Raw genomic sequence first — 72,089 nt, 5'->3', positions numbered from 1 at the left:
TTACGGTCAGTTGGTTTTCTGAATAAGTTGTTTTCCAAAGAATTGCCTGATCTGGTGATCTGAACATCCAGAAAGGTAATAGAGTGTGCATCAAATTCATAAGTGAATTGAATCCTCTCATTTATGTTGTTCAATTAATTCAATGCTTCTTCAAGGTCTCGTAAGGGTCCGTTCCAGATGACAAAAATGCTGTCTATGTATCTAAGAAAGGTGGTGGCATGTCTCATCCAAAGTGTCTTATTTAAAATGTTGTTCTCTTCAAAATACTTCATAAAGATATTCGCATACGAAGGGGCGGCACAATTGGCCATCGATGTTCCGGACATTTGGAGATAGTATTGGTCTTCCCATTTGAAATAACTCATACAGAGTGAAGTGTATCAACTCCATGAGGAAAGTTTGAAAATCCCGATCAATCTCGGACTGTAATAGTGCATTTTCCATGGCCTCCATCCTGAGGTCATGCAGGGTCGACGTGTACAAAGATTTTAAGTCTATTGTGCATAGACAGATCTCATCATTAGTGGAAAACTTCAATTTGTTGACTTTGGACAGAAAGTCAGTGGTATCCTTTACATAAGTACGCATTTGGGTCACCAAAGGTTGAAGGTATTTGTCAATCAGTTTGCCAACAGGTTCATGTATGCTACCTCTAGTTGACACTATGGGTCTGAAAGGAGGATGTAGAGCATCCTTATGTATTTTTGGTAGCATGTATAAGCTGGGTGTTTTCGGATGAGTCTGTATGAGGAATTTTGTAGTTTTTTCATTGATGGTGCCTATATCAACCATATTCTTGACCAATTTCTGTAAAATCTCTGCGTTTAGACATGATGCAACGTGCGGTTTCATTGCACTGCCTTCAAAGTTGCTAATGCGTGAGTCAGCGCGAATGTTCCCAAAACATTGTTTTTGTTTTGTTTAAACAGAGATCTCTGTGAGCAAAAACAATATTGGCATAACTCTTGAAGTGAAACATACATTTAGCAGAGCACAAGTAGTATTGCCGTAACTTCTGAAGTGAAATATAACATCAGCATGAAAAAGCATTGATAAAGCATTCAAACATATCAGGCTTGATACATTTACATTGGCACACTGTAAAACATGCATAGTTATAACTATGCCACAAGCATATAACACTCTTGGGGTGCTGGATGCACGGGACAGGGGAGGGTTTCAATTGGGTAATTTAATGCTCTGTACAGAGCAGGAAATTGTGTACGGCGCAGACACTATGTCTGTTCCGATAGGGTTTAAACATGAGTTGGTATGGGTCGTTATGGGATCATGACACTAATGTGCAATTGTACATATATAGTTCCCAGCACCATATTGTGTCCTGCTTCTTGGCGCTACTAATGTTATTCAGATAGGAGGGAGTAGAAAACTGATTAGCCCAAGATTACACATTGCGTGGATGCGTGCTACCAATATTACTGAGATAAGCAAACTTGCAATTTAATCACTGGATTAAAAATACACTGGACGTGCTAGCCCCTATAAAACTCAGGGACATTAAAAAGGGTCCCAAAAAAGTTGCATGGTATACCACGGAGCTCAGAGAGCAAAAACGGAACTGTAAGCAACTTGAGAGACAGTGGAGGAAAGATTTTTCACATGAGAAAAAGAAAGTCTATCACGATGCGCTAAAACTGTATAAAGTAGAGATTATCAAAACACAATCCAAGTACTATGAAGCAAAAATTTTATCAGCACCTAATATCCCACGAGAAATTTTTAAATTCTTGATTACCCCTCCATGCACCACAGCGAGTCCCACTGACTTACAAGGACGCTGTAATAATATAGCAGAGTTCTTCCAGGATAAAGTACAGGCGATTTACTCAGCCTTTCCAGCAGTGGATAATTCCACCTATGATCCTCAGATGGAAGAAAAAAGAGACCTTCTAGATCAGAGTTTGGAATCTTTTCCGCCCCTGGACTCAGACAAAGTGGTCTCTTTACTCAACAAACTCAAATCGGGCTCCCCTAAAGATCAGGCACCCCCCACGGTGTTGTGTAGGTTTGCCCTAGAAGTAGCCCCCGTCATCGCAACACTTATTAATTCCTCACTGGCAGCAGGTAGGGTTCCTTCACTATGGAAGGAAGCGATAGTGAAGGCCCTGCTGAAAAAGCCAGGATCAGACCCGGAAGTAATGGCCAACTACCGACCAATCTCCCTGCTCCCGGGAATAGCCAAAATAGCGGAAAAATATGTCAACACTATTCTCTCCTCCTATCTGGAGGAGCATGACTGCTTGCACCTGACACAGACCGGCTTTAGATCTCTTCAGGGCACTGAAAAGGCCCTGATCGCGGTAGTGGAGGAGGAAAGAAAAATCATGGACTCAGGAGGATCAGCTGCAATAATCCTCCTTGATCTTAGTGCGGCTTTCGATACCGTCAACCATCGAATCCTTATCTCCAGATGTCATGAGATGAGGGTGACCGGAACCGCACTGAGATGGATAGTCTCCTTTTTGGAAGGCCGCACATTCCAGGTTTTTGAGGATAACGTGACTTCCAAGAATGTGCCTTTGAAGAGTGGAGTGCCTCAGGGCTCTTCATTAAGCCCCACTCTTTTTAATATTTATATGAGTCCATTAGCTAAAATAGTGGAGGTGTTTGGCATACAAATTGTCACGTATGCCGACGACACCCAGTTGATAGTCTCCCTCAAAGACCCAGGACAGCCGGGAAGTAATCTCTCCAGATGTCTTGAGGAAATATCAGTCTGGATGAAACAGTCCTGCCTTCAGTTAAATGGAGCAAAAGCAGATCTTATGCTGTTGGGTAGGCCTTTGCCTCCAAGCCTGCTTCTGGCATGGCCTAGCTGTATGGGAAACCAGCCTACTCCTAAAAATCATATTAAGAGCCTAGGAGTTTGGCTGGATGCCAAACTAGACATGAAGATACAGGCTAAAAAGGTAGCTGGGTGCTGTTTCGGGATACTGAAAACAGCGCGAAAGATCCTGCCTCTTCTCCCGTTTCATGCGAAAAAACTGCTTTTCCAAGCATTAATTCTGTCACGTCTGGATTATGCTAATGCCCTCTATTTGGGAGTCCCTCAATCCACAATAAGCATACTTCAGAAGGTCCAGAACTGTGCGACAAGAATTCTCTTGCAAATTCCGTGGAGAGAATCAGCGAGAGGGGCAATTAGACAGCTGCATTGGCTTCCTATTGCAGAAAGGATCAAATTCAAGGCCCTCTGTGTTATGCACAAGATTATGGCCGCTAAGGGTCCACTAATCCTTCGAAGGATAGTTTCCCCATACTGTCCCAGAAGGTTCCTTCGCTCTGGAAATAAACGCCTGGCCATGGTTCCTAGAATTTTCAGGTCCAGAAGTGGAGGCCGCTGTTTCTCCTATGTTGCCTCCAAGGCGTGGAACACCCTCCCAGACTCTATCCGTCTGGAGGAGGGATATCTTCCCTTTCGGAGACTTTTGAAGATGCATCTCTTCCCAACTGTCTAATCAGTTTGCTCTTCTGTTTGATTGGTTCTTAGCGCTGGGAGGCCTTAGGGTAGCCATGCGCTTTATAAATGCTTCTTTCATTTCATTTCATTTCATAGGAGGGAGTTGACAAACTGATTAGCCCAAGATTACACATTGTGTGGATGCAGATACGTTGAAAATTCAATTCAGCTCATCGCTTTCCACCACCGTCTTCACACACATCACCACAACATAATATCAGATGCTAATATCAACTGGACAGCACTTCTCCTATCGATATTGTGAGGATGAAGGTGAAGTCACCGCAAGAATGAAGGTGGCGTACAGAGCAGTGTCAGGCTTTGAAGACCGGGTGCGGATTTTCCTAGCAAGCTTTTCAACCTTCTACACTATATGAACACCTCTATTTTGCGAGAGGCGCCCCACAGATATAACGTATTTTAATGATTTACATTGTTCATTAATTTCTTTTTTAATGATTTACATTTCAAAAGAATCAGATTAAATGTGAGAATACTGATGCCAGGGAGGGAGGAGATAGCGAACTGAATGCTGGGAAAATGGCATAATTTGGACAGAAGAGAGAGAGCCAGGTAGAGACGGCTTGAATGTTAGGGAGGGGCACACAAATGTAAGAAAGTGCTGGAGGTGAAAAATATGTTAGATGAAGGCGACATGGGGTGGGAGGGCTTCCGAGCCTTTCGGCATTTCTTGTCACAGACAGAGCATGGACTGCCGTGGGGGTCCCATCAGGATTCCGTCTGTCCGGATTGCCAACAGTTCTTTCTAAACGCTGCAGGGCGACCAGGAAGCATCTGGCGCTTTTTTTTTTTTACCCTTTTCACCTTTTTTGAAATGCAGAATAAAAATAGTTGATGCTTCTGGCGCCCGATACACTATAAGAAAATACAAGCATTTGCAATGAAGCTATCTGACCATTCTTAGACTGTCACCTCGATTAAAAGCACCCCAGATTGAGCCGTGTCGGCACAGTGGGGGGTTTGCCAGATGACTTCCTGCATTCGCTCACACCGCCTGGACCAGCTGAGCTTGGCGCTTGTTTATTTAATGCTCGTTACTGAAGGAAAGCTTCCGGGCGCACGATTACCTCGGGGCAATACAAGCCGGGGGACTTTCTGCTATATTATTGGCAACCGGACTACATACAAACGTTTAATATTTGCCAACGCACTTACGTCTGCATATAGATAATATTTGCCTAAATGCATATAAGTCTGCATATAGATAACACTGAAGCTGTCTGCCCATTCTTAGACTGCCACTTCCATTGGCAAAGAAAGTCCCTGAAGCAAGCCGCTGACGTCATTGCGCAACCACCTTGTCTCCTTTTCCAACGCCCAGCCGGACTGGATCCTTTGATCCACGGCTTGTTTACATAACACGCCTATTTAAGATAAGAAATTGCTTAACGACAGCCTTGAAGCAAACGATCCAGTCCGGATGGGCCGTCCCAAAAGGTGACAGGGAGGTAACAAAGAAGCCTCTTTTTGAATGGGAGGCCACCGTTTACCATAGACGATGACGCCTTCCAATGAAAATGAGGGGCGGGGCTTCAAGCCCCCTTTTAAAATGTACTCTCTCACTATAAGTCTCGTCAAGCGTGCAGCGCATGTGCTGCAACGCTAGGCTAGACCTATAAATGCACAGTCACACCAAAGAACCTTTATTCCCCTTGTGGGTTCTAGAAGGCAGGTTTATAAAGAGGAATACTGCCGGTCGACCCCAGCAGAGCCACTGTCTTCCAAGTAAGAAAGTACTAGGGGTGTCTAATGCTGAAAAAATGCTTACCTGTAAGAAATGTGTGTTCTTTTCAATCTCCAACCCTTGTGAACTTTACTTAGTTTACTAACAGAGGCATATCTATCGATCCTGCAGCAGGTACAGTGGTTTTGGGGGAGGAGACTTCTGGTCCCACTGCACTCTGAGTATGACTGTTTATGCTACTGAACTTGTGTATAGGGGCCATTTTCCTTGCTTGTACGAGGGGCCATGACAAGCCACTGTTTGCACACCTACATGAAGTAAAGAGGAAGAAAAAATCTAACAAAGAAACGTTGTGAGATAAACAGTATAAACTAATCATGTCGTGCATGATATTTGTCCATCAACACACTTGTAACAAGAAATATTAGCTGCAGGAGTTGCAGACTTCGTTGAATAGGAAATATGTCGACAATGGCGGGCAAATGGCTGAGAATCCTGACTGTGTCCCAGTTGCCGGCAAAACAAAGATTTTGTACTACTTAACTTAGAGAAAGCCAAAGAGCAAAGAAGATTGACTGTTTACCCGGCCACTGGTTTTGTTGCGAGGTTTTCTTTTATTTGGTCAGTGACTGGGCAAATATCAGAGAAATGTCACTATTGACCTAGTGACCAGCTAACAGTACAGAATTTCAACCAAATCTGATTAGCCTGATAAAATAATATGTCTATGTTATTTGGCTCACCACCCAAACATTACATAATCTTGGATATTTAACAGCTGTAGGTGAAAAGGTGATGTTCCCAGATAAACAGCACAGCTCTGATTTAGAGTTGCTGGGACGGGTCACTCCATCACAAACGTGACGTATATCTTGTCTGCCATAGGACATAATGCACTTGTAATACAGCAGACAGGATATCCATCACATTTGTGATGGAGTAACCCTTGTGCCAAACTCCAAATCAGGCCCTTAATCTGCTATTTACATAGCCACCACTGTGAAGAAACTGTGGCAAACGCACCCTACCACTGGTAACTGAAACTGAAAGGTTGGTGGGGCCACACATGCTCTCAGGTGCAAGGGCAATAGGAAACAAGCATTGGCATAGCCAATAGGCCTCGCCTTTGGGACCTTATAAGTGTTTAGCCAGGCAACAGTTGCATAACTAAACACTTATAAGGTCCCAAAAGCGAGACCTATTGGCTATGCCAATGCTTGTGTTGTTAACTGCTGCAATCTATTGAAGCCTCACGGAGATCGCGATCAAACATCAAAGCGGCCGCGCGGCCGCGAAAGTGAAAGTAATTGCGGTAAAGCGCGACATGCACTGTAGCTCTAGGCTGGCCTGGTAGCACTTTTTGGAGCCCTAACAAAATGTCTCACCAGACCAGCGCATGCGCTGGGTCAGGCGAGACCTAAAAAACATGAGGCACAGACATCCCACAAACTCAAGGGAAGGAACTAGTCGGATCCATGCCCACTTTTTATCACAATGTGCAGACCCTAAGTTGCAGTAGTTTACATGATTCAACCATGGAACATCTTGTTACACTTGCCTATGACTGATAGAGATGCTGCCCTGTTATGTGAGTGACCTCAGGAAGACAAAGCAAAACCTTTTCCCCCTGCACTTCTCTCATTATTACCAGACACCAACAGCTTTCTGAAAGAATATGCCAAAAGCTGAACAGGAGGATGATTAGCATATCTAAAAGCAGCAAGAAACACCTTTCTATGGCTGCATTTGAAAGCCCGCTTCAACAATTCTCAAAATGCTCAAAAATCTTGTTTTACGTATTTCTTATTGTTTTTTAACGAAGTTTTATATAGCGCAAACTTGACCCGGTATCGGTATCGGAGCGCTTTACATGAGCACTATTTGCATTACATGAGGACATATTCATTTTTGTTAGGCACGGGGAGTTTAAGTGATTTGCCCAGAATCACAGGATGTTCAGCGTCATTGCCGAGACTCGAACCCGGTTCCCCAGATTCGAGGTCGACCGCCCTAGCAGTTGGGCCAACTCCTCTCTTTCTTATACTTCTTCTTTCTTTGTATATGGCCAAATTACTCAGATGGCTGCTTCAGGGCATTAATAAAAAGAACTGTCGGAACTCTGGGAATGTATTGTGATCTCCTTTACACTCTTAACCCAGACATTAGGAACCTTCACCTTCTGCACCACATTCTAACTGTGATGAATACTGCCATTTTTTCCCCCTAAAGCAGCCATAGCCAATGCCACACACTTCTCAAGGAAGAGTAAGAGAAAGTACCATCAAGAAACTACTAACTGAACTTCTGATTCAATGGGTTGTCGATAGCCAGAATGCCGCAAAGACTAGAAGCTAACACCAAGGAAGTGAAAGAGGTTATTTAATTAGCAGTCAGCATATAACACCAGAACTGGTCAAGTGAGCAAGTGAGTTGTGCCTTCTCACTAAAGCACTGAGACACCTTACTAAAGATAAAGTTGGAGATTATTTAACACGTACATTAAAAAAAGAATTGCACGATTATGCAGTTTTACATAATACAACTGTATTCCAAATGTGATATATAATCAATATAAACCTTTAAAAGTCTACAAGAACATAGGGGTGGATGTAGAAAACTATGGGCCTAATTTATTTATGTGGTATTGTTATACTGAAGACGGACCTTCAGTGTGTAGATGGCGGAGACCACTCCATCTCTGAAACCAACACGCACCTCTGATGGCTTGACCATTGTAGAGCAAAAAGAGGAAGTTGAGAGACATACCTAAAGTAGAGAAAGAGAGGTGAAGTTTATACAGTTGTAGAATGTTGTGAGAGGAAGAGATGGTAAGGTAGAAAGATCTATAATCTAAGACATTTAGCGTGCTAGTTGATGTGGAGGAGAGTAGAAAAGGAGAAGGTACAGAGACCTACATGTTTTTGCATGTGTGTGTGAGAGAGAAGAGTTGATGATAGAGAAAAGAGGTAGCATAGTGGTAACAGAGTGATCCAGAAAGGTGGCAAATATTAAGAGAGGTGAACGAAAGGGAACAGAGGTAGAACGAGTGAAAGGGGATGTGGAGAGGTGAGGTAATGAACTAATGGTGAGGCACATTGAGAGGTTAGGTAGTGAGAGAGCAGTGGGTAAAGAGTGATGCGGTAACGAGGGAAATGTCAGGTAGACCAAGAAACTCAAAAGAGAGGTGAGGGGGAGGTGAGGTAGAGAAAAGGCTGAGATAGAGATAGAAAGATAAGGTAGAAGCGATAAGGGTGAGGAAAAGATAGAAATGAGGTTGTGTGAGTAAGGTAGATAGATGAGATACAGGAATGTCAGATGGGAAAAGAGCAATGAGATACAGAAAGAGTGCTGAAGTAGAGAGAAGGTATCAGGAGTGATATATATATAGATATGGGTAGAGAGAGTGATATAGAAAGGGAGGAGAGAGAGGAAGAGAAAGATGAAGTTGAATGAGGTACACTGGGTATATTGAGAAAGACGTGAGGTAGACAAAAGTGAGAGCTGAGATAGAGAGAAATGATGAAGGTACCTAGAGAAGTAGATGTAGAGAGAGAGAGGTTAAAAGAGAGGGATTTGGTAGTAGAGGTGAGGTGAAGTAAGGAGAGAAATTACACAGAAAAATAATTTTCATTGTAATTGCCATCAACTGCTTGAAAGTGTGAGAGTTAAGGCTGGACAGGCCAAGCCAGGCAGGCACACTTTGGGGCAGATTTTGTAATTTTTTGAAGCACAACTCAGCCCTGAAGCCAAACTTGCTGTGCTGAGTTTCGCAAGTGAGAGAAAGGAGCACAGAACCATTTTATTAAAAAATGTCCTGCTTCTCCTCATTATCCTTAGGATAGCTGTCTAGCGCCACACACAATCTTTGCACCAAGGTGCAGAGGTTTGCACAGGCTGATTAGCATTAGTAGTGGAAAAATATAATTCCAGTAGAAAATATTAGGCCTCGAAAAATTATTTACAATTCCATACATTGTATGAGTGCTGTGTAGTGCAGAGAAATTGGCACCTTTAACAGCAAAAGTTGTGCGCTGCTTCTGCTTTGCACTACTTTGTGTGACTTAGCCCAGCACACAGTCTTAGTATATAGTCCCAATATTCTTTCTAGCATGGTCTGCTGTCAAATTAGAAAAATAAGCTGGTTTTATTAGCAACAGTATTAGAGCAGTGGCCGCTCCTCTGCTAAGGCGGAGGAGCGCCGGCCCACTGCTTTTCACAGTGGGAAAAAAAAGGAAAAATAAAATGACAATAACTCTAAGTTATTATCATTTTATTTTTTCTGCTGCGGCATCTTGGCCAGCAGGGTGGGGCTCATCTGCTCTGCTTTCAGAGGAGGGGGAGGAGTGGTGGGCACTTTGTAAGAGCGCGTGAATGTTTGACCGGTCCTCTGGGGCCGGCCAAACATTCATGCGCACTTTGCATGTTCTTTATGCAGGCTGCATTACAGCCTGCATGGAGAACATGGCCAGCCTCCCATTCCCTGGCTGAGCGCCGAACCACGGCACTCAGACCAACCACAACGCTGCATTGCTGGGTTGTGATTGGCTATCGGGAGGCTGGGAGCCAGGTGCTTCCTGCATTCAGCTTCGTTTGCAGAGAAGAAACCAGGAAGAGGATGCAGGAGAGGCGGCAGTGGCCTGCCAGGAGGACAGCTGGCAGGTCGTTTTTTAGGCCTCGCCTACGCAGAACGCAAGCGCTGCATAGGAGGGGACCTTTTGGAATCGCTCAGGACTTTGCTTGAAACTTGTGCATGTTTTGCATTGGTTTCTACTGGTACTCATGCACGTTTGGTGTTTCCCTTGCGGGAGCGAGCAGCAACACCATCTGTTTATAATTATCTTGCTCGCGCTTTTGAAACAGATGGCGCCACTGCTCGCTCCCGCAAGGGAAACGCTGTGCATGTCTTGTCCTTTCCTGTTCTTTGATGATGCTGCTCTCTCTCCTCACCCTGCTCTCGCCGGCTCCCTTCGTACTGCCCATTACTCACTTTCCTCGGGCTGCAGCCGCCTCCTCCTGCTTGTAGGGCTCTTTTCTCCCTTGCAGCCCCCGCAGCACCGATGATTCACCATCCCCACCCCTTGTTTTGATTTCCTGTTAGTGGCACTCTTGATACAGAAATATTTTAACACCTGCTCTGTGTGGACAACAACTCTGTTTGGGTTCTAGTCACTGCTGGCCTTGAACGGACACGTTGCGCCACATGTTCTTTTTAGATCGAGCTTTCCATTGAGTCCGTAGATACTTAGAATATATATCGGGTCCAAGTCACACAAAAGTTATTGTGGTTAATTCGCACCTATTATAAATCGCACATTCTTCCAGTCGGAAGGTCTTGCGACAAGAACATCTCTTTCGCATTGCTAAGCTCATAGCTGCACGGCAAAGTCCTTATTGCTTCACGGCAGGTATGTGTTGTATTTTTTTGTATTTATAGTTTTATATAGCGCAAACTCAACCCGAAGGTATCAAACCACTTTACATGAGCACCAGTTACATTATAGACGGACACATTCATTTTTAGGCATGGGGAGAATAAGTGATTTACCCAGAATCACAGGATGCTTGAGCCACCGGCAAGATTCGAACCTGATTCACCAGCTTCAAATTTGGCCGCTCCGACCGTTGAGCCACTTATTTATTTAGAAGTTGTTTGTTAATACAACAACACAAATCTCCCTCTGGTTTAGTTGAAACACAGAAAAGGTACAGCAAGCCCACTCAATGAAAGGAGGCATCCTTCGCCGATAGCATTTAAATCCTTGCCTCCGGAAAATCTCCCCGTTTCTGCCGTCCTTTGAGAGGGGAGGAAGGAGGAGGGCGGTGGGATAAATCTCACAGACACACCACTATAGTTTGGGTTGTGTTTCAATGCACATTGTTTTTTTTAAAGAAATAATGTTTGCATATGTCCCCTATCCTCAATTATCTGTTTCTGTTCCTTTATTCATTGTTCCAGGTTTATTGTGTGGGCTTGTGGATGGGGACTACCGTTCTTTAGCACTTTTCGGGTTCACGGGATCCCTGTTTAACTGTGGGAGCCCCTCTGTAAATAGCTGATGCCATCCTTGTCTCAGATCTCCCAAACACTCTTTGCCCCAATGCCCCAATGCCCCCCTCCCCCTAACCCAACCATGGCACTGACTGGACGTCTGTGACCTTTATGGGTGCCACCTTCGGTCTCAGTTTTTTATTTTATTTTATTACTTTCAAACAAAAAATCAGCATTTTAAAAAAGTATGCAGAGGAAAATAAGCTCAGGTATGTATGTACGTGATGGAAAAGACGTGAATACTCCCCTTTAAACAAAGTATGTTTTTATTTCCTAGGGGTTTATGAACTTGCTCATGTGATCCGTTGGCTAAACTGCCGACTTTGGTGCTGGAAACCAGAGTTCGAGCCTCGAGGTCACGTCCACATCCTGTGATTCTGGGCAAATCACTTAATCTCCCCGAGCCCGAATGTGTAATGTAAATACGTTGCTCATGTAAAGCGCTCCAATACCTTTGGGTCGAGTTTGCACTATATAAATATGCAACAACAACAAAAATAGGTCTTGCCTTTGGGACCTTATAAGTGTTTAGCCATGCAAAAGTTGATGTTGTTGCACCAAGGATATTGGACTGGATAACTAAACTCTTATAAGGTCCCAAAGGCGAGACCTATTGGCTATGCCAATGCTTGTTTAATTTGTTTTTTAACTCCCCCTCTTCCCCCCTCCCTGCCCCACTGCTGCTTTCTGGGAGCAGCTGCTCCTGTATCAGAGCAGGAATTTCGGCTGTCCCATTCACTTTACCTGGCGCCCCTTCGAAGGTGGGGGTTCTGGGCAATTTCCCTCGTTGCCCATGCTAAATGTGAGTGCAAGAGCAGAGGAGTGTTATGTAGCAAAAACTCTGCAGGCATGAGAATTTATAGAACACTCTCACTGCTGATTGTGCATAAAACGTCAGAGTCTCCATGCACTAAGGAAAAGAAAACAAGTCTGTCATTCACTTATAGTTTTATGAGACGGAAGGAAGCCTCCGATTCTAACACTAAATCCATAAACCAGAAGAGCAAATTCAAGCAGGTTTCAAGGAAAGATGAATCATTTCAAAATGTCACGTGAACCACCCTGTAAAAGTGAAAGTGAAAGGACACAGAAAAATTCTGCAGTTCATGAAACACAACAATCTATTTTGAAAGAGCAGCAAGGAAGACGGAAAACTCGACGATAATCTGAAAAGATGGGGGAAGTTTATTATCAAGTCGTCCTTCTGGGGCTGGCTGGCCAACACTATGCCATTGATGTGGACACCAGTCTAGAAAATTTCAAAAAAACAACCATCAAAAAATTCAAAGAGCTCGTGACTAACAAAATACAGAAGGAAGCAACAGCGAAACACATAGGTATGTAGATTTGCACTTGCAGCCACGCAGTGACGTAACGGGGAACGTGTTTTTAGGCTGCCTGGGTTTATTAGGCATGGTTTTATTGTTAATTTATTTATGCAGCGCTTACTACCCCTGACGAAGCGTCGAAGCGCTGTTCGGCGAGTAGCACTTTTATCAAATAATATGTTCGTGGCGGAAGTTTCCCATAGATACACCGAAAAAGAGTTTTATCAGTTTAGTTATCACCTGTGTTCCCCCACTGCATAAATCTCAGATGCCATGATCATATAATTTACCATAACATCAGTCTCCTTTTCTACATTGCACTTCATTTAGCCTGTGTTGTTTGTTGGCTGCCGAGGGCTGGACGCCCAGATCATATTCTACCCTGTGTGGAAAGTATCCATATTTTTGGGTCTGACCCTGAGACTCGGAAATGTTAGGAAAACCTTAGACTCTCAAGCCTGTACATGCCAAATAACCAGCGTCGAAGGGGCAGAAAGAAGAAAAGAATAGGAACTGTGAGCCCGAGTGCAGAGAGGGCGGGGTCAGTGAGTGTGGGGGGCGGAGTCAGATACGTGTCTAAAAAATAAACCAATATATTAACTATTTTAAAGGCCTTTCACCAATAGGTAACTGCATATCAAATACAATTCACAAACCTTAAAGGAATAATAAACGCGACTTTAATTTATCTGTTGGGAATTGTATTTTTCGGGTAGGAAAGCTTGGTTGGTTAATGCAATGACTTCAGGTGCTTCCGGAGGTCACTAATTTGAATCCTGGTCGGTGGACTGGGGGAATCGTGAGATGTAATTATAGTACTAAGAGGTCTAAGGCAGTAACAGAAAGAAATGTAAACATGTGTCATTAGTCTAAACAATATAGTACACACAGTATAACTAGGTTGTCGCAAAAAGGCACAAAAAGATTGTTTAAATATTTACAGCGCTTCTAAAAGTTGTGTTACAGTAAGATTCTAAATGTACCTATTGTAACCTTTGTTATCGGTTTCAATTAAAAGGACCGTTGGGCCATAAACGCCTCGAGCCTGTAGACAGTGCAGCATGAAATGTCCCCCGCTCTGTGTAATACCATGCTCTCTCCCCTACCCTCTTGATCGGTTTTTGACCTTAGGATGGAAATCAGCACTGAGTCCCTTTTTATGTTAACGTGCCCTAACTGCAGGCCTCCCAGCCAATCTGTCTTATTCTTTGCGACTAGCTCACCTGCTCTAAATACGCCGTAAAATGCAAGGCAGAATGCCGCTTGGAACAGGACCGCTTCGCCTGGAGAAGTGCAAACCTGTGGCAGTGCCCCTACTAGTTTTCCTAGTGTTTCTAAACCTATGGGTCTCCTGACATCCGGCTGCCCTCCCTGCAGGTGTTGCCATCCTTTCAGTGCCTGGCGTACCACAAAGCTCCTTATGGGATCCCCCTCTCTGATCATCTTTGCAAGAAATGATATGGCTGAGATAAGTCTTCTAGCCCCTGATACCGTGCGCCCTTGTTCCCTCATGAAAGCAAGATATTCAACCACTGACTCTTGATTATGCCATTTGTGCTCCCACTGTTTCCCCAAGAACAAATAAAAAGACCCAAACGCCCCTTCGTAGGCACTCTTGGTTCTGGGCGCTAGGCTCGCTGCCACGAGGTTCGATACTCGGGGGCACCAAGCTGCCACAGTTGTTCTGGGAAAGGTGTTGGGTGCACTGCTGCCTCTGGGACGTGTGACCTGAATGCCTGCATTTTGAAACGAGACAATGCATCAGCAGCGTGGTTCAGAATACCTGGCATGTGTTTAGCTTTAAAAAGGACATTCAATTTCATGCATTGTAACACAGTCTCCTTCAACAAGCGCAGCATCATGCCGCATTTAGCCGTTTGGCTATTTATGCATTCCACTACTGCCATGTTGTCGGACCAGAATATTACAGACTGGTTTTTAGGTCTCGCTGAGACAGCGCAAGCTGTCTCTTTGAGACATTTTGAAAGTGGGTTTTCAAAAGTGCTACCCACATGGTTTTGCTGGCCTAGAGCTTGCGTGCACGATGGTGTGCACGTGCACAGCTTCTCCTCTGCTCCTTGCATTCCCCCCTCCCTTCTCACCCAGGCCTTTGATGCTCTGCTCGCATCTCCCTTCTCCTCCTCTTTTTTCGTCACTTGTATTCAGGCTCCTCGCATTCCCCCCTCCCTTCTCGGCCAGCCCTTCTTGTTTGAGTCCTTTGATTGCATCTGTTTGTCGTCTTTCAGTTCCTCAGCTGTGGTTTGTTGCTTGGACTGTTTGTTCTCAGCGCCTAGAAGGCTCTGTCAGTGACTGGCCTCCCACCGGGGCAGTTCCGGGGCAGTTCTTTCTGTCAGGGTTATCCCATGCACTGCACCACCACACGCGTTTACAGGTCCGAGAGTAACTTCATTATGTTTATTTACTCAGTGCACGGCCCTTTAGTTTCACTCCATGCTAAAGTGTATTGAATGATCATGAGTGACTAGTGCAGACCCGGGGCATATCGGAGGCTGACATTTTTTTCAGTGCACACCCTGCCACGTGAGGATTTTGGTGTTGACCCGTTGCTACCTTGCACCGTTTAAATTATATGCAAGCGTGTAGAGCAGGCCCCTGTGGTTCAGGGGACCTGTCACATTTCAGAGAACCCCAGTTAGCCCATGGGCCATGAATATTTGTGAGCTACAAGTTTTAAGGTGAACTGGGACCTCTTTTGGCTGACGATAGGATCACTGGTTTGTGGGAAGGTTAGTTTAGGCACTGGAGTCAGAGTTCACACTAGTTGTTGTATGGTGGCGTGATTTACTGTCCTTGTTACCCTGTCGCGTTTCTTTACCAAACCGCCCACCCACCCCCTGGTTTACTCAGCTGTTCTGGAGGGGTGGGGGCTTGAGAAGGCATAATGAGGTCTCGTCCTGTCTGCCCGGCCTAAGCACTGTGGGATAGTGATGCATTTGCATTTCTCGCTTCCTGAAACATGATTTTTCTAGAGTGGTTGGTGCTCCTTTTCGTCAAGGCTGCTAAACGAGATGTGGTAGGGAGTATTTGCAAGGATCGCCCGTGTGCACTTAATGGATTTGCGTGGTGTGCTTCGTTAACCTGATTTTCACAATTGCACTCCCTAACTAGTGATAGTGAAGGACGCCACTTTTTTTGGCAGTATTTACTCTTGTGGATAAGGCAGTAGGGTTTAGCAGGGAGGAAAGGATCGTCACGTTTCTAATGATTCACTGTAACCTCTGTTATATTTTACTTTTCGTACTCCACAAACTGGCAGTAATGTCGTCTGACTGTTCACTTTTTTACAGCAGCGCACAATGTGGCCGAGAAACGATCAGGGTAGCTGTAGTAATGTCGTGGCAAACTACTCAGTGTTTAGGTCTCGCTGAGAGAGCGCAAGCTGTCTCTTTGTTAGGTCTCGCTGAGACAGCGCAAGCTGTCTCTTTTTAGGTCTCGCTGAGACAGCGCAAGCTGTCTCTTTGAGACATTTTGTAAGTGGGTTTTCAAAAGTGCTACCCACATGGTTTTGCTGGCCTAGAGCTTGCATGCACGATGGCGTGCACGTGCACAGCTGCTCCTCTGCTCCTTGCATTCACCCTCCCTTCTCACCCAACCCTTTGATGCTCTGCTCGCATCTCCCTTCTCCTCCTCTTTTTTCGTCACTTGTATTCAGGCTCCTCGCATTCCCCCCTCCCTTCTCGCCCAGCCCTTCTTGTTTTTACTGCACTTCGACCTCTGGGTAAACATCACAAATCATTTAACGCGGTGTGTGAAGCGGTGTGTGAGGCCGCAGGAGTGGCTCGCTGCACCGATGCGAAACACAGCTCTTCCCCTACTCTAAACCTTTCTTGTTCCTGTATATTTTATTTTGAAAACCGCCTCTATTATTTACATTATTTTCGAAGGCTGCTGCCATGGAGGCGCCGAGGAGGTTGCCGTTTTACTGGCTGATTACTGTAATAGTGGATGGGATTCATGTTTAGCATTTATCCTGCACATGTCCAAAGCCCGCGTTTGGAAAGTGAACTCGGATAAGCAGAAGCATGCCGATGCTTTCCTGTCGCTGCCCTCTTTTTTGAACTTAGAGGAACACCATATTGATTTTCAAAAACATGGAACTATTTTGATTAATAGCAAAACACTTGTGTTATTTATCAGGCTACACTGTCAGGCTGCTGACAAATAGTGGAGATCCCTTCACTAATTTATCACGCTGCTAGGACAATAAAACATATATTTTTTGTTTTATCTGATGGAGAAAAGGTAGCCTGGTGGGAAATAATGATTTTTCCAACTGAAAACAAGCAGTGGAAAAGCCAGTAGCTCTTTCCTATGTGATATCGGTGAGCTTTGCCAATGTCTTTTCAGCCATGCTGTAGAGGCAAACAGTTATAACAGGAAAAACAAGTTATGAACATTTTTTTGCTGCCCGCATCATAGCAGTGTTTTTTTAAAATAACTTTTATAGCATTTAAAACAAGCATTGGCATAGCCAATAGGTCTCGCCTTTGGGACCTTATAAGTGTTTAGCCATGCAACAGTTGATGTTGTTGCACCAAGGATATTGTGCTGCATAACTAAACACTTATATGGTCCCAAAGGCGAGACCTATTGGCTATGCCAATGCTTGTTTTGTTCTTCCGCCCATACATTCAGTGCTACTAGAATTGGAAACAGCTCTAAGAAGCTTATGTTCGTGGTGAGCCCAGATGTTTTCCACCAATCTGGCCATCGCTGAGCTACCCACTCGCATCCCAAAATGGCCCCGAATCCTTCGCTACCTGCGGCGTCAGTCATCAGGCCGAAATCTGGGTTGGACCTAGGTGGGCTAGGCCACACCACTCTCCCATTGAAGTCTCGCAAGAATGCTTTCCAAATCAACATGTCCTGCCTTACTTCACCGGACAGCCTGGTGTGATGATGCTTCTCCCTGAGACCTGACATGGCATGCGCGATGGTGCGGGAAAATGGGCACGCCATTGGGATTATGCGTAGTGCGCAGTTCAACTGGCCTACCACCTGCTGTAACTGGTGCAGTGTAACCTTATCCTTGTTGAGGCAGTGTTGCAATGCCACCCCAAAATCTTTGACTTAGTCAGCTGGTAATCTCGAGACCCCCTGGACCGAATCTAGTTCAATCCCCAGGAATTCAATTGCTGTGCTTGGTCCCACTGTTTTACCGAGTGCCAGGGGCACACCGAACTCCTGCATCAAGGTGTAAAACTTTGACAATGCTGCCCTGCGTTCCCCAGATTGTGGCGCCCCCAGAAAAAGAAAATCATCCAGATAATGTAGCACCCATTGATGCCCCGACTCCCTCCTGAATGCCCATTCCAAAAATGAGCTAAACTTCTCAAAGTAGGCGCAGGACACTGAGCAACCCATTGGCATACATTTGTCGACGTAATACTTCCCCTGAAACTGGAAACCTAGTAAGTGAAAATCTGCAGGGTGGACCGGTAGCAATCTAAATGCGGACTCAATGTCGGCCTTCGCCAGCAAAGCTCCCTGACCTAGTGACCTAAGCATGTCAACCGCTTGGTCAAAAGATGCATATTTCACACTACAAAGTGTGTCAGAGATGGCATCATTCACTGAACTGCCCCTTGGTGCAGAAAGATTGTGTATCAGTCTGAATTCGTCTGGCGCTTTCTTAGGTACTACCCCTAGAGGGGAACACACAAAATCCTTCATAGGGACATAATCAAATGGCCCCGCCACCCTACCCAGGCTCACTTCCTTAAGGATTTTTGCTGTTGCTATGTCTACATTGGACCTAACTGACAGCTGGTTCTGGCAGTGCGCCACCCCGTTGTAGACCTGGGCTGGTATCCTGAAACCTTCAGCAAACCCCTCCCTGATCGTCCTGGCTGCTTCGGGGCAATTGTATGACTCTAACCAAGGTATCATAGCGCTAACGTTAACTGGGGATCTAGCCTTTCCTAGCAGTACATTGCTATTCTTGCTTCTTGCCCCCTTTGACCCTGGACTTTTTGTGACACCTGGACTCGGGATGTGATGCATTCCCACAGTAACCACAGGAATGCTTGAACCTACATGTGCCTGGCGCTCTACTGCAAGTCCTTTTGTTAAAGTCAAAACAGACGTCTTTTATACCAGTGTTCCCTGCCTTCCCCGTGACCCCCCGTGTTACCGGTGGGGCCTGTTATAAAGGGCTGGGACCGAACGGTGTCAGTTACCTGCCCCCGCCCTCTATCAACTGCTCCCTGTTCCAAATGTCTCAGATGAATAAACATGTCTGTCTGGCTCCATCTTAGAGTTGGATCCTGTGCTTTAGCCCTCCTAAACTCCTTGTCATATTCCTTCCACCCATCGCCTCCCTGTGTAGCGTGGGCGACGGTGATCCTATTCTGATAACATGCCATCTCAGATCCCACCTCTGGGAAGAGCTCTAACGTGACGGCCATGAATATAGTGAAGCCCTGTATCCAATTGGCTAAATTCTCCTCTACTCTATATTTCAGGAATATGTTGGACCATTCTTTGTAGTGTGTCCATTCCTTGTTCTTCTTAGCCTCTTCTCTTTCTGCCTCATCAATCAAGAGGGAAAACATGCTAACATATTCCCCCTTCCAGATCCTTTCCTTAGTCTCTTTCGACAAATGCCGCCCCAACGGTTCCCTCCCGGAGCGCATCTCTCCCAAGCCTAGTGGAGGCACTGTTGCCCTCGTACCTGCTGGTGCTGCTGCATCAGCCGTCTTGCCCGCGTCTGTGTTCTTCACGTCGCTGGTTATTTCCTGGACACCTTCGCCACCGGGGACCGGTGCTGTGGCAACAGATGTTGCACCCCCTGCCGGTATTGCCGGCACCTCGCTTGGCCTCCCCTTTCCTAGCTCAGCCATCAATTTCTTTGCCGTTTCAATGGCATCCCCCCCCCCGGATGTCGCCCCTGCGATGTGAGACCAGTTCCCTACCATCTCCAGCCAAGGTAGAACTACCGCCAGGTTGGCGGCTATGTCAGGCTGAGCCGGCGTGGTTCCCCCAGTCCCGTCCCCCAGGGGGAGGGCGGGGACAGCAATGGGTCCCACAGGCAGTGCACCACTTGGGCCTCCTTCGCCCGAGGGGCCCGGCGTGTCTGCCGGTGGGACTGCGTCACCTACGCCCCCCTCACCCTGAGGGCTTGGCGTAGGTGCAGGCTCACTTCTTGGTGTCACCCCTGCCCCTCCCCCACATGGCCTGCGCCTGTTCCTCTTTGGCGGTGGCGGGGAGTAGTTTTTTGGTGGGACAATAGGCCGCCTACCCCTCCCTTCTGGCACCTCAGGACCCTCCACCTTATCTTGTAACCTGTTGAGGGTCTGCCCCATGTCATGGACTTGCTGCATTAAAGCCTCCAGCAAGACGTCCGTGCGCGATCGCTTCTCGTTCCGCCGAACCGGAAGGGCCATGGCGAAAGATGTAAAATTATATGGGACCTGCCTGCACATGTAACCGCAGTCCCAGATAGGTGACTGTGTCACCCCTTACCTTCAAGAAGCAGCAGCCCCCAGCCAACCCTTGCACCCATGCAACCAGAGCCACGACCTACTGGCTAACCCAGTAGGCTCAGGTAAGCCGCCCGCTCAAACCCTCTGTGGTTCCCAGAAGCGATGAGATGCTGGCTAGCCGGTGCTGCCCAAGCAAGTTCCTCCAATGACCACCAGTCATTTTAAACAGGTGTATTATGGAGATGGCTCTAGGGTGACGCCTACATTAAATTTGGAAAATTATACTTTGTCTTTTAAAGAATTAGAGGTCACACATGCCATTATGCAAATGACAAGTAATAAGGCCCCGGGACCTGATGGAGTCCCGGCAGACCTTTTTAAATCAGATATAAAAACATGGTCTAAAATTTTATTCAACGTCTTCGTTAATGCATGTCAACTGGGTCTGCCTCCGACTTGGGCGAAATCTGTCATCATACCTATATATAAAAAAGGCGATAGAGGTGATCCGAGTTGTTACTGCCCAATATCCCTAATAGATTCTTCGGTGAAAGTACTGGGGAGGGTGGTCCTTGACCAACTGACTGGTTGGTTAGAGGAAACAGGAACACTCTCTAAGGTCCTGTACGGATTCAGAAAAGGGATGGGCACCATTGATCAATGTCTAAACTTACAACTATTAATAGGCAAATACACGGTGGCCAAGAAGGGAACCTTATTGGTAGCCTTTATGGACCTGTCATCGGCCTTTGACCGTGTAAATAGGTCAAAATTGTGGTCTTTGCTCTTATCCCATGGGGTAGACAAAAACATCGTCTACTTTTTAGCTGATCTACATAGGGATTTATCGGCTACAGTACGGTATGATCAACAGGGCAATTGTACAAAAGACATACCTATATCAAATGGAGTTAGACAGGGGTGCATTTTGGCACCTCTGCTTTTTACTCTTTACATAAATGAATTAGATAATGCCTTAATCACCTCATGTAATGATATCCCTCGTGCAGGGAAATGTTTAATCCCTGCACTCTTATACGCCGATGATGCCGCCTTACTCGCAAGAACGGGAGTGGGCCTTCAGTTACTGCTAGATTCATTTGCGGGTTTTATGATGGCGTTGGATTTAACTGTCAATTTTGCAAAATCACATGTTATGGTTATTGGTCCGAAATCTGCAAAGACTAAAACTTTTAAATGTGGGGGTCACCAATTATCCAGGGTATCTTCATTCCCCTACTTGGGCGTTCTTTTCGATGATCAAGGTTCTTGGGTAACCCAAATAACAGCAAAACAGATTGTATTATCTAGAGCGACTGTGGCTGTCCTAGGTTTTGCCAGAAAGCTAGGTGCCAGACCAATGAAGGCCCTTATTCAAGTTTATAGAGCCAAGTGTTTCTCTTTGGCGATGTATGGAGCCGAGGTATGGGGCATTAAAAATGTTAAAAGTATTCAGACTGTTGAGGATAGGTTTCTAAAAAACCTCCTTTCAGTCCCGATCTCAACTGCTAATTATAATGTCCATCAGGAGCTTGGAATCGGTTTTGTAGAAGATAGCATTGCCCTGGCCCCATTATTGAAATGGATTAGCATTTGGCTAAATCGGACCTACAGATGAATCGCACAATTATGAAACATTGTATATTGCTAGACTATGGGTCACGTATACCTTGGCTGAAATATATTCAGAACCTGGCCATAAAGCTGGGTAGACCTGAATTATATCAGTCTCCAGAAGCCCTAGTAAAAGGTGACATAAAATGGTGCAAAGAAACATTTATGCACATATCTACCATGGATAGGGAAGGGAATGAGTTGGTAAAGGGCACCGTTAGGGCTCATCAGCTCTGTAAAACAACACCATCCCTGGAACCATACCTAGGAAATGTCACAAATGCAAACCACCGTTTCCTATTGACTAGGTTCAGACTAAATCAATTACACCTACTGTTTGGAGAAAGGAAAGGTTGGAAAAGGGTTGAGGATCTTGGCCCTTGCTCTTGTGACAATTTTTCTTTACAGGATATGACACATTTTTTCTTCTTCTTTGAGCACTTTATTGACATTAGGAAACGCTTTTTACTCCCTATATTAAGAAACAAAGGCTTTGTGCAGGTGAGACCTGCTCTTCTTTACCTTCAGATGTTAAATGATGTTTGGGAAACTTTTAACATTGCAAATTTTTTATCTGTTGTAATTCATTCTCTGAGGAAATGAACTGCATCTTTTTTATCTTGTGTCAATGTGTTTTTAGCTATAGTGATTATTTAAATGAAATTTGTATTTTTAAGTATTTTTATTGTAGTATGCTTTTATGGTTTGCACTTAAACCGAATAAAGACTTTTGACTGACTGACCACCAGTGATTTCTTTATCCTGGCACCGTCTTGTCCTCCCCATAATGTGTGCTGGGGCTGTGGAAACACAAATAAAGCCGGTTTCACTGCGCGAAGCCCTACCCGTTCGTTACCCAACCACTTCTAATCACACTTCACGTAACGCGCTCCTATTTACTGCGCTGCAGACACCCAGCAACACTCACTTTGAGCACAGCACTCTTAATTATCTCCCCACCGTATTGGCGTAGATACCATTGTCCTACACTTTAGACTGAGCAAACATTAATATTGAAAGACCAAGGATTGACTACCTAATCTTCACAGTAAATGTCAAATGGCAACAGAAAAATTAATTCCCCACTTTACTGAAGACAATACAACTGCCCACACTTTATACTGAGTAACAGTGCATTGAAAAACTATGGGATTATACACTTCAGAGTGAGAGCCTCAAGCCACTAACTGCCACACTTATTTCCCAACCTTACTGAAGGAATTACCACTGCCCCCCACTTTAGCCTGAGAGATAGGTGACTGAAACAACAGTGCCTCTGAATAATCGTGTGCAAAATCAATACAGTTAAAAAAACTTCACGAAAAAGTACAGAGAGCCAAGGAAATATGCATGCATGGAGCTTTATATAGCGCGCGCTCGACCCGAAGGTTCACTCGCCTTAGGAGCGCTTCAGTTAAAACGAAAGCATACCTTTACCTTCAGGTCTAAAGCAGTACAATAGACGATTACAGAACGACGGCAGTTAATATCTATGCAAGCGTTTCTGCCTTGCACTTTGTACGAGTTACAATCACAAGCGTTCAAAGTCAGGGCCACTCACCGCTCCCTCGCTGCACCACGCAGACTCACCGCATTAGCACATCGCCCGCCAAGATTCACCGGCCAGATCTGCCGTGCCGCGCCCGCCATAACTTTATTCCTTCACCGCTTACCGCACTCCAAGGGGGGGGCAGCCAGCAATCCCGGGCGATCTTAAAGCTCCGCCTGCGGCACGCCTAACACGCCGATACCCGTCGCCGCGTCCCTCACGATTCTCTGCGGCAGTGGTGGCTTGGCAAACGGTCGACTCGAACCGGCAGTGCTCCTCCAATGATTCCGCTGGACCTGTAAAAAACACGAGAGAGACGCTGGACCTTTCTCCTCCACTTTCCTCAACGCAACCTGTAAGAAAAAAGAAAAGAAAAGAGATTACGGGCCCGCCGCCGGCCCGGTGGATGTTCCTGTGGGGAGCAAGAACAAGAGACTGTTCTGCTCCCCACAGCCCCCTTTTAAGGAGGGCTCCCCCAGGCCGACCGGATCAGACCGGTCAACCTGTGCGTAGGCTGAGCGTTTTCGAGCCGGAAGCACCAAGTGCTTCTGGCTCAAAAAGAGGCCGCCTCATCCATTTTACAATGCGAGGGGAGGGAGCGCCGCGTCATTTGCTGACGCGGCCTCCCCCCCCCCCACGCCTTGCCGGGGACAGTGTGACCGCCATAATGGCGGCACGGTCCATTCTGTCCCTCGCTTTCTCCATTAGATGTGCTGATTAACCAATTGAACACATTTACATTTCTTTCAGGGAGCAAGCATCCTGGAGAGAGGGCTTATTTTTATTTAAGCTGCCTGTCCCTTTACGCACTTTATAGTAGAGTAGACGACTCTTCACACCTTACGACCCAATCGCCCTCAGCCGCTGTTTTGATCAAATTAATAAAGCTTGGGAACGTCGTCCAGCATTCCCCAGCCCACTTAGTTCGACCTCTGCAACTGACCCGATTGGGTGAGAGGGCACATCACAGACCACGGACAACCAGTACACTGTGAAAAAGATCGCTTTGATGAAGTAGGTGAAAATTACATTAGATAAATAACTCTAAGCAACCTTGCCATACAAAACTGTAACACCTCACTAAACATCTTTATTCCTCTACTTCACCCCAAAGTACCACCAATAACTCCCCAACACAGTTGGCCGTCAATGTAACCATTCTTCAAATCCAAAACCTCAAGTATTTCATAACCTACTACCGACAACTTCCTGTCTTTCACAAATGTCAGCTTACACTCGCTGCCAGCCTTCCAACTGCTTTGTCTACCCCAACTCTCGATCAAATCGTATTTAACCATGAAAACTTCCAGGAAATCTGCCCGCCCTGCACCTGGCCCATCAGCATCAACCTTACAAACGTATTGCCCCCTTGTGCACCTGTTCCATATAGCTACCTCACACCAATGCACCGCTATGCCTTATTTTAGGGAATAGAGAGCTACAGGGTTTTCTATTATGCCCTGCCTATACACCCAACAAAATGGTGGCTGGGGACCCCACACTGGCTACCAAAAGGTCCCCTTAACACCACCCCTGCACGCCCGTGTCCAATCCCTGCTTCTCAGCTCCCTGGGATGTACCACCCGGACAACCTGCCCTGGGGCACACCTCCCAAGGTCATCTGCCTCACAAGCCCCTAAAGGGCGAGATTGCACAATACAGACCACTGTCAACCAGTATAGTATGAAAAAAGCCACTTTAATGAAGCAGGTCCACATTATATTATATTCATATCCCTAGGCAACTTTGCCATACAAAACTATAATGCCTCACTAATTCTTCTACTTCACCGCATCCCTCCACCCATAAAGTACCACCAATACCTCTCCAACTCAGGTGGCCATCACTGTACCATTTCATTAAGTCCCTGAATTGGCTGTGCTTGTGAATGGAGAGTCAGTGAAACTTCTTGAGGTGCGGTGTGATATAGTTGAGGTGTGGAAAGTCGAGTACGAGTCTTGCAGCGATGTTCTGGATGATCTGGAGTCTGTTTTGGAGTTGTTTGGAGATTTCAGCTTAGAATGTTGCCATAGTCGAGCCTGCTGGTGATGTGTGCTTACTTGACTTTCCTCCTGGAGTTCTTAGGCTACCATTTGAAGATCTTTCGTAGCATGCATAGGATGTGGAAACAGGAGGTGCACACTGTGTTGACTTGAGCTTGTCATCTAGGATGATCCCTAGATTTCCTGCGTGGTCTGTGGGTGTTCTCCTAGCTCCTACGGCCACCAGCTGGAGTCCCATGGTAAGGTCTTGTTGCCAAAGACCAGTACATCTGTCTTGTCGGACAGAAGTCTATCACCCACTTGAAGCCCTGGCCCCCACGATCTGCGCGGGTAAAATCTATTGCAAATAGTGCAGTCAGCAAGTGCATTTTAGGAGCTTACAAGCATTGGATAGGGGTACGATAAGCTCTATTCGTATTTTATAATTTTGATGTGCCTAAACTAAAGTAGGGCGCAAAGTGTGCACCTTGATTTCCTGAAACATTCCCAAAATATACTTGAGTGGAACACGTGCAGTCATTTCTTTTATAGTGCCTCTGTACAGCAGGGGGCTTCATGGTGCTGTCTGACACCACAATCTAACAAAAACAGCTAGCTGAGTCTTATCCTTCAATCAGCAAGATGTTAACCTGCTTGTGAAATGTTAAATGGTCTCAATGCTCAATAAGCTGTTCGGCCAACAAATTCCAAAACAGTGGGCTTTATTTGAGCTAGGCAGATGAGATACTCTGTAAAAACTTGGTGTATGTCCTGTCTGCCATATTATAAACACTGAATTAGGCCTAAAGTCACCTGCCCGCCGAGTCTAGATTTCATAAAGGTCAAAACTTAGCAAGAAATGCTAAATAGGGTAGCATTTCCTTATTGTGCCTATATGTGAAATTACAATGCTTTTTATGTGACATTATCAGTGAAACGTTATAATAAGCTTAGCCAAATGGTTTTATCCAAGTATGACTGCTCATTTTAATCTCATCTCTAACCTGGTGTTCACAGTAATGGGCTCAAACAATTGTTGTAGCAATAATAAAACCTTTAACATTTTGCTTAACACGCAAAATCCAAGGACCGGTGTAACAAATACAATCTGACCACCATTCTATGGAAAATTTTGGCTTTGGACAGTTTAGGTTTAAAAGTTTTTGTTGAGTTTTGAATTCATTTTAACTGAATATACATACACACATAATTATGACCTGTTGTAAAGATTTAATAACTTTTGTTAAAATGAGATTCCAGACTCAGTAATAACATACATATGCATAACAGGAATGTTAAAAAAAGACTCGACTAGCAATTTAAAAATAAAATCTGACACCATACATGTAGCAGAAAGAGTTACACTTGATATAACTGGTTGAACTGCTCCCATAATTTTTCATACGCAGGTATCTGTTTGGTTGCAAAGAGCATTATATTTTTGTTAGGTTGCAAAGAGCATTATAATTGTGTTATCAATATCATATCTGAAATCAATATTTCAATTTTTATAGGTGATTACGGTTTTCATTTTTTCAGAATGACTTTATGACCCGTAAGGAAAGGTCTTGAAGGCCATTTTTTTAAACTGGCAAATAGTATTTACGTTCGAAAGCTTGTAATGCCGCCAGTAGTTGAGATTGTACCAAACTTATCACAACTAATTCAACACTAGTCCCTCTGTCTAAAGTATAATCCCAATAAGGTTTTAGTTTTGAACATTTACAATTGAGGATCTTATTGCTTTGGATCTAAGGCTTCCTGCATCTTGCCTGGTTTGTGCCATGCAACGCTTTGCTAATATCTGAAATGGGAAGCAACCTTTACAATGCGGTCGTTAACACGAATCCATTACCATGCATTTGCCTTTACAACGCCATTCTTTACTGTGCATAGGCATGTGCCTTAACCACATATGCCAACACAACAAAATAGAATATATATATATATATATATATATATTCACTGAAAAACCAACGGATACACAAACGTTATTGTTAGACTCAGACCTCACTCATGCAAAACCATAAAAATTCAGCAATTATAGTTATGTGAACTAACTATAACTCATGTCCCCATGATGCACTGCTTATGACCTCACATATTATATCACTCATGACATGGTCAGTGACATCACTGCTGATATCTCAAATGATATCACTCTTGACATCATCTCATGAGTGTAAGTGTTTCATAAATGTTTCTGAGATTTTAAAAAAATATACTAAGCTAAAGCAAGTTAAATTACTATTCTTTCTGTACTAGTAATTAGTCATACTATTTCTAACATATCTCATCTGGGTGGCTGTGTGACTGTCTGTATCAGTATGTGAGTAGGTTTGAGTGGCAGTATGGGTGTGTGAGTGGGTGTATGGATGTGCTAGTGGGTATGTGAGTAGCTGTATGAGTGAGAGTGACTGGGTGTGTGAGTGGCTGTATGGGTGAGTTAGGGGTTGTGTGAGTAGCTGCATAGGTGTGCGAGTGGCTGTAGGGGTGACTGGGGTCCTCTATGGGTGAGAGGGTGGGTGTGTGAGTGGCTGTGTGGGTGAGTGAGTAACTGTTTGAATGTGTGTATATGTTAGTTAGTAGGGGCAAAAGTAAATGCCCTTTCAAGACTTTGAAAAGCTTTGTGTCACTTTGAGTGGATTTGCCGCAAGGCAAAGACCTCATAAGTCTGCCCCCAGGTGTGTTAAGTCTTTCCATTTCCATACTACTTTATAACATTTAATCCCCATTTTTAGCTCTAGATTTCCTGTGGCTTTCAGCAATATGCAACTACACTTTGGGCACCTCAAAGCTTTATTTTTTGCTGGACAGGTCTCAAAGTCTAGCGTATAGTACTTTGCACTACTTTGTGTTGTGCTTCAGGGGGTAGTCCCTTGGATGGAACATGGCATTTGCCATGCTGCGATCCTTATCTTTAAACAATAAAACGGGGCTTTGTGTAAAAAAGTACACCTCAGTTAGTCAGAAAAATGTTTTCTATGGTCCAAACCTTTTCAACTTTGCTTTCAAAGCTTAGTACTTTGTGCTTGAAGTCTATCCTTCTTGGGCAGACACTTTCCTAAACATCAAACTCACCTTTGCACTGTGATGTGAAGGTGCATGTGTGTGTGACAGTGCTAGGCACCCTAATAATGAACTAGCACTTGGGAAGAGAACAGTCGCAATGGAGTAATACAAAACACAAAACTCAGAGATATTCCTTAACTCTGAACTGTGTGGAAATATGGATTTTTCTGATCAGTTATGTCCCCTATCTTGGACCCCAACGGTTTCATGTATGAATCACAAGTACATGTATGTTCCCTCCAGTTCCAGTTATAAAGACGCAAACACATGTGCGTCCACCGTCAACATGTCCTCTGTCAGATCCGCCATGAATAGGCCGGATATTCCATTCCTAAGTATGAAAGGCCACCGGCTTTATATGGTTCACTTATGCCATTTTACAGTCCAGGCAAGTAGGCCCTGATTCTGTCATCAAACTCTTCTTGCCTTCTGCCTCTGAAAGCTCCAGTCTGAGCCTGCATCTGCGACCATGAACTTTGTCTCATTCTCTGCGCGGCTCACGAAGCCTGACATCAGCCTGCTGTCTGCCAAAAACTGTATTTCACCTTCGAAGTTATCTGCTCCGTTCCCTGCCCGATGCATTCCTGTCTAGCAGTTTAAGTAAACATTCTTCCAGCTACCGAGCAAAGGCTCGGCTTCTCTGTCTTTACGCAAGTAATTCATAGCCCTATTACTATGGAAGATTTCCGCCCTCGCATCTAGTGTAGACACTTAGACGCTTGTACACGCACTAACAGTCAGTATAGTCAGTATAGAATAAGATTTTACTCGAAGAGACCTCTCTTTTGGATAACTTAGTTCTTTAAACATAGGATGGTAGATATGATTTGGGATTAGGTTGACTTGACCCTCCAGACTTCTGTCGCCACCTGTAGAGCTAAATGTCAAGTCCCCTTCACCCCCTAGTTGCACGTCAATTACACGTCATGCTGCTGCGCGCGCATTTCTGCCAAGTATTTCTGCTGACATTGCGAAATTCTTTCATGTAACCACCCTCTTATGACATCACATCTGATGACGTTCTTTCATCACTCCCAGTTACGCCTATTTTTGCTACGCACGAATATATTATCACCACTATCAATTGTTACGCCTCTTGTATTTGCTTCACTGTAATGCCTATTGTATAAAAGTAATTGATTGTCAATAACGTATGTACTTCACTTCCTGAACCTTCGTGGTGATGGAACCTGGAGCAACCGATTATAATCGACCATTGGAATAAAGCCCATTCCGAACCTCTAATACCACGGATTCTGCCTCTTATTTACTGAGCTATTTTATTATGTTTCTGTATCAAATTAAGTCCCGGTAATTAAATTATTTACCACATGAATGGCGCCCGAACAGGGACACTTTCTCATCTCACGCGCCGGCGGTGCGTTGCAGGCCCGGTCTCCTGCCACAGCTGGACGGACAATAACGCGTACCAGCAGGATTTCCTGTATCTCCCTCCGGTCAAGCGGGGGCGACTGAGGCTGCGATCAACACCCAGACGAGGCGGTGAGAAGTGCGAAGTATCCCGACCAGAGCCTAGCTGAGAGAGCAAGATCCGAGGTATACAGAGGCCCACCAGTTTCCGAAGTCCCAAGTCGAGTCCAGTGTCCGAAGTGTTCGAGTCGAGTCCAGTCCGGTTCAAGTTCAGTTCAGTTTCCGAGGCCTTCCGTTTCCGAGCTACCCGGTGAGTACCATTACTGGGGAGGCGTTCTGACGTGCACATAGGTTGTGCCGGTCAAGACGGGTTTGGGTACACAAATCCGGTCTGCACTGTTTCAGCAGTGTATCTGTACTGTTTAGCAGTATATCTAGTATATCAAGTATATAAATTCAGAATAATCCAGTTAAAGTCGAGTATTATGTTTAGTGATTAAGTTTTCCTTAGATCGTCATTATCATCGTTGCTCAGTTAAATGTTAAATGTTAAATGTTTTAATAACGTTCTGCATATTGTGGTGTGAATGACTGTTCATTATTGTGTTTAATGTATTAAGTTTGTTCAAAATCAAGTATCAGATCAGTTTTCAATATGCCGCTCTTTTCGAAATTAAGACAGATCACAACAAGAAAAGGGGTACTCGAAGAAGCCGTTCCTATTCCTCCTAGGGACACTCCAGGGTACTTCATGTATCATAAACATGGCTTAGACGCTATATTATTTCTTGATTTATGGGTAGACTACACCAAGGAATTACCAGAAAGTCAGAGGTGGCCCGCAGCGGGGACCTGGGATGCAGAGTGCATCATGAAAGTAGAAGAAGAGTTATGGAAAAGGAAAGTCAGACAGTCACAGAAGGACGCCATTGAGTTATGGCGTAAAGAATCTCATAGACGTACAGAAAAAGCACTCCGACAGGAAGAGAGAAATAGAGAGAATTCAAATAAAATCCGAGAGAATATATTGATTGAAGAAGGTACACGAGTGAAATCAGAACAAGTAGACAGACAAAGAAATGCCCTTATGAATGGTATGTATCCCCTTCTGGCCGAAGGATTACCTAAGGCTACTCCAAAAATACCAAAAGACTTGCCAACCCCATTATTTCCAATAAAGGTACATCCTAAGGGGCATCCTAGAACCGCAGAAGATGTTTTTCTTTCCTCATATTTAGATGACGCAGCTCCCGAGTATGCTAAACCCGCCCCACATAGACCGCCTGCCAGGGAGGTTCAACGCCAAGATCCAGTACCCGTATCCCTACAGCAACAAGTTCTGACACAAGTTCCGGCAAGCACATCTGTTTCTGCATCTGTTCCTACAGCTACTTCTATAGCTGTATCCACACCTATAGTTGCTGTATCACGTTCAACGAATCCTTTCACACCCGATACCCCAGACGGGGCTACCGGAGGTGCTACCAATATCTTTTCTACGCCACCTAGAATAAATAAACTTACTTTTCAAGAGTCAGCACATTCACGTACCCCCAAACTCATAAATGCCCGTACGCTTAAGGAACTTCTTGTAGATTGTAGATATGACCCTGTGCCCGGCAAAGAGGACGAAATGATCATGGCATCATTACGTATCAGACGAGCCGCGGTGTATTTAGGGAAGTTACCAGGAATGACTGCGCATCTAGATAATATATACCATTTTGTCCAAACAGGGCGAGATTCTGAATGTATTAACAGAGCTATGGAATACCAGAAAGTGGAGATACAGGGGGAACTGTTACGTTTCCTTATAAATTGTGTGATCCGAAATCAAGACCGACCGGGGGTAGACCCGGAAGCAATGCAAATTCTTACCAGATGGAGCCAGAATATATCAGAAGGGAGACATGATAAGCAAAATTGTATAATAGCCATGTGCCGAAAGATCCGTAAAGAAATAGAACGCCTACACGAAGAAAGATTAGCGGTAGACCAGTTCGAACAAAGCGAGGAAGAAGGATTAGGACTGCCCATAGGACAGTCAGACACCATAGCCTATGTAGGTAGAGGAAGATCTTGTAATAGTACTAGATGTCTTATTGACCCGATACGTCCGATATGTCCAGATAATAACAGGAATTTCCAAACACCAATAATAAATATAAGGTCTAACGAGCATTCATTCCAAGCAGCTGACAAATTACTCCGAGAACGAAGGGGTTATCATTTTCTCGATTCTATGGATGAACAAGAATTAGCCAGGTCAGCTGTCCATTGGGTTGACAGTCCCGGGAAGTATAGTGATGATACAGTAGCACGCACATTTTTGAATCTCACCCCAGATGAACAGCGTTTAGCTGGGATTTATATGATTCAACAACTCCTTATACTATATCAGAGTCAGCATTCGGATCCTGGTCCCTTACCTGACATATTGACTGAATTACTCATGAATAGATGGAGAGGTTCAGGTACTAAATTAATTAAAGAAATACTAGAATTAAGAAAGCAGTACATTCTTTTTGTATGCTCAGAACATGTCTCATTGCCCATCAAGGAAAGAACCACGTATTACATGGACAGACAGAATCCCTTACGAGAAGGGCACCCAATAAAAGGCGAGGACAATGAGTTTAAACGCGTATTTGTATATACGCCCATATCAAAAATAGAATTATTGGAAATGAAGAAAGTGGTACCCAGTCATGACAAAGACCCAGCGGGTTTCCACCGAGAAATTAAAGACATGTTACTCATGGGAGAGTATACCTATCCCGACATTATGACAATATTAAAGGTATTAATGCCCGCTGGCATTTATGAAAAACTCAGGGAAAAAGAGTGGGAGGTAGGCGACCAAAAGATAGAATGGTCAGCATTAGAAGCAGAAGAAAAGGCCCGAACTGCAGGAGCAGGACTTGGGGATAAAACTAAAGCACTACCAGGTTTACTAGTACAGGTACTGCCACGTTTATTGACTACGAAAAAGGAAGATTGGGGTACAATTTCAGCCTGTAAACAGAAGCAAGATGAAGACACTAGTGATTTCTATGCCCGATTTGAAAAATGTTTTGGTATAAATAGTGGCATAAAAGCAAGTAGTGAATCATACCCACATCTGTTTGTGACAAAATTAGTAGAAAATGCCTTGCCTCAAGTAAAGAACAGAGTATTAAAATTTGAGAGTACCTGGCAAGGTAACACTCCATCACAAATGTTACAAATGTTACAGTACCATCACAATAGAATTAGAGAGGAACAAGAACATGAACAAAGACGCATGAAAGACACGAAAATGAAAATGCTAGTCTCCCAGACAGTTCCAGCTGAAGGACATAAAAAGGGTACGACACATTCCGGTGATTCAACAGGACCTATAAAAGGGATATGCAACTATTGTAAAAAGCCAGGTCATTACGTACACGATTGTCCAGTTTTGAAACATAATATCGCCATAGGTAATACAAAAGAAAGACCACGGCCACCTAGACAGGATCAGAATGAACAAGGAGCCCCACAGCATGCGCAGTCCATGCCAGCTCCACCACAGTCTATACAGTTTGTGCCTGCTGCACCAGCGCTGCCTGTTGCTGCCACACAAACGACGACAAGACAACTGTACCAGACCGCACAGTATGACTATCCTGATTATCAACGATACGCATGAACAAGCCTAGAGAGGGAAGTTGACTTACCCCTTATCGAGATCCCTGTAGATCAAGAAGGACCTTATGTACATAGTGAATTATTAGGCCAAGACAGAAAATTTTTACTCGATACAGGGGCAAGTGGAACAACTATAAAACGTAGTGAAGTTCCAGGGGCACCCCTCTCAGGCTCACAGAATATTTCCCTTGGTTTTTCAGGAAAACCTATTGTTAATGAAGTGTCACAACCTCTTCCACTTACGATAGGACCTTTGACCCGAACTACAGATTTATTGCTTACTAAATCATGTCCAGAAAACCTGTTAGGAATAAAAACACTGAAAGCTCTAGGAGCTATAATATGTTGTTCTCCGGAAGGAGTAAGATTGTTTTTACGTGATTTTAAAGGTCATTATGTGTCTAGAGACATGGATCCCCGATTGCAGACTTTACCTACACATCTATGGGCACAAGGCCCTACTGATGTTGGTTGCATGAATATTACACCATATCGAGTCACACTAAAGGCAGGAGTGGTACTACCACGAATGCGACAATACAAGTTACCACCAGATGCTGTAGTGGCTTTACTGCAAATCATTGACGAACTCATTGCCCAAGGAGTGGTTGTGGAAACAGACTCCAATGTATGTAATTCACCGATAATTCCGATTCTCAAACGAACAGATCCGAAGGCCCCGCCAGTATATCGATTGGTTATTGATCTGCGCGAATTAAACAAGTGCATTGTGCCACAATTCCCTGTGGTCCCCGATATCTCATCATTACTGACAGCTATTGATTCCGAAGCAACATTCTTTACTGTAATTGATCTCAAGAATGCTTTTTTCAGCGTCCCAATAGATCCGGAAAGCCAATATTTGTTCGGATTTAGTTTAAATGGACGTAGCTTTAAATTCTCCCGCGCACCTCAAGGATTTACAGAAAGCCCCAGCATCTATAGCCAAGCACTAAAACGAGAACTCGACAGTATCCGCATGCCAGTTAACACTGCTCTGCTTCAATATGTCGATGATCTGCTGATCACCGCTAGAAGCGAACCCGAATGTGAGAAAGCATCACTGACGGTTTTACAATTTCTAGCCGAAAAGGGGCACAAGGTGTCCCCTTCTAAGCTGCAATTCTGTGTCCAGCGAGTTGTTTATCTTGGACACTCGCTGTCCAAGGAGGGAAGGCAGCTTACACCCGACCGCATTCAGTTAATAGCTAACATGCCAATACCCAAGACACAAAAGGAGGTGCGGGCTTTCATAGGCCTCACTTCATATTGTAGACAGTGGATCCCTCAGTATGCATTTCTAGCAAAACCACTCATTCAGTTGACAACACAGGAGGCAGCCACATCGACTGTTCTCCCTTGGACTCAGGAACATACACAAGCTTTTGAAAGCTTAAAGACAGCCTTATGTCAAGCACCGGTTTTAGCAACACCATGTTACAGTAAACAGTTTACACTCTTTGTTACAGAACGCGAAGGTACTGCCTTGTCAGTACTCACACAGGAACAAGCAGGAGCACACAAACCATGTGCTTATTTTTCTAGTACATTAGATCCCGTAGCTCAGGCTTTGCCTGCGTGTCTGAAATCAGTGGCAGCGACAGCTTTAGCAATCAGACAAAGCGATGCCATAGTGTTAGGACATCCATTGACAGTTCAAGTACCACATGCAGTAGAGGTTCTTGTGAATAGAACGCAAACACAACACTTGACTATAGCGCGACTTACAGGGTACGAGTTAACCTTGTTTCAGCCACATATAGAAATAAGACGCTGTAACACATTGAATCCTGCCACACTTTTACCTGTAATAGGAACAGACCCACTAGCCCATGACTGTATTGAAGTTACTACAATCACAACGAAACCCAGACAAGACTTAACCGATGTCCCGTTGTCAGACCCAGACCTGACGTTGTATGTAGATGGTTCATGTATGAGAACAAGTACAGGGGAATTAGTGGCCGCTTACGCAGTCACAACAGATACTGAAATCATTGAAACAAATTGCATAAATACCTTGTCAGCTCAAGCCGCAGAGCTCATCGCTCTGACACAAGCCTGTATTCAAGCCACAAATAAAAAAGTCAACATATACACTGATTCACGTTATGCATTCGGAGTCGTACATGACTTCGGCGTGCTGTGGCGAGAGAGAGGTTATTTAACTTCTCACGGTACCCACATTCAGCACGGACCCCTCATTCATGCCTTATTAGAGGCAATACATCTACCCACTGCAATATCAATTATGAAATGTAAAGCTCATACGAAAGTTACTGATATCATTTCTCAAGGTAATGATCTAGCCGACAGAACAGCTAAACAGACTGCTCAAACTCAAACATCCGACATGACAAAGACAATAGTCCCGACGCCAACACATTGTATGACGGTTAAAGATCCTACTCTTGACGTAATTGACATACAGACACATGCTACACCAGACGAAATAAAGAAATGGACTGAATTAGGAGGGATCCAAACCGATCAAGGATGGATGATGAAGGAAAAGTCTGTGTGGTTCCTTCCTGATTCAATGGTCCAAGTTATAATTAACACTGTACATAGTCCAGCACATCTAGGAGAAAAAGCTATGCTAGATAGCATTCAACACATTTGGTTCAATAAACATTTACGAGCAGCAGCCAAACAAAAAGTTCGTACCTGTATGATCTGTTGCCAGTTCAACCCAGGAAAAAGCGTTCCCGTAGAACAGGGTGGATTTCAGCCTCCTGATCACCCTTTTGAAGTCCTCCAGATGGATTATATCCAGATGGAACGATGTAGAGGATTCAAATATGTTCTCGTAGTTGTGTGTGCTCTTTCCCGTTGGACGGAGGCATACCCGGTTTCAGATTACACTGCCCCGACTACTGCCAAACAGTTGGTTCGGGAATTCTTCCCACGATACGGTTTACCACGTGTTGTTCACTCAGATAATGGCCAGCCGTTCTCATCCGAATTAATGAAACACGTTTCACTTTTGTTAGGCTATCAGTGGAAATTCCACTGTGTCCGACACCCCGAAGCAGCAGGTCTCGTAGAAAGACATAATCAGACTCTGAAAATAAGATTGTCCAAAATATGCAGAGAGAAAGGTGTCGACTGGGTAGTAGCATTACCAGTTGCACTCTTTTACACAAGAATGGTAGCACACTCTCGAACAGGGCTATCGCCGTATGAAGTGATCTTCGGCAGACCACCAAATATGTGGGGGACGCCTATACCACGCAAAATAACGGATATTGACTGTAACATGCTGACAGATTACTTGGCTTCCTTGATGTCTGCACTACAATCTTGTCGTTCACAGGTAGCTGCAGCTTTTCCTGACAACACTGAGGTGAAACCCCATGACGTAGTTCCGGGAGACTTGGTCCTCGTGAGGAACTTTGATCGAAAGACTCAGCTGGAACCTAGGTGGAAGTTGCCTCAGCTGGTGTTGCTCACCACAAGGACAGCCGTGAAGATCGAGGGCAGAAAAGGCTGGATTCATTCAAGTCATATCAAGAAATTTCATGGACTACCAGCAGATGTGAATACCACACCTCGTGTGTCTTCACCCATTGACTCAAAACTTCCTCTTGTTGAAAGGAGTAATTCCGAACATTATAAACTGAAACTCAGGTCCAATCAGTCGAGCAATTTGATTGTTTAAGTCCTCTCCAAGGTGAAGCGGTTGAATTGTCTCTGACATGTATCCCTTGGACCTGAATAGAGAAAACACCCGAAAAATGTTGAAACGACAGGCGTACTGTAAATCACTGCGTAGTCATTGCATAGTGACATTAATAATTTTGTTTTTCTTAAGTCTTTTAATAATTACTGCAAGTATATTGTTGCACATATATTATCCTATTTCTAGACATGTTTACAATGTTACTGCTGAACATTCTTTTAGTGAATTACCTCCGCTTGAGTTGTCTTATAGATTTGCGCTGCGCAATAACACGTTTATCAGTATGTTACATCATTCCCATCAGGTTAGCAATGCTACAAATTGTTGGATATGTGGCCGACTCCCTCCCTATCAGAATTATAAAGGAATTCTACCTCTCTTTCCATACCCGTTCACACACAACGGCTCCTGTGGAGCATGGTTTAGTTTAATTAATTCTCTAGATTCGAATTCTGCAGTTTATCAAGATAACTGGGTATGGGGAAATTTGAACTTAGTTTTGCTTAAAGTCTGCCACCCTAACAAGGAGGGACTTCCCCAGAGAACAGGAACTGATCTAGAAAATGAAGTGTATGGATTAGGTAATTTTACGCTTAATCTTATGATCCTAAATGTCGAATCAGAAGCTACTCCAATTTTGCTCGCTATGTCAATATTTCCAGTAAAGGGTGAACTATGTGTAAGAAAAAATGGTTCCATACATATGGGCCATAGTAGATGCACCACTGTAGTAGAATTTAGTGATCAAGGCAAGTCTACATTTAGAGCTTCTCGCCATTCCTATTTCATATGTGGTCAGACGGCATATGTACGTTTGCCTCTAGATTGGGATGGTACTTGCTATATTGGATTCCTTTTGCCACCTGTTTTTCTAGCTCCTCCTGATTATCACAGAAATACTCATTTAGTATATAATAGAGTAAGGAGAGATCTCCCAATAGTCGATTACACTGAAACAGCATGGGAAAAATACACAGATTTCAATAAAGGTCTCTTTCCCAATATAGGTACCGTTACTAATAGTAAGCTGATACGTAGATTAACTAGAACCCTTGAAGCAGTAGTGAACGAAACTATTTCCGCCTTAGGCAATTTAACAGAAGAGCAGTCTGCTATGCGGATTGTTGTGCTTCAAAATCGTCTTGTCCTTGACGTCATCCTGGCCGATAGGGGCGGAGCTTGTAGGGTCATCGGATCAAGCTGTTGCATTTTCATACCAGAAAATTCGCCATCTGTATATAAAGCCATAACTCGCCTTCATAAGATTGTAAGCCAGATACACCAGAATCCAGGCACCTGGACTTGGTCCGGTTGGTTTTGGAGTGTATTATCTACCTTTGGATGGAAGGTCCTATCTTTCCTAGGTATTGGCCTTCTCATACTATTCAGTTGCTGTCTATGTCTACAATGTGGACCAGCGATCTGTGGTCTGTGTGCCACATCGTGTATTCCACCGCCAGGATTTCATCCATCACGGAAGAAGAAAGGAGAACAAATGATGCTATATGAACAGATCAATGGATTGATGAAGATTGATATCTCTTAACGGGCAAGTAGGGGACAAGGAGGGAATGTGGAAATATGGATTTTTCTGATCAGTTATGTCCCCTATCTTGGACCCCAACGGTTTCATGTATGAATCACAAGTACATGTATGTTCCCTCCAGTTCCAGTTATAAAGACGCAAACACATGTGCGTCCACCGTCAACATGTCCTCTGTCAGATCCGCCATGAATAGGCCGGATATTCCATTCCTAAGTATGAAAGGCCACCGGCTTTATATGGTTCACTTATGCCATTTTACAGTCCAGGCAAGTAGGCCCTGATTCTGTCATCAAACTCTTCTTGCCTTCTGCCTCTGAAAGCTCCAGTCTGAGCCTGCATCTGCGACCATGAACTTTGTCTTATTCTCTGCGCGGCTCACGAAGCCTGACATCAGCCTGCTGTCTGCCAAAAACTGTATTTCACCTTCGAAGTTATCTGCTCCGTTCCCTGCCCGATGCATTCCTGTCTAGCAGTTTAAGTAAACATTCTTCCAGCTACCGAGCAAAGGCTCGGCTTCTCTGTCTTTACGCAAGTAATTCATAGCCCTATTACTATGGAAGATTTCCGCCCTCGCATCTAGTGTAGACACTTAGACGCTTGTACACGCACTAACAGTCAGTATAGTCAGTATAGAATAAGATTCTACTCGAAGAGACCTCTCTTTTGGATAACTTAGTTCTTTAAACATAGGATGGTAGATATGATTTGGGATTAGGTTGACTTGACCCTCCAGACTTCTGTCGCCACCTGTAGAGCTAAATGTCAAGTCCCCTTCACCCCCTAGTTGCACGTCAATTACACGTCATGCTGCTGCGCGCGCATTTCTGCCAAGTATTTCTGCTGACATTGCGAAATTCTTTCATGTAACCACCCTCTTATGACATCACATCTGATGACGTTCTTTCATCACTCCCAGTTACGCCTATTTTTGCTACGCACGAATATATTATCACCACTATCAATTGTTACGCCTCTTGTATTTGCTTCACTGTAATGCCTATTGTATAAAAGTAATTGATTGTCAATAACGTATGTACTTCACTTCCTGAACCTTCGTGGTGATGGAACCTGGAGCAACCGATTATAATCGACCATTGGAATAAAGCCCATTCCGAACCTCTAATACCACGGATTCTGCCTCTTATTTACTGAGCTATTTTATTATGTTTCTGTATCAAATTAAGTCCCGGTAATTAAATTATTTACCACAACTGAATGGGGTCCCCATCTCAAGGGTTGTTGGAGCCCCTGAGGTACAGAGGCTACAGGGCTCTGCGTTACACCACTGATCAGCAGCTCCATATTTAAGTAGAAATGGCGCTGTTCTGCTGTCTCTTGGCAACACAAAGAGCGCAGAACTTTGGTTGCTGTACTGCATTGTGTGAAATATTAGTAAACCATTCTTGAATCGGAGTTCCCACTGAAAAAAACCCAGACTGATCATCCCATGCTCCCCTTGGCTAGAAAAAATAATCAATTTTGTTGAGTTCTAATGGGAAAATACATTACATTTTATTAGGCAACAGTGACTGGAGTGCCCCTCCCAAGATCTTCAACTAACTGTTCACATTATTATGCAGACTATAAGCTGAGGGCATCACATATGTCAAACCAGTGCAGAGGCAATCTTGCCCCCTCCAGTGATGGCACATGTAGTGCTAGTGACCAGTTGCACGTCAATGTAAGTGACCAAGTCACAAGTGCAGCTAGAGGGCTGTGTTCACTGCCTACTTCTAAGGTATGTTTCTCCTCCATAAGATTTTAAAGGTGTCAACAAAAGTTATGAAGTCTGTGTGACAATGTGACTTTGCATAAATGTGTGGCAAAAGAGTTACCAGCTATAGCACCATTGCTGAGGGGATAGTATTTATTGAGCATATTCCTTTCTTTAGTTACTGTTGCACTCATATTTATTTCTGTCCATTGGTTTAATCACTAAATGTGTTCCTGTCTCTTCCACAGATATTGCAGACATCCGGCTTGTATTCGGAACCAAGCAGTTGGAAGAAACAGAAACCTTTGAATATTATGGCATAATTCCCAAGTCAACCATTGTCATGGTTCTCAAATTGCCTGGGGGTTGGTGTTGAAAATGAATCCATGCAGATGTGCAGACACAGCATACTGGAGACGATGCAGAACAAAACGACCACTGCAAGATACCTCTTGAACCAAGTTCATTTGATTTGCCATCTATAAAACCAGTTTCTAACAGCATTCCTCTCTCCTGCTTTTGAAATCAGCCGTGTAATGTACAACACCCTGTTCTGTTCCTCACAGTGGATTGAAAATGTGTGAGAATACTAGTGCAGACTTCCCAACCTCAGACTAATGTTCACAATATGCTCATACAGGAAGAAGAGGGTGTGGTCAATGGTCATGGAGAGTGGGACTTTGAGCCTCCTCATTTGCCTAAACAGTCAGACCACCCCCCACCAAAGCTAGGAACAAAATCATCTGGAGCCATCTCCCATGTCATGAGGAGGTTTTAACTAGAGCTCAACTGTGGAGAGCATTCACACTTGAACTGGAAACGTATTCGGTGCAAGGTTTTCAGATTCAACATATTATAGTAGCCATCTGATGAGCCAAGAAACTGTGTTTTACACTGAAGCACTGTGTTTCCAGGCCTGGAAGTGGCATGAACCAATCACTCCCATATCATCTTATCAACCAACAAGCTTTATTCAGAATTGATCCATACTTGCAAGGATTCAGCCTGAAGCAGCACTGCCTGCACAGACCCCCTTATTAAAGGCAAAATGTATCCCATCCCCATTACTGATTCCACCGCGAGATGCCCTTTCTTCAATATATGACAAGCAACTCCTCTCAGTGCTTTCCAGATCATCTTGACACTGATTCATAGGACTTTAAATCATTAATGACAAAGTTAGAAGAAAACTCATGCCCTGGCATTGTTTAAATTCAGAGCAGTGATTAAATGGATGAGTATGGAAGGGTTGATAATGGAATCTTGGCTGAATGATGTAGAGTAATGGTCAAAGGCTGAGGCAGTACACATCACAAACACTGGCAAAAATTAAAAACTAGATGAGGACATGGTGACTCATTTATTGGTTCAACACGTTCTGTAGGAGCTTTCATTTATGAATATTAATGATCAAATGCCAAATGTATACCACAGCTCAAACGCTACTCTAACTATTGTATTGTATTGTAATTGCATTTATATAGTGCTTACTACCCCTGACGAGGCATCTAAGCGCTTTTTCGGCGAGTAGCACACTACTCCGGGACCCATAGACGATTAGTGTTGAATTAGTATAGTGAAACATGCAAGTGAATTTTAAGTGGTGGCTAGATTAGTCAGTTATTTGGATTCGGAAGGATAGCAGAAGGATAGAAGAGGGGGAAAAAAAGGTTTGTATGTATATAGCACTTGTTACCCCTGATGGGGAAACCCATAAAGGATTAGTGCTGAATTAGTATGGTGAAATATGAAAGTAATTTGAGTGGTGGATATTAGTCAGTTATTTGGAGTGAGAAGGGAAACGGAGGGATAAAAAGGGAAGAAAGGTTTGCATTCATGTAGCACCTGTTACCCCTGATGGGTTTTGGAGCGCTTTTCTCTTGAGTAGGACGCTACTCCGGAACCCATAAAGGATTAGTGTCAAAAATGAGTATTGTGAAGTAATTTGAGTGGTGGATATGTTATTCAGTTATTTGGATAGAGAAGGGTAGGTTGCGGGATAGAAGAGGGAATGAGGTTTGTATTTATATAGTGCTTGCTACCCCTTGATGGGGTTTTAAAGCGCTTTATTGGTGAGTAGCACACTACTCTGGAACCCATAAGGATTACTGTTGAATTAATATGGCAAAACATGAAAGTAATTTGAGTGGTGGATATGTTAGTCAGTTATTTGGATTGAGAAGGGTTGGGGAGGGGTAGAAAAGGGAAAAATGTTTGCGTTTATATAGCGCTAGTAACCCTGATGGGGTGTTGAAACGCTTCATTGGCGAGTAGCACGCCACTCTGGAACCCATAAAGGATTAGTGGTGAATTAGTATAGTGGAATATGAGAATTGAGAAGTGAACAAGTTAGTCTGTTATTTTGATTGAAAAGGATAGTGGAGGGACAGAAGAGTGCGATTTTGTTTTTTTTAGGTCATTGCAGTAGTAGGAGGCTTTTGGATGAGTAAAAAGGGGTTTTTGAGGGGAAGAGTCAGAGGGGAGAGTTTATAAAGGTTTTGGGGGATCGGTATAGTGAAATAGGTGCCAGATGATGCAAGGAGGGGTAGAGTAGGAGAGTCTAGAAAGGGTATTTTGGGATCATAGTAGTGGTAAGAGGTTTGGGATGAATGAGAGAGTGGATGTAGAGGATATATTACTAGCTGTATAGGGTGAGAGATAGGGTAGTGCATTGGAAAGAGTAGTAGAAAGAAGTTTGAGATGAGTCAGAAGGTTGGGCTAGAAGATATATTGAGAGAAGTATAGGCTGAAAAATAGGGTAGTGCATTGGAAATGCTAAATTAGAAGAAAGTGATAAATATATAGATCCATAAGTACATTGAATGTATATAGATGCATAAAGGAGGTAAGTATATGTCGATTAAAGATATTGATAGAGGTACAGGCTGAGAAATAGGGTAGTGCATTGGATATGCTTTTTCAGGAGAAAGGTAACAGACACACAGATCCAAGTACATGGAAGGTACATAGATGCACAATGGAAGTAAGTACATGTAGACCAAAGATGATATTTAAAAAAAAATTATTTATTCGTTTATTTATTTACAACAACATAATTATTCTATGTTTATACAAAGCAATACACAAAGATAGGTAAATATCTATAGTGACAATAAATGCTTATATACAGAGGAATATGCTGTAAATTTCTGTTTGCTTATGTGGGGAAGAGCCAATTCTTGAGTAGTTTTCTGAAGATAAGGTGATTGTCGTTGGATCTTATGTTGCGGGGTAAAGAGTTCCATAGTTTGGCTGCTTGAACAGAGAAGGATGTTCCACCCATGTTTTTTTTCTTGGTTCTTGGGATTTTGAGGCGAGATACCCCTTTAGAGCGTAGGTTTCTTTGTTGAATGAGTTTGGTGATTTAATTCCTGATGAAGAGCGGTCCCATCCCATGTATTGCTTTGTGGGTGAAACGAAGTAGCTTGAACGTGGATCTTCTGGCAATCGGTAACCAATGCAGGGCTTTCAAGGCAGGTGAGATGTGGTCTCGCGTTTGATATGCAAGAGTACTCTGGCAGCCGAGTTCTGAATCCGTTGTGGTCTTTTCATGGTCGTTAAAGGTGTTCCGTGGTGGAGGCTATTGGCGTAATCGAGTTTGAACAGAACAAGGGAGATGGTAGCTTGGACCTTGTGTGGAAATCCCAAATGAGGGAAAATTTGTCACAGCATTTTTATAGTGACAAAGCTTGATTTTGCTAGTTTGTCCACTTGGGCATTCATCGACAGCTTGGAGTCCATGATTATTCCTAGGTTTCTTACTTCCTTCGATAATTTAGGTGGTGATCCCAGTACATCAGGCCAGTCGGCAAGCGGATCGTAATGTTTCCAATCGCCACACATGAGTATTTCCATTTTTGAAGCATTCAATTTGAGATGGCTCCAAGTCATCCACTGATCCACGGCTATGAGACAACTGAAAATGTCTTTGGGGTATTCCAGTTGAAGGAACATTTGCGTGTCATCTGCATAGTTCTAGCACGTGAGGTGAAATTGATTGATCGGTACCGGTAATGACTTCATGTAGATGTTGAAAAGCATGGGCGAGATGATAGAACCTTGAGGGACCCCTGCTTTTGGGGAGTATGGTTTGGACGAGAAAGGTGTGGTATGGATGGCATTAGTTCTGTTTCGAAGGTAGGACGTGATCCAGTCTAGAGCAGTTCCCTCTATGCCAACTTCATAGAGTCTTTGTTTCAGAGTATCATGGTCAACCGTGTCAAAGGCAGCCGAGAGGTCCAAGAGGAGTAGCGCAGCAACCCTGCTGCGGTCAACTATATTCTTCAGGTCATCCCAGATGGCAAGGAGGGCAGATTCAGTGCCTCTTCCCGGACGGAATCCTCTTTGGAAGTCTGAGAGTATGTCATTCTCTTCAATGAATTATGACATTTGGGCGAACGCTGCTCTTTATATCAGTTTGCCCAGGAAGGTCCATTTGTAATGGGTCTGTAGTTGTCAGGGTTCAGCGGGTCCAAGTTTGTTTTCTTCAGTAAAGGGAGGATGTGTGATTTTTTGAGTTCTTCTTGAAATATTCCGGTAGTTAAGGAATCGTTGATGATTCTTCTTATTGGACTGGCAGCAGAGGTTGTTAAAAGAATTGTCTTGAGAGTTTGTGGTGGACAGGGGTCAGAAGGGCTGCCGGCAGGCCTGCTTGCTTTGACCAGGTCCATAAATTTATCGTGTGAAATGTGTCAGAGGGAACGGAGAGGTTGGGTTAGAGTATTCTTGGATTGTTGTTTTGTACAGGGGTTAGTGCTGGTGCTTTGTTTCTGTTTTAAGTATGAGTCCAATGTGTCTTCTTTGTCTGTGTAATGATTTGCCAGTTTGTCTGTAAAATCTTGAGTATCAGGATGAGTTCCTTCTAGGCAATTTGGTTTGTGAAATTCATTGAGTATTTTATAGAATTCTTTATTTGCACATTTAGCATTTTGAATTCTGTCTGAATAGTACCTTTTCTTAGTTTTTTTGATAGCTGACTTGTATAATCTGTTAATTTTTAGGTCTCACCTGACCCAGCGCATGCGCTGGTCTGGCGAGACATTTAGTAGGTGGGTTTTGAAAGTGCTACCCACATTTCTGAGCTGGCTACAAGCTTCAGTGCACGATGGTGTGCACGCGCACAGCTGCTCCCCGCATTCCCCCCTCCCTTCTCGCCCAGCCATCTGCCTTTCCTGCACCAGCCTTCAGCACCATACCCCTCCCCTCGCTGCTGTGCGCGCATCCCTAGCGTACTTTAGCGCGTCATCGCGATCACTTTCGCTTTCAGAGTGATCGCGATCGCGATTACTTTAGCTTTTACGGCCAAGCGGCAATACTTTTACTGCCTCACGGCCAATGGTTGTTGGACTCTGCCACTCGCTTCGCCAATCACCCCCATCCTCTCTTCAGCCCAAATATGACATTACTGCCCACCACTAATATGTACTCCGCCAACTCTCCTCCGACCCCCTCTGCCCTTAACCCCTCTGTGACCTTTGTCCCCCGTTTCCCTAATCACCTCCAACTTTCCTGCACCAGTCCTCCTGCCTGGCACCCCCATTCCCGGCACGCCCCGCTTCCACCCGTCACTGTACCCTATCAACCCCCTGCTAGTATGAAAGCAGTGAACTTACTGTAAATTGTCTACTCTGAACAATTGTCTCTTAAAGACTCTTCTAATTTGATTAGATTTTAGAATTGTAGCTGTTTTGATTATTCAGCATCTAGACCTCTGACAGCAATCTTTCTGACCCGATTCTGGAAGGCATGCCTGTTGTCTGTCACATCACGTGAGGCGGTGTCTCCCACAAGTAGTGCTTACACTGTTTTGGAAGCCTTTCTAAGTAACTTGGGAGATTTAGGCTCATGGGTAAAAATGGTACTGAACTTGGCACAACTAGATTGTGCTCCAGGATTATTGCGCTTCAGATACTTGTGTAGAGAATGGAGCTCCTACAGTTGGTCTGCATTTCAAGTAGAAGCTATGTTGTTCTTTAACTTGAAGTTAATCCATTTGGTGTATCTGAATGAGAGATGAGAACCGATGCTCTGAATGTATAGGTCATGGAGACCATTATGTTATTTGTTTTTTTAAAGCACATCCATTACCCCCACAGGTTATTGTGGCACTTAAATCCGCTCTTAACTCAATTCCACCTACTGTCCGAAAGAACTGTCGTCTTGTGCCTGGGGAAAGAGCCAAGTTTTTCATTTTTTTTCTGAATTTTAGATGGTCTAACGCTCCTTTTAGACTGTCCAGGAGCAGATTCCATTCCTGGGCTACCATTATTGAAAATGCTGTGCCTCCCATTGTCTTGTGTTTAGCTCTTGAAATTTTCAAGTTGAATGGAACTGCAGATGTTCAAGATGTGTGTAGGAAAGTATATCTTAAAGTGAGACTAAAGAAGTGCAGGCTTGGCTAGAGAACTGTTTTATGAACTAAACACTGGAATTTTAAACTCAACTTGAGTTCTGTGAAAACAGTGCTGTGTCCTTGTGGTCTGTCTTGCGTCAAAGTTCTGAACCAGTTGTCATTTATGTTTTTTAATGAGATACATTGATAAACCTAGGTAAATGGAATTGCAGTAATCAAAACACGTTGAGGGGAATGCATTTAGGATAGTGGTCTTCTGAGATGACGTGATTAGAGATGGCAGTCGTTTAAGTGAGGCAGCTGAAATAGGCAAGTTTCAATTACAGTATGTTTTGAGGCCCAAGTTCTTAACCATTGGCACCAATAGCGGGATTGCTCCTTGACTTTCAGGACAGAATATAGATGAGATGGAGTATTTGATTTCTGTAGACCTGTAATCTCCATTGAGTCATTGAGTTTAGATAATTAATACTCATTCATCCTGCCTGGCACCCCCATTTCCCGTCACGCCCCGCTTCCGCCCGTCACTGTACCCTATCAACCCGCTGCCCCCACTTCCGCTCTGTATGTCACTGTACCCTATCAACCCGCTGCCCCCACTTCCGCTCTCTGTCACTGTACCCCTACCATCAACCCGCTGTCCCCCACTTCCGCTCTGCCCGTCACCGCCCTCTCTCACCCATGCACCTCTATTTATGCTGTCACACTACTGTTCTAACCCACCGACTCGCCTGTATGCTACCTGCCCCCTCCTCCCCCACTCTTTTACCTTAATTCTGCCTGCCCCCCAAACTCTACACGGACCGTAACCCTGGCTTCTCCCAACTCTGTCTCTTACACTACTCGTCCACCCTACTGCCCTTCACCCCCAATTTGTCACACTAGGCTTCCTTCCTTCCACCCGCTTCACTCACTCTCATTCTGTCACACTCCTCTTCAACTCCACTGCCCTCCGCCCCTATTGCCACATAACTCTTCAACTCCACTGCCCTCCGCCCCTATTGCTACATAACTCTTCAACTCTACTGTCCTCCACCCCTATTGCCACACAACTCTTCCCTCCACTACCCTTCATCCCCATTCTGTTGCACAACTCTTCCACAACTCTTCCACTTCGCTGCCCTTCACCCCACTCCCCTTCGCCCCATTCATTCTCTGACACTTCTCTTGCAACCCACTGCCATCACATCTATTTCCCACAGAATATTACTTCATGCATCCCGTGTCCACTGCAGGTTTTCTCCCTCTCCTAGATGTTAACCTCCCCCCTGCCTGCCCAGGACCCACACCAGGTCTCTCCCACCGCTCCATGCCCCCTCTCTGCCCCCCCTCTCCACACCCCCCACGGGGACCACCTCACCCCACCTTTGGTTTGTTCAGTTCTCCGATGAACGCGATTTCAATGCGGATCCCTCCCACCCCCCTTCCATCTCCCGCGCACCCCCTCCCTCCATCACCCACCCCTCTTCTCTCGTTGACTCCCACGTGCTCCCTTTTCTCACATTCTATCTTCCTCACTTCCGGCTTCCTGTTTCTTGACGCATCCTCCTCTGTCCCGCCCCCACAGTCTGTGCTACCCCAGCCTCACAGGCCTTCCTCGCTTCCTTCTCCCAGTCTCTTCTCACTTTCCTCTCATCCTCTTAGCCCTCTCGCTCCCTCCTCCACCCATTTCACTCAGAACTAGCAAGTGCCCACCCCTCCACCATGTGTGACGCCTCCACCCACTCCGACTTTCCCTTTACAGCATTCGTGAGTCCATAATGTGGTGGGAAAAGCAAAATTACAAGTCCCAGAATGCAATGCACTGCCACCTGAAAGACAGGACTGGCTGAAAGTGTCACACATGACATGGGCGATGTTTAAGCTCCTCCTTAACCCTCCAGCTCACCCTTTGCTTTCCTCATTACCCCCTTTTTTTCTTATATTCATTTTTACATCAGCCGATCTAGCTCTTCCACTTTTCTAATTTTTTATTTTATTTATTAAAGCCACCCCCTCATTGAGAGACTGAATTTGTTAGTAGGCGAAGTTCAGGTCTTTCACACATAATGAGAACACGGTGTTGGACTGAAAAGGCATTCGTCAGGACAGATGAGTCACCGGTGAATCACACCCGTTCTGGGGGTGATCGCTGTAATGTGCCGAGGACAAAACATAACAAGCATTGGCATAGCCAATAGGTCTCGCCTTTGGGGCCTTATAAGTGTTTAACCATGCAACAGTTAATGTTGTTGCACCAAGGATATTGTGCTGCATAACTAAATACTTATAAGGTCCCAAAAGCGAGACCTATTGGCTATGCCAGTGCTTGTTTGTAGGTGCAGTCTGTCTTGTTTGGCGTTTGTTTTGAGCCAGGTACGTTGCAGCTTTCTAATTTGTTGTTTTATGACTTTTATTTCTAAGTATCTCCAAGGTGCTTTTTAGGTCTCGCCTGAGCCAGCGCATGCGCTGTCTCAGGAGAGACATCTTGTATACGGGATTTTCAAAGCACTACCAGCGCTGGCCTAACGCTTGCGTTCACGCGAGCGTGCACGCGCGCAGCCGCCAATCACGGCTGCGCGCGCACCACTCGCGTGCTAACCACACAACGCGCCCGTCATCGCGATCACTTTAAACTTTGATCGCGATTGCGATTACTTTCGTTTTCACGGCCGCGCGGCCGTTACTTTTACGGCCGCGCGGCCAATGCTTGTTGTATCTGCACCTCGGATGTTTACCGATTTCTATGGCCATGCGCGTCTCTACCCACACTGATCACTCTCCATGCTTTCGTAACCCTGTATAGCTGCCCTTTACTCTCTATTGCTCTGTGGCTTATGCTTCTCTTGTGTGCTGGATAATAGTCTTGTGACCAACGCTGAGGGAGTACTGGTCCCAGCGCAGAATGTGGAGACTCCTGTACCTTCTAGGAAGAGGTAATCCCCACTGTACGCCAGACACTTTCTATTATTACTTATTCTGGAACTAGGGCTGTTTTGCCACATAATCTTGGAACAGCCATCTGCATAGCCATGACAGCACAAAATTGCATTTTTTGCAACTGAAAGAGAACATGAGTAGATTGTTCTAGCATTGCAAAGAGAATCAAAGAGCCGCAATAATGTATGGGCTTGCTTTTCAGATAAATCAATATAATAGACTGCGATTGCACTTCAGAGAGCGAACTCTAATAGATTGCACCTGCATTTTCAAAACATGCACTAAACCATGCTTGCATTTTAGAGCGAGAACTGCAATACTGTACTTCACAGAGGGCACTGTCATAGTTACTGCCTGCATATTGGGTGCACTCCTATATAGCGTCTTTCAATATTGGAGTGCAAACTCTAGTAGTCTCAATAATAAGGTGCTTCTTGTACAGCCCTAATTAGGCATTCCCTTTGCAGAGACCGACTGGCGATGCCAATGCTTGCTGTGGTCTTGGTGTGAAAGTCAAATGGTGTGTGTAGTGGTGTTTGAGAGACACAGGGCATTGAGTGACTTACCTTGGCAGTAGTGGTTCTGGCCTTAGATCCTTCCGGTCCGAAGAGGTGATGCCCTTGTCTTGGCCACTCTTACTTTAGAATGCCCAGGTGTGGGGTGCCGTATGGGTGGCAGGGTTTGGAAGGCTGTGGAGGTTGAGAAAATGGAGTTTAAGGGCAATTTCAAGAGCCACATTAAATATTATCCAAATAAATTATTTCGTTGAAGCAAAAACAGTTTTAGCTTATTGGAGTGTAATGTACCTGTATTTACTTCTCCTGGAGCAGAAGCAAGGTCCAGGACTACATCGATGAGAGAAGTTTATATTGTTGAACCTTAAGTGCATGGCTTCGCTTTGAAAGGTTCTGTGTCTTTAGGTATTTTTTTCATTATACTCCATGAACTATAGTGTTTACTTCTGTATGCAAATTTTACAGAAAGGATTGGTACCTTTTCCTAAAATTGTCAATAGTCAAAATAAATATTATTGGCTCTACTCCAAACCCCAGAGAAAATACGTGACTGTTTTTACTAATTTTTTTGTAATGTTTGCAGTTGTTTGACCTAATCTTGATCTGTGTTACATATTGCAGATCGATACCAATTTGTATCACTTTGCATTTTGCTTGGCTGTGCCAAATTGTCAGATGGTTCATTAGACGTGGTAAGAAGCATGTTACTAGGTCCCTATTGTTTATCACAGTTGTTAGCTCTTGCGTAGTAGGCAGTGCATTTGCTGTCCATGTCAAGACATATTGTGGGCTCGACAAGAACCTAAAGGGGCTTCGGGCCTGCCCAGTGCTTACCCATTGTTTAGCATTCCGTCACTCTCATTTCCCTGCTTTTTATTCATATCCCATCTTCTCAATCTTTTGTTTGTCCCTCCCATGGAGCATTGCTTAAATACCATCACTTTTAATTAGCTGGCTTCTACCTTTTTGCTGCTTGCTTTTTAAGGACTAAGTTTTTCTTTTTTTTTAAGCACACTATGAGAGGACATGTTTTTTCAGGGCCGGCTTTAGGGCGGTGCGACCGGAGCCACCGCACCGGGTGCTGGCTTCCTGGGGGCGCCGTGTTTGAAAGTTTCTTATGCTTTTGAAGCACCTGCTGCAGCTTTTCTTACCCCCGCAATTACCAGGCCTCACATAAATGTAAAGATAACTCATGTGATTAATTATCTTCCTGGAGAGAGATCAGCATTTTGAATAGTTGAGGTTTTGACTTAGGTGACGTTAGTGCAGAAGGTTAATATGCCTGCTGCAAAGAACGTGTACTAATTAGATTACAGAGTGCGTATGATGTAAACAGATCAGCAGGTTACTGCTTTCAAAAGAGACATCTTTTTTGTTACTTGCAATTTATAACTTAAAGTCCTAATATAGAATAATGAGCTATTAACGTTCATCCTAGAACTGCATACACACTGCAAAGTATACATTATTAGAATATTGGTTAATGTTGCAAAAAGGGTTAATTTGGCTAGAAATCGATTCATATTATTATTTTTTTTTATTATTTTTTTTTTTGAAACCGTTTATTACAAAATTAAAAAAATATACACAGATGGGCCTACAACCTTCAGGCCGGCCGCTAGCAGACAGAAGGAGCATATGGTACAAACAATAGCGCACATGCTGCGGCAAAGGGAAATGCACAGGAGTTAGCAGCGTTGATAGCCACACCATCCGGAACCCATATAACGGTGTCTTTTTGGTATAAATAACAACAAAAAACAAATCCACAAGGCAACCCACAATCGGAAACAGCGACATGTGCTCCCCTAGAAGGGGGACCCTACCAATCCATAGGAGTATCAAGGGGGGGAAAGGTCAGGACAGGGACTAGGTGGACTCAGTGTCCGGTACCGGGGCGATAAACCGGCTAAGGGGACGGGGCCGGAGACGGATCGGGCAATAACGGCGGGGTACAGATTCCCCCGCGGTAGGCGTTCCAGGGGCCCCATACTTTCACCCATGTCCCAGGCTTACCTCTCGCAACATACACCACCTTTTCCCGAAACATGCACCAGTCCATGTTGACCTTCCAGGCCGAGACGGTCGGCGACCTCTGGGAACCCCACAATTGGGCAATGTCGCGTTTGGCCACCATGTATCCCAGAGTCACCCACCACGTCTGCGGCGCCGAGTAGTCGGTTGGCTCCCACACATTCAGAAGGCATCTCCTTACTTCAGGCGGCAGCGACACACGCGTAACCACCCGCAGGACCTCATGCACACCACGCCAGAATCGCTCCACCTCCGGGCAGTCCCACAAAATATGAAGAAAGGTCCCCAAGGAACCACACCCACGCTTACACAGCCCGTCCACAGCATAACCCATACGCAATAGCCTTGGCCCCGTGACGTAGACCCTATGGAGTATCTTGAGCTGGACGAAGCGAAGGCGGGCCGGTATGGCCACCTCTTTCGGGGAGGCCACCGCAGAGACCCAGTCCTCGTCGTCCAGCTCCAAGCCATCGGTGACCCATGCCTGACGAAGGCTAGTTAGCAATCCCGCGCGGTCATTAATAAGTTTTTTATAGATTAGTGAAATCGTGCTTTCCGGTACATGTCCATCCAGCACTCTGTCTTCCAGAGGGGAATACTCCGGGATGGAGGCAACATCCGGGAAGACGGAGCCTAGCGCATGACGGATCTGCATATACCGAAAGTACTCCCTATCCTGCAACTGGAATTCCGTCTGCAGCATCTCGAACGTTTTGAATCCCCCCCTAGTCCAAAGATCACCCACCCTGCTGATGCCTATCATGTCCCACCTCTCGAAGCCCTTCAAAGTCCACAGGGTGCCCAACTGCTCAGCTGCGTATAGTGGCGACGCCCGAGTCAAACGATCTTTCCACCCCATCGCTACATTAGCCGCGTGCCACACTTGTACCATGACACGTGTGGGCCCCGTCAGACGTGCGTCGAGCGAGCTGGAGTAAAGCGCATGGTTATAATCACCACCCGGCAGTAACATCTTATCCATTTCAAAGGCTGGGTTTAGAGCGGGCCCGTACATGCCGTGATTAATCGCAGCCAGCTGGGAGGCCCAATAATACCGCTTGATATCCGGGAGGGCAATCCCCCCGTCATACCACGGGAGCGTCAGCTTCGCCAGAGCGATACGCGGCCTCCCCTCCCAGAACAGGCGGCGCTGCAAACTCTCTACTTCGCGGAAGTAGCGCGCCGGGACGACGTCCATAGTGTTCTGCAGAGCGTACAGGAAACGCGGCAGCGACATCATCTTAAACAATGCCGCCCGGCCGAGCGGCGAGAGCGGCAAGCGCCTCCAACGTGCGACATCCTCCTTCAGGCGCTGGAGGGGGGGAAGCAAGTTCTGACTATATCGGGCCTCCGCATCCAGGGTAATGAAGACCCCCAGGTACCGAAATCCCCGTGGGGCGATCTGGATAGGACAGCCCCGCGGAAGGATAGGTTCCTCCCCAGAGAGAACATAGACGCACGATTTAGCCCAGTTGATGACAAGGCCGGAGTTAAGACCAAATGAATGCAATACATCAACCAGTACTATCAATGACTTACGTGGGGAAGCCAGGTATAGGAGAATATCGTCAGCGTAGAGAGATACGCGGTCCTCATACTCGGGGGTCCAGCGGAGACCACGAATAGAAGGTTCCCACCGCAGCCACTCCGCCAGGGGCTCCAAGGCGAGCGCGAAAAGGAGCGGCGATAACGGGCAGCCCTGCCGCGTGCCTCTGCCCAGCTCGAATGGAGCCGATACTCTACCGTTCACGACCACCTGTGCCAGCGGGCCAGAGTACAACAATTTAACCCAACTGATAAACCCAGGGCCAAACCCAAATTTCGCGAGCGTCGCCCAAATATATGGCCATTCCAGTGTGTCAAACGCCATAGTGGCGTCCAAGGACGCCAAGATGGCCGGCTCCCGTATGTACGGGACACGTGCGAGCACCCCATGCAAACGCCGCAGGTTAAGCGCTGTGTTGCGATGGGGGATGAAGCCGGACTGATCTTGGTGAATCAAGTCACACACTACGCCGACCAGCCGATTGGCCAACACTTTGGCAAGAATTTTGGGCTCCGCATTCAATAGCGAAATGGGCCGATAGGATGTGACTCGGTCCCGCGGCCTCCCCTCCTTGTGGATAACCACAATTGTAGCCAGACGCTGGTCTAGCGGGAGGGAACCCGTCGAGTGGGCCGCAAGGAACATAGCACGGAGATGTGGTGCCAGCGTATCCGGTCGCAATTTATACAACTCGATGGGAAGACCATTAGGACCCATGGCCTTGCCGGAAGCGACCGCGCGTATGGCGAGGGCAATTTCGTCAGAAGTTGGAGCGGCGTCCAACGACACTCTGTCCTCCTCCGAAAGGGAAGGCAGCGCGATATCTCTGAGCAGGGCATGGGAATCCTCTTCAGAGCGGGAGGACACCGGGGAATACACCCCACGGAAATAGTCTGCAAAGCAAGAAACAATTTCTTCCGGTTCAGTGACACACACACCATCCTGTTTCTCAATCAAAGGGACAACTCGACTCGCTCTCTCCTTTTTGTCCAGCCACGCAAGCAATTTACCAGCCTTATCACCCACATCATACAGTCTCCCCTGTTGCTCTCTACTGAGGCCCCTGGCCGCCTCCGTGACGAGGGCCTTATAGGCCGCTTGCTTGAGTCGGAGAACATGTAATTTGTTATCCGTCACCCCACATTCTAGATCCCCCTCCAACTCGGTTATCTCAGCTTCAACACGGGTCACCTCCTCCTGCTCGCGCCTCCGGGAGTGGGAAATAAGGGACAGGGCCTCCCCTCGGAGTACCGTCTTGAACGCCTCCCACAGTGAGACCGCCGATGACACAGACCCCATATTCTCGTCAAAGTAGCGCTTAAGGGATTTAACCAACTCCGCGCGGATGGTGGGGTCACGCAGGTACCAGGGATTAATCGGGACCACCCGACCCTCTCCCCTCGGAAGAATATCAAAGCGCAACAAGAGCGGGGAGTGGTCCGAGATACCCCGTGCCAAATGGCTCACCTCTCCCACATGAGCCGCCGGAACCAGGACATAATCTAGTCGTGAAAGGCTACCATGAACCCCGGAGTGGAAGGTATACTGGAACTGCGTGGGATGTTTCAAATGCCAACAATCCACCAGCCCCAAGGTATCCAAGAGGCCAGGCAACCACGCCTGGGCCCGGGGGAGATCCCTAGGGGGGTGACGGTCCACAGTTCCGGAAACCACAGCATTAAAATCCCCCCCACCACTAGAATCCCCTCCGGAAGGCCAAGGAGGAGGCGCCCCAGATCCGCAAAGGTGGTCGTCTGCAGCCCCGGCGGGACATATACTGACACAAAAACAACCACTCTGCCCTCCATTCTGCCCACCAAAACCGTGTAGCGTCCCCTGTCGTCATGGAGCACCTCATCAATCTCCAACGGGAGCGAGTTCTTAACCATAATGCCCACACCCCTTGAACCAGACGTGAAGCCCGAATGGGCCACAAGGCGGTAGCCCCGTCGATTCATAGCACGAAAGGAGTTGCCAATGAGGTGTGTCTCCTGCAGAAAAACTATATCGGGCGAAATTTGCTTCAAGAACTGCAGGACCACACCTCGCTTTATCCTGTCCCCCAGTCCATTAACATTCCAGGACAACAAACTCAGTCCCCTACCCCCCATTATAAACAGAAGCCATCGCTCGTCCCCCAGAGAGCACTTTAAAGATAACACAATGATACATTTGCCTTGTGGTGTAAACGAACAGCACCCCACCCCAACCCACCCGCCCCAACAAAACTCCCCCCTCCCTGCACCCCTGCATGAGCCCGGACAGCCCCCCCAACTTGCAGTGTGCCTGTCGCCCCTATATAATGAAACTAGCTAGACCCCCTAGAGGAGGAAAGAGTACCCCTTCCAGACCCCTCACAACCTCCATGGGAGAGGAAAGAACAAAGACAGAAGCTTAGTCGAAAGTGGCATCATAGTCGTCCAGAGTGAGGACCAATATCAACCCCTCAGTCCCGATCCAGTGGGCCGTTTCCTCCCACCGCCCCCCCCCCCCGCCATCCCGACCACGATCCCCAGACAGAGTATCCAGCCAGTCCCCGGCTGCTTTGGGACGATCAAAAAAGTGCGTGCGACCATCCACCTCCACTCGCAGCTTGGCCGGGAAGAGCATGGCATATTTTAGGTTCATGTCCCGAAGTCGGCGCTTGACGCCCAGGAAGCTCAGTCTCTGCTTTTGGACCGCTTGGGTAAAATCAGGGTAAAAGTTCACCTCCATATTTTCCAGCTTAATCGGCCCTTGCAGTCTGGAGGCTTGCAAGATCGCGTCCCTGTCCCGAAAGTTAAAAATCCGGGCAATGAGAGGTCGCGGAGGGGCTCCGACCTTCGGCCTTCCCCCGGGAACTCTGTGGGCCCTCTCCACGGCAAAAAATTTACTCAGTCCCCTGGCTGGAGATGGGTAGCGATCAGGTCTTCCACAAATAGATCCGCCGCCGCTTCCTCCCGTCCCTCGGGCACCCCGATGATGCGGATGTTGTTCCTCCGGGCCCGACTCTCGGAATCCTCAAGGCGCCGATCCATAAGCGCACTCGCCTGACGAAGTCGGCGCACCTCCGTTTGTAGGGCCGCCACCTCAGTCGTGAGGCCCGATGCGGTGTGGGCCAAAGAATCAACCCGGTCGTTGGTCTTAGAGAGATCAGCCCTCACCAGGCCAACATCCACAAGGACCGCGTCGATCTTATGTGCCAGGGTATCGAACCACTGGCCCACCGAGGCCTTCATCTCGGCAATGGCGCCCATGACGTCTTGCAGAGTCAGATCCGTGGGCAAGTCCGGAGCATCAGAAGGGCCCTCAGAGGACTTGTGTGGTCCGCCAGGAGATCCCCTCTGAAGGGTATAGCGGTCCGTGATGTTGGACTGGTGTGCGGCACCACGCCGGGTCAACTTGGTCTTTGATCGATCTCCATCTTGTTTCGTGGCCATCGCCACCGTTCTCACACTCGCACCAGCGACGCCGTAGAGGGCAGGCAATCGGGGCCACAAGCTCCGAGGGGGGCCACCCCAGATCGGCGGGGTGGGTCACAGCCGGCAGGCAGGCAGGGTCCCCCAGCGAGGCCACACCAACGCAAAGAGCTCCGAGATCTCACTCGCAGAGAAGGCGAGGGGGTGCGAAAGTGAAAGCGAAAGTGCGGGGTACGCGACCTACCAGGCCCAGCCCGCCGTTGTTGTTCACTTTGCCACCAGGTCACCCCTCAGCGCAAATCCGGGGTCCGGCGAGGAGAAGGCCGCAAACTTCAATCGGTGCTCACTCCGGCACCCGAGGTCCGATTTGAGAATGGGAAACGGGTACCACCTCAGCTCAGGCTCACCAACACAGTCCCCTCAACCGAGGCAGGATAAATACAGGATAAATGTAGGAGGTTGCGGAGGTACTCGGGAGCCTCGCACCTACGCGGCCATCTTGGTTGCGCGCTAGGCTCCTCCCCCGATTCATATTATTAAAGAAAACTTCCAACTATGCTGTTTCTTTTTCGACTATGAGTTTGTGCTTCTCCACACCAAGCACTCTTAAACTATACTGCCTACCAGTATGGATGACCTATAACTCCTACACTTTAGTCCTTTGGCTTATGTAACACTTCCTATACACTGATTTACACATGTATGATTGATTGTCTCTGTGTAATGTGTGTGTGATGCAAAGTGCTCGAACACCCAACACTGGTATGAGTGGCGCTATATAACTAATTCAATGCATCTGAGAGAGTGTGGTTATGGAGACTTGGTCACTGTTAAAGGGTGCTAGTGAGAGAATCTGTGGTGGAGGTGGTCATTGGGGGGCGCCAACAAGCAATGCCGCACAGGGCGCCACCAGCACTAAAGCCGGCCCTGTGTTTTTTCCGAACTGTCTCCCTCATGTGTTTCTCTGTCACCGGAGTGCTTCTCTCTTACGCATTCAATGTTGAACTCGCCCTTTTATACTTCCCTATTGTTTTCTCACCCATCTTGCTCTCTAGACTGTTTCTTCTCCTCTGCACCCTCTTTTCTTGCTTGTTGCTTCTTCTCCCTACCACCAATCCCCGTTTTTAGGTCTCGCCTGACCCAGCGCATGCACTGGTCTGGCGAGACTTTTTGTGAGGGCTCAAAAAATGCTGCCATGGCCAGCCTAGAGCTACAGTGCATGTGCGCGGGCACGCGCTTAGGAGCAGAGGCTGGCAAACATCGTCATGCTCATTAAGCGCCCGCGATCACTTTCACTTTCGCCCGCGATCACTTTTGCGGCGCCCCTTTGATGTTCTCGTTTAAAGATCATCAAACATCAAAGAACATGTTGTGTTATTGTTTTGCTGCGCCCGTTTGACTTACAATGTGCTTTCTCTTTCCACACACTCGATGTTTGTGTTCCTTTATTTTGAGATGCTTTTATTACTGTTTTGTGACTTAAAGAACATTAAGGAAATGTTACTGTGAAACTGGACAACGTTCACAGTGTTTATTTCTGATCACAGCGGCTGCTTCATGTCCGTTGCTCCATTCAGGGAGTCCTTTCGTTGGCGCTTTCATGAGGACATGATGAGGAAGCTGGAAACTTTTGGCACATTCTCTTTAAAAGCACAGCATGTTGACGACTGGTTAATCGATTAGACCTAGGTAGCGCTTTAGATCTCAAAGCGCTATGGTGGGTGCAGCAGTTACAACTCCTGAAATATGGGGTGCAACTCACAAGGAGGGGGCAGGTTTGAGTGCACATTGGCTGCAATCGAACTCTTAAGATGATGGGCTGTGTGTATCCATTATCAGCACTCAGTCTTCGCTAAGTGATCTTGTTTGTTTTGGTGTTGTGTTAATGCCCTGCTGTGCCCGTTTGACTTACAACATGCTTTCTCTTTCCACAAACTCGATGTTTGTGTTCCTTTATTTTGAGATGCTTTTAGTATTACTGTCACAACCACAACCACACACAACCACACACACAACCACACACACAACCACACATACAACCACACACAACCACACACACACAACCACACAACCAAACACACACACACGTACAACCACACTCACACACACAACCACACCCACAAACACACACACACAATCACACACACAACCACACACACAATCACACACACAACTACAACCACACACACAACTACAACCACACACACAACTACACAAACAACCACAACCACACAATCACACACAGCCACAACCACACACACACAACCACACAAACACAACCACACACACACAACCACACACACACAATCACACACAACCACACACACAACCACACACACCCACCCACACCCCCACACACACACCCACAACCACCCACACCCACACACACACCCACACACACCCACAACCACGCACACACCCAACCACACACACACCCACAACCACACACACAACCACACACAACTACCCCACACAACCCCACACACAACCCCACACAACCCCACACACAACCCCACACACAACCCCCACACAACCCCCACACAACCCCACACACAACTCTACACACACACAACCACACAAACACAACCACACACACACAACCACACACACACAACCACACACACAACCACACACACGCAACCACACACACCAACAGCCACACTCGCAACCACACACACAACCACACACCCACACACACACAACCACACATTCTCACAACCGCACCAACAACTGCACACACAACCACATACACAACCACACACACCCACAACCACACACACAAACACACACACAAACACACACAACCACACACAACTACCCCCACACAACCCCACACACAACCCTACACAACCCCACACAACCTCCCCACACAACCCCCACACAACCCCACACACAACTCTACACACACACACACACAACCACACACACACACACACCGACACAACCACACACACCACACACACATAATCACACACCACACACACACAACCACACACAACCACACACATGCACCCACAACCGCACCCAGCCACACATACACAACCACACACACAACCACACAAACACACAGCCACACACACACACACACAACCACACCAGGCATTGGCATAGCCAATAGGTCTCGCCTTTGGGACCTTATAAGTGTTTAGCCACGCAACAGTTGATGTGGTTGCACCAAGGATATTGTGCTGCATAACTAAATACTTAGAAGGTCCCAAAAGCGAGACCTATTGGCTATGCCAATGCTTGTTTCTTTTGTGCTCTTGTATGGTTTTGAGTGGTATCAGGATGTCAAAAGCTTCCTGTAGCCACTCATATAGATTTTGAACCGAAGTTATTGTTTCCAGATTTGTACTTGATGTTAGTTGCGTTTCTAAGTGTTCCAAATTGAGTTGGTTCGGTTGGGATCGATTTAAGCTAGTTTTAGGTGAGTCCTTTAGTGTTTTTTTATGTTGGAAAGCAAGCAAGTGATGGTCTGACCATGTGACTGGAGTTATAGTTTGAAAGGTAACTAGTTCAGTATTAGCAAAAATGACATCTAGGATATGTCCAGCGATGTGTGCGGGTTTGTGTACAATCTGACACAGGTTTAGTGCCTCTAGGCCAGTGATTATTGTTTTTGGATGGGTCATATTGGGTTTGTCAAACCAAATGTTGAGGTCACCCAGAACGCATAAGTTGGAGTGTATTGTTATCAGGTTAGAAACTGTGTCTAGAAGTGCGTCTGGGAAAGTCGCCTTGCTAGGTGGAGATCTGTAAAGGAGCAGGAAGTTACAGGATGAAGATGGTGTAGTATTGCATCTTGTTAGAAGAGATTCACAATTCTTTATGGAGATGTCATCAACTTTAGTGATATGTAATGTTTGCCTGAACACAACAGCTAGACCACCTCCTTTTTTGCCTATACGATTTTGGGTGATCGTTTGATAGCCTAGAGGAATGGCTTCATGCAGGACTGGAGCCATATCAATTCTCAACCATGATTCAGTTATGAATAGTATGTCTGGTTTTGCATCTGTGAGAAGGTCTTAGATGTGATGTTTGTTTTTAGAGAGGGACTGGAGCCATATCAATACTCAACCATGATTCAGTTATGAATAGTATGTCTGGTTTTGCATCTGTGAGAAGGTCTTAGATGTGATGTTTGTTTTTAGAGAGGGATCGAGCATTTATTAGTAGACAGTTTAGAGAATGGTCTTTGGTGATAGTGAAACTTTGTTTTGTAGTTGAGTGAACCGCTTTGTGTGTGTTTGCAGCAGGTGTGTTTTTAGTGCTGTCATTAGCTGTATTAGGATAGCAATCGTGTAGCTGTTCTGTCTCATGTTCCTCATCCAGCATGCTAAGAAGGCATTTTGATGGGTCTGCGTGTTTATGTGGTGGAGATGGTGTTTGAGAGTGAGTTGGTGTGCTATGTTGTTTTTGTGGTGTAACATTGTTGTGCAGTAGACATGGGGAAGCAAAGTTGTGAGGTGTGGCACGTCGCTTATGTTGTTTGCATGTGTTTTTGGTGGAAGGTGTATGAGTCAGGGGTGGTAGTGCAGCATGTGGGTCATGTAGTTAGGTTCTAAATTGTCCAATTGATGAGAGGCGGTTAGAAGAGAGTTGCTGTGTTGCTGTGTCTGTGTTAGGTATGATGGAGGAGAGAAAGCTTGGCATTGGAGTTTGTTCCTTTGTGTGGTTTGAAAGGTGGGTGTATGTTTGTATTTTGTGATGGTATGTATTTTGAGGTGTTTCGCTTTGAAGATCTTGTTGCGCTGGTGTCTGTGATATGTTTTGTTTTTGAGGAGTAGTGAAAATGGGTGCTGGTGTATTTTTTTCATGCAATGGATTTGGTTGTATAGTATTGTGTGTGAGACGAGGTTGTATGGTAGAGGGGGTGGTGATGTGTTTATGAGTAGAGTGTATGTTGTGTGTAGGAGGGAATGAAGTAGATGTAGAAGTGTTTGTCTTAGACTGGTTTGTTGCATGAGTTATAAAGTGTGGTGGTGTGCAGTGTGTGTGTTGTGCGTTAGTATTATTATGGTAGAAGAGTCTTAGTGCGAACGGTTAAATCTATGATTTTCTCTCATAACTAGACCATGTGGTTTTATGCTGCACTGTATGCTGCACCAGTTGATACTCACTTGCCTAATTGCAATCTACTAAGTTTTTTTTATTGACAGGAAAAACCAATAATAAAATGTGTACTTTAATGTATGACAAGAAAATCTTCCCACATATGCCCAAATTTGTTTGAAATGACTAAGAACATTATCAAAGCAGATATATTAACCATTAGAAAAAGCAAAAATGAATAACAGCGTCTTGTGGCTTCAGACTCCCGCCGCACGGGACAGCGTCTTGTGGCGGCAGTAGCAGGGGAGACCACGACTCCCAGCCAGCACCGGTCTTGCAAGGGCTGTGGTGACATCACTTGTATTGCAGGAGCGCCTAAATCCAGCAGCAGACTCCAGCGGCACGGGACACCATCTTGTGGCTGCAGTAGCAGGGGAGACCGCGACTCCCAGCCAGCACCGGTCTTGCAGGGTCCGTGGTGACTTCAGTTTTGGCGCAGGAGTGCCTAAATCCAGTGGCAGACTCCCGCGAAGCGGGTTGCGCCCTGGCCCGTCAGAGCTCGGAGGAGGCTGGGCTGGGCCCTCTCTCTTGGTTTCGTGCCACAAATAATCCCAGGACCCCCTCAGTATATCTATGTACAGTCATCCCACAGAGAGGTGAGACTTTGGATACCCAGGAATGGTACATGCTTTTTCCTACTAAACTGGGTCCAAGGTATATGTGGTATCTGACCACCCAGACAGCTTGTGGTTACACAGTGTCTTCTATACCTCTTGAGACAAGCCGCCAGTCTGGAGGATTTTGCGGTACTGTGTTATAAGGATTCAATCTTGTGCCTACTGTACAGCAGAGCCCTCTTTTTTCCCTAAAGGGCTTCTTCTACCCTGCCTGACTCCATGAGGAAACGTAAGACAGCAGCAGTTGTTCATGTGGCACCGGCTATCACCACCATGGACTGCTTTCTGCAAAGAGCTGCGGGGGTTTTAGATAAGGAGATCGAGTTGGTGACTCGCAGGTTGTCACAATCGCCCATTAGCCATCTGGATCCTTGTATACCCAGCTTTGTACCTGGTCAGGCCCCCGTTTTGAGTCTTTAGGACATGGTGGAGCCCCACGCATTTCCTGCATCCCCTCAAGCCTGGGCCAGGAGCATGATAGGGGCATCGACCTCAAGAGTAGTGGGGGGGACGTGTAGAGGTTCCCCTGCACCAGTGATTTCGACAGCTTCTGGCGTGTCTGTTGTTAATTCCCCCACTCCTTGCCCGATTGTAGAAGAGGTGTCTAGCAGAGGGCTAGGTCCTGGGACTATATTATATATTTTAACACAACAAGGGCACCCAAAAAGGTCGAACAGGGACCCTGGGAATTAATTACTTTAAACAACAATGGTCCCTAGAATTTTTCAGGATATATAAGAGAATAAATACAGACTCGATCAGTACTATATTGAAGGGACTTATCCAGCCGGACAGAGGTCAATTATTTACTTATACGTTAATAAACAAACATTAGTACATTAATACACAAAGTGGAACACAAGCCTGTGTCCTGTTTGAACAAAGGAAGATGTGCAAAACAAAAGGAGACAACGGGCTCAGGCAAAGCACATGGTTTGTTGTAGGGAGCCAATAAAAAGTTACAAGCAAACAAATCACATAAACACCTTTACACTTTACAATGAGCTATTTTTAGCATATAAGGTGTTATTAAAGTGTCGACGGCGTTTCGATCCATTCCTCCTATCATCACGGCCCGAGTGCCGTTGAGCACGCTGCCGCGGCTCCGCTTCAACTTTCTATCCCGTTGCCGCATTTCGCAGTCTTCCCCCGTGCCAGACTATCACTCCCGCCCCCTATCCACCGGTTATTCAGGCTCTATCCAACAGGCATAATATCTGTTGTCCTGATGATGATCCTTGTATTTCCCCAATGGATTGAAACGCCGTCGACACTTTAATAACACCTTATCTGCTAAAAATAGCTCATTGTAAAGTGTAAAGGTGTTTATGTGATTTGTTTGCTTGTAACTTTTTATTGGCTCCCTACAACAAACCATGTGCTTTGCCTGAGCCCCTGTTGTCTCCTTTTGTTTGTTTGTTTGTTGTTTAAAGTAAGAATCCTTCATTCTGCCAATGACTGTTCCACAATGGGCCCTTTTTCTTCCATCATGGCCCTTCCCCTGGGCTTCTTTTACAGACCACTGCCCCTGGCTTTAACTCCAACCCCATGGTACACTATGAAATCTTCATGTACAGCCCCACAGGAATGGTTTCGGGCCCCCGCACCAGTCCAAGATTTCAACTCTTTTGCTCCCTTAAGGAATCTTGATATCGGTGATTGACTTGCGGATCCCATAACTACAATCCCTATAGCTTTGTCACTGCCATTAGTCCCTCAGCACGAGTTGGACCATACCGTTCATGGACCTTACCTTAGTGACTCCAATTTTTGTAATCTTATATCTTGGAACATAGCTGGCTTGGCTAGCAAGTTTGCGGTAACAGAGTTGTGTTGTTTTGTTAAAATGTTTGACCTTATTTGTCTGTTAGAGACCTGGGTTATCAATAACGCCCCTCCTTTAGAAGGCTACAAGTCTTTCTCAGTACCCACAATCCCTTCAAGTGTGGGTAGAGCCAAGGGGGGTCTCACTGTTTATGTTTCACTAAGGTTAAAAGCCGTTGAATTGAACACAAATAACCTGTGTCTGCAGGTCTTGTTAATTTCTTTAGAACCTAGAAGTTTATTGCTCCTGAATTTTTATAATGCCACCCCGTCTCTTCCTGAAGTGTGTAATATAACTCGCCTGGGCACCTTTTTGACTAACTTCAACATCTCCACCCACCACACTTCTAACATTGTTATGGTGGGAGATTTTAATATTCACCCATGTGGGGACCCAAGATCGCAAAGCATGGGGGTTTCAGGTTGCCCCCGTTATTCCTCAATACATCTTGAACATAGCAGTCAGGGGGACACTTTGAACACCCTAACATGTGATTTTGACCTCCAATCAGTTATGGGCAAATTGGATCCAGATCAGAGGTCCATCATTCCCACGTTTAAGGGGCAAGGTGGTGACACTTTCATTGATTGCATTATTGTTTCTAGCCCACTTTTTTTATCTGATTGCTGATTTTATTATCAAAGCAAGCATTTTTAGCCACCATAACCTGCTATGCCTTAAAGTCAGTTGGCCTGTATAGAGCATGAAGAAGGGCAGTGGGGGTGGTGCCGCACTGCGGACAACTGATGGGGGGAGAAGGCTGAAATGGACACAACTCACTCCTGTTTCCTTTTTTGCGTCTCTGCAAGCTAATTGCCTGAATGAGATCCAGATATGCCTGACCGCCCAGTCTCAGTAGGATGAGAAAATTGTTAAAGCTTTTGAAGCCATCTCCCTGTTATTGCCGATCAATTATTGGTCCCATCGTCTAAAAGCCAACATAACAGGCTACCAAGGTGGTTTGACTCAGGTTGTTCTTTAGCTGCCAGGACTCTTAAAAATGCACTGCATATCACTCCTAGAAATAATGCTGTAATTAGAACATATAGAAAGCAGTACAAAGTGGCCCTGCGCACCCGTAAGGAAGCTTTGAAGGAGGATGCCTGGAGCAAGCTCTTGAAAACCAGCACTATAAAGAGCAACATTAAGTTTTGGTGTATCGTCAATAGTCCATTATTGGGGGGGGTGGGGGACAGCCAATGCATTGGATGACCACTTTACAGAGAATGACTGGGTCAGCCACTTGGAGGGTATGTTTGGGGGTTCCACTATTCAGGGCACCCTATTGGGGATAGATAATGGAAAATCAGCTCTGATTGTTTCAGAGGGCAAAGTGAGGTGGGGAATATGTGGTATGGCCCGCAACTCGGCACCTGGCCCGGATGGAATCCCCCCCGACCTCTATATGCCCCATATAGATTTTGGGGTTTCAGTACTCGCCCCTGTTATAAATGCGGCAGCTGGGCCGGCCTCATTGGTTACTTCCATTATCGTGCCAGTGTATAGAAAGGGGAAAAGAGATAGCACACACTGTTATAGGCCAATTTTCCTTCTGGATTCAGTGGTCAAAGTTGTTGGTAGGATCCTGCTAGATAGGCTGTCCAAATGGGCTGGAGAAAATAATATCTTGTCGGACCTACAATATGGTTTCCGCCCCGGTCACTCAACGTTAGACCAATGCTAAATCTCTTCATGCAAATGAACAAATATACAGTTGGACGCCCTGGTACAATCTTTTTGGCCTTAATGGACCTCTCTTTCGCATTTTATTGCATGAACAGAAGTAAGCTGTGGCGGATTCTGCTCGCTATTGCGGTAGATAGAGACATAGTTTTCTTCTTAAAAGATTTACACCGGGACACAAATGCTGCTGTGCGATATTCAGGCGATCAGAAGGTCTCACGCACCTTCCCTATATGGAGTGGGGTCCGCCAGGGTTGCATCTTGGCCCCTTTTTAGGTCTCGCCTACGCAGCGCACATGCGCTGCATTTGAAAGAGACCTTTAGCCGTCGATTTCCTTTTTGATACAAAAACGTTCACGCGTTGCATTGCTTTGAATGGCAATACGTGCACGTTTGACGGTTACCTTGCGGGAGCGAGCGCCACTGTCTGGTAGCAATTATCGCACTCGCTCCCGAAGGTAAATACTGCCTGCTCTCGGCCGCACTCCCCCCCACCCCCTACTTGTTTAACTTTGAGCGCAAGGCGCGCGCGCGGACAGTGCTTGTTTCTGGATTGTTGTCTTCCTCGCACACACCCCTTTGGGGTGCACTGGGAGGACTGCTTTGATACCCGTGAGCAGCAGCAATTCCATGAGTTACAGCACCAAGTCTCTAATGTTCTAAATCAGTGCATGATTTGTCTTTCTTTCCTGAGACGATAGCGGGAATGTGTTAAATAGTTTCACTGCTGCTCTGGTATGGTTTCTGGAATGCTGACAGCTTACTGCTGAGACCTCACTACAGATCTCTGGTGTAAAAGCAGCACAGCTTTCATTTGTCAGGAGTCAATAAAAGACGTATTCTTAAATTCAAGCAATAACGCCATTTAAGCAAATGATTAAAGAGGGCGTGGCGTGGTGTGCAACACCTGCTATTAAGAAATAAAAACAACAATAATAATATGTGCATCACGGAGGCTGCGCAAAGATGGCGCCCTCTCTTTCGGTGTGACGGTTTAGCACCTCTGTAATGGCGGCACCATGCAGGTTTCATCAGCCGCCCCTGGGAGAGAGAGACTGAGACCGTGGGGCTGCGGCAGTGCTTCCGGTATGAGATAATCCTGGGAGCAGACAGCCGCAGACAGACTCGTGCTGAAACCCAAGCCGCCCTGCTCACCTGAACAATGCAGTCACCTGGGAGACTCCGGAGAGCTCCCGCGCTTCCACTCGCAGTCCCTGACAGAACACCCCATATGGAAACTACATTACAACCTGACGTAGTTCTTCAGTGCTTGTTCCTTAATTTTCCAATCCTGGTGAGAGGACAAGCCGCCATTCAAGAGGTTTACCAAGAGCGCCCAGCGGATTAATGCACCTGCTGCAGAATCAGGCCGCCATACTGAAATAGCTTCACAATATAAAATGCAAAGTAATTTTTTCTTCCACTGGAAAAATAAAGAAACGGGCAATAATGTGACATAGTGTATGAACTTTCAAAGATCAACTAGGCCACTTCGCAAACCTATATGCAGCTTGTGGATTCTAATTCTTTGGGACTGACTTAGGCTTTCATGCTCTAAAAGTCTATTACACGCATACCGTTGGGTTGCAATAGTAGCACACGTTAAGTTCCAGCACCTGGAAGCCGCCAGATTGTAGCAGGAACCGCTACATAGCCAAGCTGGCAGAGTAACTGGCAAGGGTTTAGTTCATAAAAAAAAGAAACTACAATATTTCTCTTACCTAAAAGAAAGATGCACGCGGTAGTTATGTTATGTTAATTTTGGATTTGTTGAGCGCTTAATACCGGGAGGTCTCTAAGCGCTATAAGAAGAGTGGCGATTGAGTCCAGGCAGTACAGTGACGAATTAGGCCCAGTCTTCTGTAAACAAGATGGTTTTTAATTGTTTTCTGAAGGGAAGAAGGCGGTTTTCCGCGCGGAGTTGGCTGGGCAGCCCGTTCCAAAGAGTGGGGAGGAGGAAGGAGAAGGCCCTCCCTCCTTTGGTGATGTAGTTGAAACGTGGGCAATATAGGAGGCTACCTGTGGAGGACCTAAGAGAGCGCCCTGGCACGTATTTCGTGAGTCTTTGTTTGATGTATGTGGGGGCTTGGCCATAAATGGCTTTATGAGCGATACACGGGCAGCCAGTGAAGGCGTAGTAGAAGGTCCGAGGCTCGTGTGTGCCTCGGTAGTTTGAATATGAGCCTGGCGGCGTCGTTCATAATTATCTGGAGTTTTCTCACTAAGGAGTCCGGATGTCCGATGTACAGGAAATTGGCGTAGTCAAGGCGGGCCAAGATGATGGCAGAGACAATAGTTCTCACAGTAGAGAGTGTGAGAATAGGGGAGAGCCTCCTGAGTAACCGGAGAAGGCCCACACAGGTTCCAAATACCGTGGAGACTTGATTGGCCAGGGTGAGTTTGTCATCCACTTTGATTCCCAGGCTTTTAACCACTGGTATCGGGACTGGGGCATCGCCCAACTCCTGAGGCCAGAACAGGGAGTTCCAGGGGTTATGGTCATCCGTCATGGCAAGGACTTCGGTTTTGTCAGGGTTAATTTTAAGTGAATTGGCCGTCATCCAATTGACCATAAAGCGTAGGATCTCTTTTGCCCGGGATTGTGTTTGAGGGGAGTTATCAATGTGGATGATGATCTGTGTGTCGTCTGCGTAATTAAAGATCTGGCAATCCATGGCCGTGAGGGCCTTGATTAGGGGGCTAAGGTAGATATTAAAGAGAAGGGGTGAAAGTGCGGACCCTTGCGGGACTCCACAGGGAATAGAGCCTTTCTACGAGACCCAGTCGCCCATCTGAATTCTATGGGTGTGGTTAGTCAGGAAAGAGGTGACCCATTGTAAGACAGGTCCCACAATTCCTATAGATCGTAGTCTTTCCAGGAGAGTGGTGTGGTTGACCGTGTCGAACGCTGCCGACAGGTCGAGGAGGACCAGCACACAGGGCTTTTTATTGTCGGCAATCAGTCTAATATCGTCAAGTACTGATAGCATCACCAATTCAGTGCTATGGTGAGCTCGGAAACCGGCTTGCCTGTCCTCCAGGAGGTGATGTTCCTCTAGGAACCTGGAGAGATTTTGCAGGACATGCTGTTCTAATATTTTTGCAAGAAAGGGGAGTTGGGAGATAGGGCGGTAATTTTTCATGTTTGAAATATCCGCGCCGGGTTTTTTAAGAAGGGGGATTATTCTCGCTTCCTTGAAGCAACATGGAACCTCCCCCATCCGTAGGGAGGAGTTTAAGAGTGCGAGGATGTCCTGCTCGATTTCTGGAAGTGCTAGATTAAATATTCTGGGAGGGCAGGGATCGGCTGGAGAGCCTGATTTTATCTTTTTGGCATCGGAGGGTTTCCAGGTCAAGGGGTTGGAACGAGGAGAGGATTTCAGCACTAGTGCCCAGCGAGGCATCCTCTACATTAGGTGATGGTCGAAAAGGGGAGTTGTCAATCTCAGTCAGTATGTCCTGGATTTTGTTCGAGAAATATGCGAGGAAATTATTGCATTGTTCTTGGCTGGATGGGGTAGACTGTGATTGTTTTTGACTAAGTTCCTTCAGGATTTTAAACGTTTCTTTTTGTTTGTTGGTTGCTGACAATATCCTATTTTCATAAAAGTCCGCCTTTCTGCCCAGCAGCGCTTTTTTATATGAGGCTAGTTTTACTTTATAATTTGCCAGAGGTGCGTAGTTTTTACGCCACTGTCGTTCGTAATGGCGTAGAATGCGTTTGGAAGACCTGAGTTCTTCCGTGAACCACGGGGCACCTTTGCCTTTATTGCAGATTTTTATTCTCTTTTCAGGGGCAACTGTGTTGATGGCCGCACGAAGTCGGTCGGCAAAGGCAGTGGCCCATATTTCAATGTCAGCTGACACAAGCTTCTTAAGTGGGCGGGCACGGAGGGAGCTTAGCAGTGCCGGGCCATCTATTTTAGACCAGATGCGCACGCGTTTCCAGTCCGCCGGGGATGGAGTTATGTGTTTGGTAAGAGGAAGTGTCAAGTTAATACAGAAATGGTCCGACAAAGGACAAGGGGTGACCTCTTTAAGTGCTATGAAGGGGGTGGTGGACCAGACCAGGTCTAGAATGTGTCCCGGCACATGGGTGGGGGTTGTTATTAATTGGGAAAACCCAAGGTTGGTGAAGGTCTCTTCTAATTGGCGGGCCTGAGCCTCCTTGGGTTGTTGATCCCAGTGAAAGTTAAAATCTCCCATTACTAGGAGATGTTGAAAACGTGAACGAAGATTGGAGATACATTCAGTGAGGAGATCTGTAAAGTTAGGGGAGCAATTGGGGGTGCGATAAAGCATGGTGATCGTGATACTTGAGGAGTGATGGCAGACCTTGATGGTTAGCATATCTGCCCCAGCCAGGGATTAACCCGACACTTTTTCTATGTTCCGGTACTTTTAAAAAAGGAATGCAACCCCTCCTCCTCTTTTGCCGGCAGGTCGGTTGTGCCAAACAGCGTCGTAGCCATCTGGAACCGCAGCCAGTATAGTGGGGGCGGACTCTTCGTCCAGCCAAGTTTCAGACAGGGCAAGGATGTCTGGGGCCTCATTTTGTAAAAGCGTGAAGATTTCAATAGCGTGTTTCTGAAGGGAGCGAGTATTCAGGACCGTTAATTTCAGTGAGGCAGACGTGAGAGGGGGAGCCCGACCCAGAATGAGGGTAGAGTTGGAGTGAGCAGTCCTGTCCTTCATAGGCAAGAGGAGACCTTCTCTCATGAGTGCAGTAGTAGTCTCGATTCTTAAGGGGCAGCGATACAGATTAAGTGATCTTAGTTCTGAACTGGTGTAGGACAGTAATCGGACAGGGGTCTTGGCCCCTGGGCCCGTCAGGGCGTGGACGGGCGCAGACGGGCTTACCTTAGGCACGCCAGCGGCACGCCTGCTGCGCACGTCCGCTGCGCGTCCGCTCCAGGGTGCTATTTATGTGCCCCCGTGACCCCTGACTCCTCCCCGCCAATCAGCCCTGCTGTGCAGCAGCTGACACCCTCACGGTCGCTAGACCACGTGAGCGCATGCGGGGGAGGAGATCAGGACCGGCCAGGTAAGGAGAATGTGGCTCAGGTGTGCAACAGGAAATCACACTCAAAAGGTTAAAAATGGACTGAATAGCTTTAAAACAGTTTAAAATGGTTAAAACAGTGCTCGAGAAGCGTTATCACAATCAGGTAATATGTACCAGAGCTTACAGTGTACAGCATGCACTGCCTGGGCTAGCGCATCTTCTTTTGACAGCGCGTCCGCTCCAGCGTGCTATTTATGTGCCCCTGTGACCCCTGACTCCTCCCCGCCAATCAGCCCTGCTGTGCAGCAGCTGACACCCTCACGGTCGCTAGACCACGTGAGCGCGTGAGGGGGAGGAGATCAGGACCGGCCAGGTAAGGAGAATGTGGCTCAGGTGTGCAACAGGAAATCACACTCAAAAGGTTAAAAATGGACTGAAAAGCTTTAAAACAGTTTAAAATGGTTAAAACAGTGCTCGAGAAGCGTTATCACAATCAGGTAATATGAACCAGAGCTTAAAGTGTACAGCATGCACTGCCTGGGCTAGCGCGTCTAGTGGCCAATACAAATATCCGCATACAGGTAGAGGGCATAGCAGAACTGTGCCTGAGGGCTTGGCAGAATTGTGCCCTCTACCTGACTTTTGGTTTAATTTAAAAAAAGACGTGTCAGAAAGCCGACACCCCCCCGACTTACAAAGAGTAATTCCTGCCTTTTTTGCTGTAAATTTGGGTTTGCTCGGTTGTTGCGCCCTTCTCTCATCAGGAGATAACAACCAGCACTCCCGGTGCAGAGGTCACGGCGCACCCCTCACTGCCGGGTGAACTCACGCCTGTGTTATGTGTCTAGTGGCATTCTTTGCAATGCAGCTCCA

The 72,089-nt window shown here is 45.9% G+C and overlaps 1 long non-coding RNA gene across 1 annotated transcript; it reads left to right on the top strand.

Annotated features, from left to right (window-relative positions):
• Positions 1 to 12,320: 12,320 nt before the first annotated feature.
• Positions 12,321 to 41,579, top strand: LOC146785435 (uncharacterized). Its single transcript, XR_014970651.1, has 2 exons — positions 12,321 to 12,572; positions 40,456 to 41,579. It is a non-coding gene; the product is annotated as an uncharacterized LOC146785435 (long non-coding RNA).
• Positions 41,580 to 72,089: the final 30,510 nt, after the last annotated feature.

Source organism: Triturus cristatus, chromosome 11 (assembly GCF_964204655.1).
Source record: "Triturus cristatus chromosome 11, aTriCri1.1, whole genome shotgun sequence".
NCBI lineage: Eukaryota > Metazoa > Chordata > Amphibia > Caudata > Salamandridae > Triturus > Triturus cristatus.
The sequence above is the reverse complement of the archived record's forward strand: the minus strand, read 5'-3'. Positions and strand labels throughout refer to the sequence as shown.